Source organism: Gossypium hirsutum, chromosome D03 (assembly GCF_007990345.1).
Source record: "Gossypium hirsutum isolate 1008001.06 chromosome D03, Gossypium_hirsutum_v2.1, whole genome shotgun sequence".
NCBI lineage: Eukaryota > Viridiplantae > Streptophyta > Magnoliopsida > Malvales > Malvaceae > Gossypium > Gossypium hirsutum.
This window is the reverse complement of record NC_053439.1, coordinates 39064714-39136652: the sequence shown is the minus strand read 5'-3', so window position 1 is coordinate 39136652 and position 71939 is coordinate 39064714. Positions and strand designations below refer to the sequence as shown.

Sequence of the window (71939 nt, the reverse complement as noted above, 5' to 3'; positions counted from 1 at the left end):
TCATCTACCTTAACAAGTGGTCGAGGGTTCAATCATTGCCCTGGGTATGGAGCAGCTTTAAATCTCGTGGCCAGTGTCTACTCCCTTAATGGACTACAGTACGCAAAGGATTAGTCACTAGGCTTGCTCCAACGAATACCTTTGATATGTTAGAAAAAGTTTGAGAATGATTAGAGGTTGTTTAGACATGTTTTAGTGATGTTTTGACTTTTTTTGGGTTCCCTTGCACTAATGGTGTGACAACTTTGATATATGTATTGGTACCTAAAAGTCAAAATGTTAAAATCTACAGTAAAATAGTAGAGGTATCAATACCTCTGCCCCAAACCGTTAATTTGCATTGCTTTGACCAAAAAATGTCTCGAACAAACTTGGATTGAAATTAATCATAACGAATACTCAGAAATAGTTCAAAATGCTTAAAAAAGAGTTTAATAAGGTTGAATTGAAATGTGTAAAATAAAGTGAGTGATTAAGTGATTTAATGTCTAAAATGTGACACATATTGCTCGGGTTATCGATTTAACCCAAGTGAGGGATGTTAGACTTTTTACCACTTTCGTCGACAGTACATCTTACATTGGTAAAAGAAACGTGAAGATTGTTATAAAAATCAATTATGGGAAAGATGATTATATTACCTTTCTAAATGTTAGTGCATTTGAATGTAAGTTATAGAATATAGTACAAACATTATGATTGTTATTTTTCAATTTTAAAATTAGTACAAAAAATTATTTCCAGGTCCAAAATTTAACCTATGGAAGAACGACCTCACCCATTTATTGAAAATATTTATACACTTTAACACAAATTTTCATGCTACCGTGTCACATTTTATTATTGTGTTTATTAATTACATGTTCTTAATAATTTTTTTAATTAATAATCACAAAAAAACTAAAACATTATATTTTTTCTTTTAGATAATTTTTTATGTTAAAAATAAATTATTTCTAAAAAGAAAACAAAAATTTAATATTATTATAAATTTGTATAAAAATATACTAATTGTTATGAATATTTTATTAAGTCAATGTCTACCATGATCAAGATAAAGTTTTGATGTATTTTAAATCTAATAGTTATTAGAATTAAATCTATACTTCTTTTATACTTCTTATGCCTATAAATAGAGACTTTGATGAAGCAGTGTAAATTATCCCTTTTGATCAATAAAGTACATTTTCTATTGCTTTCTTATTTTCTTTGTTCTTTATTCTCTCCATCTCTCTTATTTTATAACACGTTATCAACACGATCTTGCTCAAAGTGATAGTTCCTTCTATCAACGATCAAATTTATCCTTCATGATTTTCAATTTTTTTGACGGCAAGATGTAAAGCTTTTGCAGGAAGTTTCTTTTATTTAATGTTTCATATCTGATTATTATTTTTCATTCTTTTTTCATTATATGTTACATTGTTTTGATTAACTTATTTTACTTTTTGTTCTTAAGGATGGTGAAAGATTTGATACCGTTATTTATATGAAATCAAGATTATTTTCGCACTATCTCATACCTTTTAGTGGTGACGATGATGTTAAAGATCTTTAGGTATATTTTACTATGTTTTATTTATTGTTTATTATAATTGGAGACTAATCATGACAACATGCATATATAGATTTTGATTTGAAATCTCATGCATATTTGCGATGGTGATTATGAAATAAAGAATCTATTGAGATGTTTATAAGTCCGTCCTACTAGATTTGTTGCATTCCCCGAAGTGAATGTAAACATAAAGAAAATAACATATACACTCATAGACCACTAAAAGTGGGAACATAGTAATATAACAATGAGAGTTCTCAAGATAACTTTTCAAAGAGTAAATATAACTTATACTATCAATGTAATATGAAAGATTATTGGCCACATATGTGGCGTATGCCCAAATATTTTGCTTCTGTTAATATTTTTTGAGGAATGATATGAAAATGTAGTAATGAATTCTATCATTACAGATAGAAATTATTTATCTTATTTGGTACTGAAACAAACAAATATTATTTCAATATTTGATAATACAAAATTAGTTGAAAGCTCCAAAAGAGCTAATATATCACTATCTAAAAAGCACAAAATTTGTGATGGTTAATGCATTACTTTTAAAAGTTATTTGTAATGGATCACATATTGAGATTGTGAATGAGGAAAATATTATATTTCATATGAATAAAAAAAGGGGATTGAGTTATTAATTTATAATCTTTTATGATATTCTTTTGTCATCATCCCTATTAAAGGGTTGAAAGCAAAATATTTAACTGTGAAAGATCTACTCATGAGGAATAGAATATGATAATTCTATCTAAAGCTTATTATGGTTGTATGCACCTAAAGTTGCAAGTATTTTTTAAAAAAACTGTGAGTATAACTCTACAGTATTCAGAATAAGTTCTCAATTAAAATTACATGGTAAAATATTACTGATGAGAACTTGCAAGAGAGAAAACTTATGTATGAAAAGTCATTGGTTATGTACTTGTTGTGCACCTGGAAAATAATATCCACTCTCAAAGTTTGCTATTAATAGATTTTTAGGCATTTGAAGATTTTGGCATATTCCTTGAAGCGAATATTGCATATAATTATTTGGAAATTATATTTATTGACTTGGTGGCATTATAGACTTCACATTGATTTAGACATTTCTAATAATAAACGTCACAATAGTATTTATATGTGGATACAAATTAAAAGGAATGATAAGAAAATTATCAATTTGTTACAATTTAGTACAATTGAAACACATGTTAAAGTAAACCAGAAGTTTACTAAGACAAATGCATTTACTACTTGGTATGACCAGTTAGACCATCCTGGATCGTATATGATGCGAAAATTAATTAAGAATTCATATGGAAATCCATTAAAGAACCAGAAGATTCTTTAATTTAAAGAGTTCTCATTTGTTGCTTGTTCTCAATAAAAATTGGTTCTTAGAAAATCACTAGCTAAAGTTGAGGTTTAATGTCTTGCATTTCTGAAATAATATGGGCCCATTCATCCACCATGTGGATGGTTTTGATGTTATATGATTTTGACAGATGCATTTACAAAATAATCACATGCGTTATCAACTCGCAACCTGTCATTTGCGAGATTGCTTGTTTAAATGATTAATTTCAGATTATGCAATTAAAATAATTCATCTTGCTAATGTTGGTGAGTTTACATCCCAAGTTTTCAACGATTATAGCATGTCAATTGGGAAAAAAGTTGAACATCCTGTAACTCATGTTCACACAAAAAATGATTTAGCTGAATTGTTTATCAAATGCCTCCAACTAATAGCTAAACCATTACTTATGAGAACAAAACTTTCTATTTTAGCATGAGATTCATGCTTGTATTGATTTACATGTTGTACGCATCAAACCAATAAATTATAAATACTTCCAATTACAATTGATTTTTGATCAAGAGCCAAATATTTCCCATCTTACAATTTTTGGATGTGCGGTATATTTTCCAACTGCTCCACCACAACGCACAGATCATAATAAGAGATTGAGAATGTATATTTATGATTAAATGCTAAAATTACATATTTTATATAATTAAATTGGTTAATTTATGAGAGTACACCATTGATTTTTCCATGTTTATATTGAATTTTGTACAGTGATGCAATTTGGGGCTAAATAGAAGAAAAAAATAACAATTGGGCTAGATTGAAGAAAGGAGCAAAGAAGGTGTGCCAAAGCAGAATTTTTCCAAGATGTAATTAGGTGAAATTTTATGTTGACTTAGTGGGAGATTATGTAGGGATTTTTATATCATGGAATATTTTATTTCCTTGATTTTCTATGGCTAGTGGCTCTTAATTTGGCAAAGCTGCTAGTATAAATAGGGGCTACTTTGTTCATTTAATCATCAAGTTTTTAATCAAACTTATATCTCTTGAATTCAATCTTTTTCTTTCCTTTTTGCAAATTTAGTTGCTGACATTGATGCCTTATATTTTTTCCATCTATTAGTTTCCAGCTTTGGCACCCAATCCTTGCGTCACCCTCACCCACTCACTTCTATTTTTTTTCATTTATTCAACCTTCTCCAACTATGCCCAATACCAACATGCCCCAAACCTTAGTCAACTAAATCCATTTTCAGCTTTAGGTCGGAATTAGCCTCGTCAAGACCCGTGAGTTATGAACCCGAGCAATTTAACTCCTAAATTTTAGTACTTATTATTTCTCCGGATTAAGAGTATGATTTTGTCAACTCACAAAGTCAAATCAATACTAAGTAAAAAAACACGTCGTTTGATTTAGTGTGGTTAGACGTACAGTTGGAATTCCGAAAGGATCGATTGTCTAATCGATTTTCTGTGAACACATTGGCGTGCCAAGTGGGGATTGCTGTTTGGTTTTGTCAAGGGAAATAGTAACAGGATTTAAATGTCCTAGCGGTTGAGGACATTGGTTCGAGCTAGGCTCTTCTAGAACGCAAAGCTGCCGGATTTCTAAATCACGAACGTTTCGTTGGTTGTTCCATCGGTAAGGGTTAGTTATAGGACGTTCCATAACTAATTTACAGAAGGAAGAGTTGGTGTCCGAGGCGTCCTTGGTAGCTATAACTAGCTTATTGGAAAAGAGGAGTTCATCTAATTTCGAGGATCAGTTCAAAGATGAGGAAAAACCCGTGCCTGAAACTGAGCTAAGTTTAATTAATCTTTCTTCAGATTTATTTAACTGTTTTTATTATTTGTTTTCAGCTTTGACGTTTTATGCATTTTTTCTGTTTATTTCAGGTTTTCAATTTTTATCCTCCCCCCAAATTTCTTGGGCACGACAACTGCCCAGACATGAATCTGGTCGAGAAAGAGCAACAATTTTACGTGAGCCCAGTCTTTGAGGGATCGACCTTACTCCCTATACTACTTAAATTACAAATTAGGCGTAGGTTTACATTGGTGGACTCGACAACCATCAGTTTTGGTGCCGTTGTTAGGGACTGGCAACACTTACAATTGTTTAAATCATCTTCATGACCAGATCTTCATCCGGAGATCTCGAATACGACCCAGAGATCGAGAAAACAGCACGAGCAGAACGAAAAGAGATAGAAGCTCTTAAACGTGCAAGTAAAGCAGAAGTTGAGCTAGGACAAGGGATCCTAAAATCCAATGCCAAAAAAGTTGAGCCAAGCAATTCGTGCAGAGGCAATTCGACGTGGAAACAAGTCAAAGTGGTGAGACCGAACCACTTCCTGAAACGAAAGAAGCAGAAGACAACCTCAGTGAACCAGAAAGGATGGCATACTAAACCATTCGTGAATTAGCCGCTGCTCCCAATGAGCAAACACTGTTATGCATCAACTATCCAATCAGAGAAACCTCGTTCGAGTTGAAATCAGGCCTGATTCACCTTTTGCCCACTTTTCGAGGCTTGAAGAACAAAAATTCACACACTCACTTGAGAGAATTCCACATGGCTTGCTCAAGCATGAAACTTCAAGGAGTAACCGAAGATGAAATCAAACTTCGTGCCTTTTCTTTTTCTTTAGTTGATTCAGTAAGAGAATGGTTATTTTACTTACCCCCCGGTTCTATTACAACGTGGGATGACTTATCTCATGTATTTCTTGACAGATTTTTCCCAGTATTGCGAGCAGTTGAACTTAGGAGGGATATAGTAGGAATTCGCCAAATGGAGAGTGAATCGCTCTTTGACTATTGGGAGCGGCATTAAAAATTGTGTGCAAGTTGTCCTCAACTCGGTTTGACCGAACAATCACTTCTTCAATATTTCTATGAAGGTTTGCTCCCTATGGAAATGAAGATGATTGACGCTGCTAGTGGAGGGGCACTTGTCAATATGGCTCCTCAAAGGGCAAGAGATTTGATATCCACCATGGCGGTAAATTCTCAACAGTATCGGCCGAATTCAGAACCGACAAGAAGGGTTAATGGGGTAAACGTTTCATCCTTAGAAGATAAATTTGATAAGCTTACTAATATTGTTCAATATATAGTTACAGAAAAGAAGAATCTGACCCAACTGTGTGGAATTTGTACTACGTCTGAACATCCGACGGATTTGTGTCCAATCCTTAATGATAATTCAACAACACATGTTGGTGCTATCGAAGGTTTTCCAGGATCTTCGCAAAGATGCTATGATCCTTTCTCCAGCACCTACAATCCCGGGTAGAAGGATCATCCCAACTTGAATTACGGACCTAATCCCCAATATAATTCATCATACCAACTGAAACCTTTGCAACCACCACAACAACAACCTAAGCCGAGCACATCTCTAGAAGCTGTTGTGGAAAGACTTGTCGTCGATGCTGCAAAATATCAACAGAGGACAGACGCATCAATACAAGAGTTAACTAATCAAGTTAGTAAACTCTCGATGAAAGTTAATTGTTTGGAATCTCAAGCTAAATTACCTTCCCAGACAGAGCCGAATCCTAGCAAAATGTAAGTGCAATAACTCTTCGTAGCGTAAAGGTTCTGGAAACAGTTCCAGACAAAAGTCATAGGAAATACAAGGAACGAGAAAAGCAAATCTCTGATCTAAAAGTCAGACCGGAATCAAAAATTCAAAAACCAGTCGTGATGACACCTCCTTTTCTAGGGAGGCTCGCAAAGGATAAGAAAGAGAATGAGGAAAAAAAATCCTCGAAACATTCAGTAAGGTGGAGGTAAATATCCCTTTGCTCGACGCTATCAAACAAATCCCTCGTTATGCAAAATTCCTCGAGGAATTGTGTACTAGCAAGAGGAGGTTAATAGGTAACGAAAGAGTAAATGTAAGAGAAAATTTCTCCTTAGTACTGCAAAAGAAAGTTCCGCCCAAATACAAGGACCAATGTATGTTTGTTATTTCCTGTGAGATAGGTAATGTAGGCATTAAGAAAGCTATGTGTGATTTAGGAGATTCCATTAATGTTATGCCTTATTCTATTTATAAGTTGATTAACGCGGGTCCTTTGAAAAAGACAGGAGTAATAATCCAGTTGGCGAACAGGTTAGTCATATATCCCGAAGGGTTGTTTGAAGACGTCCTTGTTAAAGTTAACAAATTAGTTTTCCCTGTAGATTTCTACGTTATTAATATGGAGGACGATAACTCAGCTAATTCATCTGACATTTTTCTTGGAAGGTCGTTCCTAAGTACTGCAAGCGCAAAAATTGATGTTTAGAGCGGAACACTGACAATGGAGTTTGATGGTGAAATCGTGAAATTCAACGTTTACGAAGCTATGAGTCATCCTAACTGACTGTCAAATATTTTTAGTATTGATATTATAGATTGTTTAACTCAATCTTATTCTGAATATCATGACTTTGATGAGTTGGAAACTGTCCTTTACAGAAGCATTAACATGGATGTTTTAAACTATCTCGAGGAATTATCAATTATAGAAGATCCATTGCGAGAAATTGTCAAGCACTTGGAGACGCAACCATCGTTGGCGAATCGAGGTAACCAATTTGAACTATTACCTTTCCAAACTAAAATGTTGCCTTCGGTTTTGCAACCACCAACCTTGGAGCTTAAAGCATTACCAGACCATCTTAAGTGCGTCTTTTTGGGAGAGAAAGACACTTTACCGGAGATAGTGTCAAACAAACTAACCAAAGACGAGGAGGAAAGTCTAGTTTGAGTTCTGAGAGGTTATAAAGAAGCTATTGGTTGGACAATAGCTGACATAAAAGGGCTAAGTCCATCAACTTGTATGCATAAAATTTCCATCGAAGATAACATGAACCTAAAGAGAGATGCTCAAAGGCGTCTTAATCCACCCATGATGGAGGTAGTAAAGAATGAAATCCAGAAAATGTTAGATGCTGGAATGATATACCTGATTTCTGATAGTGATTGGATTAGCCCAGTTCATGTCGTGCCCAAGAAAACTGGCGTGACAGTGGTGAAAAACTCATTAGGAGAGCTAGTTCTTACCCGAGTCCAGAATGGATAGAGGGTTTGTATCGATTACAGGAAGTTAAACTCAGCTACCCGAAAAGACCATTTTCCACTTTCCTTCATTGATCAAATGCTCGAGCGATTAGCTGGTAAGACCCATTATTTTTGTCTCGATGGGTACTCGAGATTTTTCCAAATTCCGATGGCACTTGAGGATCAAGACAAAACAACTTTCACATACCCCTTCAGAACGTTTGCATATAGACGAATACAATTTGGACTCTGTAATGCTCTCGCCATTTTCCAGAGATGCATGGTGAGCATATTCTCTGATTATGTCGAAAAAATCATTGAAGTCTTCATAGATGACTTCACGGTGTACGGTAACTCTTTTAACGAATGTCTTGATAATCTTGCTAAGGTATTACAAAGATGCCTAGAATTTAATCTTATTTTAAATTATGAAAAATTACACTTCATGGTTGACAAATGATTAATTTTGGGTCATATAGTTTCCTCGAAAGGAATTGAGGTCGATAAAGTAAAAACAGATATTATTGACTTATTACCTTACCCCACATCTGTGAGGGAAGTTCGTTCGTTTCTTGGTCATGCAGGATTTTACAGACAATTCATAAATGACTTCTCGAAGATCGCGCAACCGCATTGTAGTCTATTGCAAAAGGATAAAGAATTTGAATAACAGGTCATCGAGCTAACGACGTTAAACAAAGCACTGTTGGGAGGCAACCCAAATTTTTTCTTTATGCAAATAAAATTTTTGGAAAGGTAAAACAGAAAGTGAAAATGTATGTCGAGGATCGGTTTTGTTAAAGGAAAGACTTGGTACTTAAGAATGTCCATTGTGACTCACTTTTCTTTCCTGTGAACTTACCTGGTGCATTTATCATGACTATTTTACTAAATCCCATAATCTTGGTTTTTAATAATTTATTTCTTGAATATTTAAGCATAGTATTAGCTAAGCTATAAATTCAAGAAATAAAAATTGCACATTTTATTTTTTATTTTATTTTATTTTTCTTCTTCCTTCTACTTTATTTTATTTTATAGGTAGACCTTCCAAGACAAAATTTAGGCCCCCATGTCAGCCCACAAAATTCCTTCAATTTCAACCAATGACCCACCATTTAACACCGTGGACACACCTACGAGGCCACCCTCCACGACGTTGAAATACATTGGGAGTTTCTTTTTCTCTCTTTTTCTTACTTATCTTTACTTTTTATTCTTTAAATTACATTGGGACACTGTAAAATAAGTAGGGGGAGGGGAACATAAATTGATTCTAATTTACTTATCCGTTGTCACTTTTTGCATGTTTCTCGTGGAAGGTAAATAATTTCCTTGATAAATTGGGATGGTCCACTTATGGTTTGACATACTTAGCTATTTAGATCTTTATGTATAAACTTTTCAATAGTCTTGACTTAAAGCAAAAAAAAAGGAATAATAATAATACTCCTCTAATATGAACGTTAAAAGTGAAAATTGGGGTTGTACACTGCACCGAGTAACCGAAATATGGTGCTTGGGTTGTCATCACATCTCGCGTAAAAAGGTTCGTGTGGCTATCCAATTTCTTTGCACTCACTCCACTAACAAGCTATCACGAGTAGGGTGAAATAACCCGCTTAGAGACATCTGAATTGAGTAACTGGAACATGGTGCTTGGATTGTCATCATGACTCGCGTCAAAAAATTCGAAAATATCCTAAATACAAAAATAATAAAATGAGGGGTAGGTCCTTCTTATTTCTTAGGCTAGGTTAATATGTAAGGACTAAATTATTGAATTGTACAAACCATGGGGGTCAAATCCTATTATGGAGAAAATTTTCCCTTTTGCAGATACATACAAAATGCTCGAGGACTAGCTTGAACTAAGTAGGGGGATTTTATTAAATGCTAAAATTATATATTTTATGTAATTAAATTGGTTAATTTATGAGAGTGCACCACTGAGTTTTCCATGTTTATATTGAATTTTGTGCAGGGATGCAATTTGGGGCTTTTTCCAAGATGTAATTAGTTGAAATTTTATGTTGACTTAGTGGGAGATTATGTAGGGATTTTTATATCATGGAATATTTTATTTTCTTGATTTTCTATGGCTAGTGGCTCTTAATTTGGCAAAGCCACTAGTATAAATAGGGGCTACTTTGTTCATTTAATCATCAAGTTTTTAATCAAACTTATATCTCTTGAATTCAATCTTTTTCTTTCCTTTTTGCAAATTTAGTTGCTGACATTGATGCCTTATATTTTTTCCATCTATTAGTTTCCAGCTTTGGTTAAATTGCAAATTAGGCATAGGTTTATATTGGTGGACTCGACAACCATCAATTTATATGAGTCTCCTTATAATATTTTTGAGCAATTAATTCGAGATTTAATTGTGACATGAGTTGTCAGTTTTCCCAACATTAGGGGGAGAGGATAAAAAGTTGGATTAATAAAGTATTTGAAATGAATTATCAATGTCTAAGATCCTCGTACAAAGAAATGTGAACCAAAAGTTCAACAGATGATTCATTTTACAAATCAACTGCCAGATTCATTAAATCTCACATACCAACTGAAAATGCTCCAATACAAATTGATGTTCTAATAGGGCAAACTGTTAGTGTAAAAGAAAGTAATCCATGCCTGAAGCGTGGAAGACCGGTCAGTCCCAAAGATAAAAATCCTTGTAAAAGTAAAGGAGAAAACATTCAAGATGGTCATATAGTGGATGCAGGGGTTCCAGAAGAAACCCAAGGCATAACTAATAAGTAAAACTTCAGAAGAGATTCAGGAACCTGAAATTGAATTTTAAAATAATAAAAATAAGAGACATCGATAAGTTATGTCAATTCGAGAAAATGTGGAACCAAATAATAAAAGTGGTCGACAATGATTTTGCATGCAATATTATTATTGAAATAATGAAATAAAAGGAGGATCTTGAATAAATCTATTGATAAATATCGATACGAAATAAATTGATCAAAATAGAAAGACGCAACTCAAGTACAATTAAATTCATGGAGTTTTTGAACGAGTAGTCCAAATATCTAAAGGTATAAAACCAATGAGCGTGCAAATGAAGTAGTTGTGCAAAAACGGAACAAAAATATGGAGTTTTTCGCTAAGTACTGGTATTGGTTATGAAAAGATATAATATTCTTTTGTGGTGGATGCAATAACCTTTAGATATATTATTAAATTGACAATTTATAAAAGATTTTACTTGCTTCTAATGGTTGTTGTTACAACCTTTATAAATCACTATATAGTAAAGTTTATATTAAAATCCTTGAAGAATTTAGAATGCTAGAAGCATATTGAAATTCTCGGGAAATTATTCATTTATATGAATTGAAATAATTTGAACATATGTGGTAAATTTGAGTAGTTGAAGGAGGATTATAAAATGATCCAAAATACCTATTTGGGGTTTTATATAAGAATCATGATTAAAGTTTGTTAATATTGTTGAATCTCCTAAAAATATCAAAATATATTTTCCCAAATTTTCCTCACTCATGACTTTTAAAAGAATGGTAATATAAATGCTTAGCAAATACATTCAAATAGTCATTTGAAAAACTAGTATTCAAGATTGAATACGTAGAATATGAGAAAGTGTGTGATGTTTTCATAGGGGGAGGAAATAGCGTTGTACGCTTTTTCCCTTAACCGAGGTTTTTTCCCATTGAGTTTTCTAGGTAAGATTCTTAATGAGGCAACAGATTATGCGTATTATAGATTGTGTACTCTTTTTCCCTCGTTAGGTTTTTATCCCACAGGGTTTTTCCTAATAAGGTTTTAATGAGGCACATTATCTACTAATGGATATCCAAGGGAGAGTGTTATGAATATCTTATCAAGTGGATGTCCATCACGATCAAGATAAAGTTTTGATGTGCTTTAAATTCTAATAGTTATTAGAATTAGATCTCTACTTCTTTTATACTTCTTATGCCTATAAATAGAGACTCTGATGAAGCATTGTAAATCATCCCTTTTGATTAATAAAGTATATTCTCTATTGCTTTCATATTTTCTTTGTTCTTTATTCTCTCTATTTCTCTTTATTTTATAATACTAGTAAGGATAATTATTATCTTTCGAAATAATTGTAAAAAGTACAATATTACAATTAAAATATAATTTTTATTATAAATATTTTATTATTATAAAGTGGATTCATTAAGATAAGAAGTTTGATACTTTAGGACTTTAATGCCCATTAAGAGTAGAATTTTATTTCATTCATACTTTTTATGTCTATAAATATAGATTTTGAAATAATTACCATATTTTATTTTCCTATTTCTCTTGTTCTTTACTCTATTTGTCTTTATTTTATAACACGTTATCGATACAATACTTTTAGAAAACTTGATTCATTGCCCTTCACCATTTGCGCACCCTATAATGACATGAAATTATAAAACCAATTGCCACAGGAGAAAAGAAAAGAAAAGGAAAGCCACCAGGAGAAGGATTCGAACCTACAACCTTTAATAGTCTTCTTCACCTTAAACCACTTCACTACCTCAAGATTTCTAAATCATATACACAAAGAAACTTAAATTCCTATTTGATATGTTTTCTTCACTATTTTTTTTATTTTTGATAAAACTATTTTAGGAAAGAAAATTATTATCTTAAGGTTTCTTTTAAACTAGAGTTTTTGTATTGAGTTCTATTATGCATGATATTGGGATGATTAAGAATTTGACAATTACAATTTTGTTACTAAATATACTTGAAAATTGGTTAAATTGTGATGGAGAGTGTTATTAACTTGGTGTTGTTGATTAAAAGGAAATCTATCAGGATCTAATTGAGTCTTATTAACATACTATTGTTGAATGCTTGTATTATACTTTTTAAATTGAATTATAAATTATAAATAATTGATTAGAGATTGAAAGACTATAACATATGTGTATGGTCTGAATCTAGGTGATTATTATTACCTTTTAGTTTGGTAGCATCGAGTAACTTTCAAGCATCGTATAGCGAAAATTTTGATTGGTTTATAAATGGTTTTTACTATAAGTTTATGAATGTTATTATGAAAGCAAAGTTGTTTTAGTATTTATGATAGTGCTCATAATAATAGCCAAAGTGATGACGATGATGCTAACAACCTTTAGGTATATTTTATTATGATTTATTTTATCATATCAGTTTATTATAATTGGAACATTATTGATTAATCATGATAAAAAAACGTGAACGATTGGATTTTGAATTGAATTTCATGCATATTCGCGATGGTGGTAATGAAAAAATTTGTTAATACTTGCATCATGTTGAATTTTGATGTTTGAGATATGAGTTTTATCCATGCAATTTTATTATTTTGATAAGTAATTGTCATTACTTTGATTATTAGAATTTGTTGTGATTTATGTGTTTAATTTGCCAAATATGGTTGCTAATCTTTAGCCATAGAAATCTTGTGGTAGATTGGAATTTGAATTATTTAATTTATCGATTAATATATATATTGGAGTTCTATTATATTATCTAGATAAACTACAATGTTTCTAAATTTGTAAATATACATGTTAGAATGATAATGGTGGCAAGTATTCTATGAAAAATTGAATTGATTGTGATCATTTGCCCTGGTCTTCATTCGTCATCAATCCTGTGGAGGGTTGAAAGCAAAATATTTGACTGTGAAAGATTCACTTGAATTTTGGAATATTTTAAAAGAAATATATGACCATTAGAATATGAAAATTCTATTTAAAGCTTGTTATGACTAGTTGCAAGATTTTAAAATTGCAAGTGAGTATAACTTTGTAGTATTTAGAATAAGTTTTCAATAATTGATGAAAGCATTTTAGAAAACTTTTTCAACTTTTCATGCTTCAAATATACTCATGCAGTAGCAATATGGTGAAAAAGTTTTAAGATATATTCTGAATTAATATCATGTTTACTTATGGTTGAATAAAATAACAAGCTATTAATTGAAAAACCATAAAGTTCATCTTATTGTATCTACTCTATTAACTGAAACGAATATATCAATAAATAATAAATTTGAATGACTTTATCTTGGACGTGGATGTGGTAAGCTACCTTATAATAGTAAAAGGGATGGTCATAATAATTCTTCCCGCAGCTAGAAGTGAAAAAATGAAAATAATGTGAAGATTGATAATAAGATTAATGTTAAAATTTAGATTAATAGTTCCCTACTATGTTTCAGTTTTTAATTGTTGTGCATTTATGGCATGTTCATGCACTTTACTTAAATTTGCACATACAATTATGCAAAGAAAATATTCATTTGTGTGCATCCTATAAATTGATAAATTTTAATCGCAACAAATTCATATGGCTTCGGCTATGATTTTATTGTACTGAGGATAATGTTCTATATTTGACTACTTCAAAGATTACTTTCAAAAAAAATTTGTTTGATATTTATAATCGCCCTTGGACTTATTAATTTGATGTTTTCTTCGATAGAATGCTAGTATATCTATTTACATGGTATTACATTCTATTTGTTAGAATATAGTTTAGAATTATCTAATTGCTACGGAGTATATAAGGTATGTTATTGAAATCAATGTTAGATTATTCTCTACCTATTATATTGACTGAACTTTCTAGTGAAAATTATCTACACTATGCATGAATTACAAGTATAATAAACCTAAATGTATTAATTAGTTGACATGATCGGGTAGACCATCCCGATCAATAATGATGCAACAAATGAGAATTTTTATTGATATTTACTAAAGAACCTGAAGATTCTTCATTTTAAAGATTTCTCAAGTGTCATTTGTTATCAAAGAAGATGATTTTTTAGAACCTCACTAGCAAAGATTGAAATTGAATCTATTGCATTTATGAAAAAAAATATAGTCTCATTTATCCAACAAATGGAATGTTTTGATATGATTTTAGTAGATGCATCTACAAGATAATCACATGAGTTATCAAATCACAACATGTTGCTTGCGATTACTTATTTAATGATTTGTTTAAGGACAAAACTTTTAGATTATGCAATCAAGACAATTTTTACTAATGTTGATGAGTTTATTTCTGAGACTTTCAATGATTATTGTATGCTAGATTGTCTACGCGATTAACTATCACAAAGGCTTGTTGTTTATACGTATAATGGTTTAACAGAATTAAGGGTGGGTTTGGATGGGCGATTGGGTGTGGTGCGGTGCGTTTAGCTTAATTTTTGTCTCACGCTACAGTATCGCTACAATATCTAATCTCACCGCCACCACTATTTTTACACTAACCACAAGTAAATGTCACGGGGCTAGACCTTTCGTCTCGCAATCCGTGCGGCCTTAGACGATCCGTTTACTCCAAACTCGCCTAAGTCAGCCTTTACGCCCAAAAGTGAGGATTCTTTAGAACTCCTCCAAGGCACCAATTTGTATAGCGGAAGCGATTGTGCCAAAAGAAGCTATAAGAGAACAACAGAAAACCAAAGAAAGAATGCACACAAAGTGTTTGAGTAAATGCTCAAGGAATTCTATTACTCTTAAGAATTCACCTTACAATGGATGAATACAAATGAGGGGGAGGCTCTCTATTTATATTTGATCTCCCCCAAAACCGACGGTCAAAATACATTTACATCGACGAACGAGATTCACTATATCCCTTGATTTTAGGGATTTACAGGATTTGTCATATCAAATCTAATCTAATCTTTACAAGATATGATTCTCTCTATCTTTTAAGATTAGTTACCAAAATTAGCCTAAGTTGCCATGTCTTCATCATCGGGCCAACCAGGCTTCAATCTGACAGGCTTCTCTAATAATTCCTTGAATTGGGCCACTTCTCGTGGGCTAAATGTTCCCCATCTTATCAATGGACCTCCATGGGGTGCATCTTGTGCCATGGTCACAGGTTTTGCACTTTGGCCCATGACATTCTCCCCCACCCATTCTCGCAACGCCCTCGTGGCGACTTCTGGATAACACTGACTTGATTCACCTTTTCTCGTTGCCTCGACTTTTTCCCGACTTGCCTTGCGATCAGGTTGTCTCTTCCTTTGAAACTTATGCCTCGGCTTTCGTCGCCTCTTATCTTGAACCGTTGCACTCGTTGGTACATTCTGTTGGCAAGAAGTCTCCGCTTTAACTTGCCCCAATTTTGACTTGCTTCCACTAAAATCCCCGGGATTCTCACATCTTGGCTTCGTACCACCCATAGTCCCTTTGCCTCCTTGCTTATGAACTTTGAAAGGGCCCCTACAACCTTGCCAAGCCAACAAGTCAGAATTCAAAACACTATCAGAGTGTTTACAATGTACCTTACTCGCAGCATTTACTCGTATCGACTGTCTTTGCATTGCTCCTTTCCCCTCGAAGCTCGATGCACAACCCACCTTTCCCAAAGGTGTCGGCTCCACAGTCGATCCCGCAGGCTTCATATCGGTCCCTTGGGCCACTAACACTTCCGAAGGGGCTTTCGTAGCATTCCGTTCTGACGAATTAATATTTCTCCCATGTGAAACATCTTCGACAAGTTGGATTGACGATAACACCTTAGTCCCAACCTTCACATCCCGATACATCGGCACAACCGTTTTTGTTGATGGACCGGTGACAATATGGATTTGATCGGCCCATGGTTGCAGAGTTGCCTGAATCTTGTCAAGGAAGTTTAAGCCAAGCACATAATCGTAATCATCCAATTGGATTACCTCGAAATCTTCCTTGCTCTTCCATTTGCTGATTTGTAGTTCCACATCACGAACTACTCCCACAGTTGGCGCTTTCTTAGAAGTTGCTATCTTGATCTTCTTATTCGATTTCCTAATAGACGGACCAAGCTTCTTCACAGCCTTTTCCGACATGAACAAGTCCGATGCTCCCGTATCAATAAAAGCACTCCACTTCTGACCCGCAATGTTGATGTCCACAAACATCAACCCTTTTCCACCATTCCTCTTCCCATGAATGAGCACCATCGAATTGACCCTCGATGTCTTCTCTTCGATAGGCTTTGTCTCTTCCTTTGGCTCCTCTTTCTTCTGGGTTGCCAAAATTATCACTTTATTCGGACATTTTCGCCCCATGTGTGGTCCTTGACAAAGGAAGCATTTTATTCTCTTCCTCTTGTCCCTTGGGTTGTTGAATCCCCGCTTCGCATCTCGTGGTTTCCCATTGCCACTTGTACTATCAATACTGTTGCCCCCATCACTATGTCCCCCTTCATCTTCTTCATGGTTTCTCTCACCATTGCCCTTTCCATTGGGCTTAGATGACTCGAACTTGTCTTCTGTTGGACCAAGCTCGACAAAGGACTCTGCTTCGGCCATGGCTACAGTAAGTTCGGTGATTCCTTGCCTATGTAACTCATGTTTTACCCACGACTTTAACCTATCCTCGAACCAATAGAACGCTTCTTTCTCACTCAAGTCGGAGATTTGAAGCATCAACTCGCTAAATGCCTGAACATACTCCCGAACAGTGCCTTGTTGCGTGAGACGACGCAACTTTGCTCGAGCCTCCTTCTCGGCAAACTGAGGGTAAAACTGCTTCTTCAACTCTCTTTGGAACTCCTTCCAAGTCCCAATCGTGTTCCCACCACGTTTCTTATCCGTGGACCTACGACGCCACCACAAGAAAGCTACATCAGTAAAATAGATTGAAGCAGTGTTTACCTTAATGGCATCATCCTCGATGCCCATCACTCGGAAGTATTGCTCCATTTCCCACAAGAAGTTGTCAACATCCCTTGCAGATCGTGCACCCTTAAACTTCTCCGGTTTGGGAACATCCATTGCTTGTTGGTTCGACTTTGAAGACAACATCCCATTACTCAAAGCGACTTTGTAGATCGCGAGCTCCCCTTTGAGCTCCTCTATTTCTTTCTTCATGGCTAACGCCATATCCTCGAGATACTCATCCCTTTCTGCCAGCTTTCCCGCAGTAGACTCAAGTAATTCATTCATCTTTTCCCTATTGGCATCGAGAGAATCCAACACAAAATCTTTGAGTTGCTCCTCCATTGAGTCAAACCCATCCGTGTATCCCTCGACCAATTCAAGCGTCTCTTTCACGTTTCCTACAAATTCCTCGAGATTGACCACTCGATTCTCCAAAGCTGTCAGTATTTCCCTCGAGCGACTGACTTTTCTAGTCCTCCCACAGGTCTCCATTGCCTCACTCTGACCAACGACTTCTTTTGACATCCCAACGGTGCCTTCGAACCAACTCGAATATCACTTGGTTCAAAACCTGCTCGGATACCACTTGTCACGGGGCTAGACCTTTCGTCTCGCAATCCGTACGGCCTTAGACGATTTGTTTGCTCCAAACTCGCCTAAGTCAGCCTTTACGCCCAAAAGTGAGGATTCTTTAGAACTCCTCCAAGGCACCAATTTGTATAGCGGAAGCGATTGTGCCAAAAGAAGCTACAAGAGAACAACAGAAAACCAAAGAAAGAATGCACACAAAGTGTTTGAGCAAATGCTCAAGGAATTCTATTACTCTTAAGAATTCACCTTACAATAGATGAATACAAATGAGGGGGAGGCTCTCTATTTATAGTTGAGCTCCCCCAAAACCGACGGTCAAGATACATTTACATCGATGGACGAGATTCACTATATCCCTTGATTTTAGGGATTTACAAGATTTGCCATATCAAATCTAATCTAATCTTTACAAGATATGATTCTCTCTATCTTTTAAGATTAGTTACCAAAATTAGCCTAAGTTGCCATGTCTTCATCATCGGGCCAACCAGGCTTCAATCTGAAGGCTTCTCTAATAATTCCTTGAATCGGGCCAGTTCTCGTGGGCTAAATGTTCCCCATCTTACCAATGGACCTCCATGGGGCACATCTTGTGCCATGGTCACGGGTTTTGCACTTTTGCCCGTGACATAAACGCACTGTCCATCCGAACTCACCCTAATATGATTAAAGGTCTCCAGTTAGTAGCTAAACCATATTGGAGAACAAAACATTTTGTATATATATAAGGATATAATATTGTACATGAAAAAAGACTTACGTTTCATGACAATAAATTATGATAAATAACTTTTATTACAATTGGTTTTAGTCAAAAGTCACACATAATCCATTTTAGGCTTTTTGAATGTGCAATATATGTTCAAGTTGCTCCACCGCAATGCATAAATTGGGCATTCAAATAATGTAGGGAATATGTATTAATTATGAATCTTCTTGTATTATTAAATATTTTGATCAAACTAGAAATTCAATTATGACATCATTTGGTGATTATTATTTTGATTTAATAGTTTTCTCAATATTAGGGGGAAAGAAATAATAGTTGCATGAAATAAATTACTTGGAATGAATTATCATTATTTATATCTTTGTAGAAAGTAATTTGAACTAGAAGTTCAAAATGATAGTTCACTTTATTGGAAGTTAGTTTTCTAGTGTATTTAATGACTTGACGAGAATAATCAAGTATTATATATTAGCTTATGTTTTGAAATCCTAATAGGACAACTTGTTAGAATAACTTAAAATAATGTATGCCTGAAACATGGTAGGTTGATTGATTTCAAAGATGAAAAATTATTGTAAAAGAAAATAATAAATCAATATGGTAATATAGCGGAGAAGGGTGCTCCTGAAGAGATCCAAGACATAACTAATTATTAAAACCCCAGAAGAAATTTAACTACTTGAAGATGGAAATAGTGAAAATAAAGAGGTCTCGATAAGTTATGTCAATACGAGAAAATATGAAACTATGGCAAATAGAATGCACTATCATATTAATTAATATTTAATTAAAATTAATTGGGGAAGGGATCACGATTAATTTTTTAATGATCCAACCGTTGAATTTATATAATTATACTTATCATACATGTATATTTTTTAACCAATCCAATATCTCTATCATATTGATTTAAAATACTATATATATTAATATTTATTTAACGGTTGAAAGTTTTTTACTTAAAACAAATAGTTAAATTTTTTTTAATTTATATCAAATTTGACATGTATAACCTATATGAATGGAATATGAAATACGACAGTTGGGTCATTAAAATATTAGTCGTATAAAAAGATATGAAAGTGTAAAGCTATTATTATTATCACATAATAATACTATAAATTATTATTCTAATGCCAATTTAGTAATGCAATTAACAATAAAAAAGATATTCTCGTCTGTACAAAATATTTTTCAAATTCATATATATATTATAAATAAATTAATGTTATAATAGTATAATATTGAAATATTTAAAATGTAATTAAATATTTAAAATTTATATGATTCAAATTTACTTTTATTTTTTGAATAATAGACTCACATTAATATAGTTTAAAAAATTGTAATGTCACAATAAATCAGTATAAAAAATTGCAAATGAATTATTTACTTCTCACAAAAATCAATATAAAAAAGTTTCCTTCAATATTTGTGTACATTGTAATATAATATAGATGATATGGATATAAGCTTAATAGCTTAACTAAAAAATAATAGTAGTTTTTATGAATAAGGTAATAATAAAATTTAAAGATAATTAATAAAATATTTAAAAATTTATGTACTATCTATATTAATTTTTAAAATTGTGATCGAGTTGGTGTCACGTAATTCCGTAATTAAAATAAGCAATATTATTTGAGAGTATATTAATTTTATGTATTTGTTCTCACGTGCTATAATGGGAGTACATTTAAAATTCTTAATATGACGTATTTACCTATTTCAATTTTCTTTTACTCACAAGTTAAACTATTTTTTATTTTAATTTCATAAATATTGTATATGTATTGTTACTATTATTAGCTTCAAATCTTATATCTCATCGAAGCTAAGGCTCTGTTAGGATGACTGAAATTAGCTTGAAACAGAGGTTTTCGACAGACTGAGTTGGAATGTGATAACGTGTTATTAGTTGATGTTTTGCAGAATGGACTTGCAACAATAAGTAGTATTGCAAAATTAGGTTGATACATGAATGATGCTCCAAAGATAGGCAAATTAAGTTTCGTCACATCCCGCGGATGGTAATAAAGTTGTAGATCAGCTAGTTAAGATGGACGAAGACATAATTAATTTCTTGGTCATGCTTGAAGATCCACCTCTCTTTGTGCGAGATCTGTTAGAGGAAGATGTCTATAACTCGAGCATAGATGAAAGTTGAAGCTGTTAAGCTCGTTCAATTAGACATGTTTTAATCTATTCTTGTAAAAAAAAATCTTATATCTCATTATTTATTGAATATTCTATATACATGATTTTAAGAGAGTGTTAAAATAAATATTAAAATATTCTTTATTTCAGTAAAATTAAAAAATTCTCGAACATATTACTTACTCTAAAGGAATCACTGAACCTTAAATATAAGTTAAAAAAAAAAAGAATTAGAAATCTTTTTTCGAGTGAACCAAATCTATAAAATAAGCGAGAAACACTCAACTCTAAGAAGAAGAGCAGAACACACAAAAAAGAAGAGGAAAAAAAACACTTTGATTAGGGTTTTTGAACCTTGAAATAACCCCCTTTTTCTTGACGAAAAAAGCTCTAAATTCCTAGATTTCCAAATTCTAGGGTTCGTTTATTTTTCTTCGCTCTCCATTTCCCCGCTCACTTTCAACTGGTAAGCTACCGTTGCTATGATTAATTTCGGCTTATCTTTTCATTCATTATTCGTTTTTAACTTAGTTACTTCGATTCTTTCTTTCTTTTCTTCTTTTTTAGTAGTATGGTCTTTTTACCTGCTTAATTGTTAATATTTTTTGTTTTTTTTTGTTGTTTGGTTGCTGAGAATGTTGATGGAAAAGAATGGGAAATTCTTCTTTTTCTAAAAAAAGTTTGAACTGAGCTTTTTGGAGTGTCTTATGGATTTGAATTGAATTCAACATTAATTTTTAATTTGAATACGTGAAATTTGAAGCTTCCTTTTTTCGGCATTTGCAGTTTGTTTGACAGTGTTGAATTTATTTGAATTATGTATAAGTTAGATTAATAATATCTCTTTCTTTTAAAAAAAAAAAGCAATCTTGAGTTTTTGGTGGATATTTGGCTTAGTTTGTATTTTTCTTAACAGTTTGAAATTCTTGAATTAGAAAAAAAAAAATGGGATATGTTTATGAAATTCTGTTCGTTCTTCTTAGTTGTAGTGAAATACATATGATTCTGACTGTTCAGCCCTTCACTTAAAGTGAAAAACCATCAAGGAAGTTCTGAAGTACAATTCGTGCTTTGAAGTGTTGTGCTGCTTCCATTATCTGATCCTTATTGTTTATTTAGAACTGGCTTTTACTGAGATATCAACTTATATTTTTGTCTATTTTCTGATTTGAGTTCTGTTTTCTGCAGGGGATTTTGGTGACTTTAGTTGAAGGGCTATATCTGTGGTAACACAAATTGTAAGATGTATGCTCAAGGGAATCGTAATCCTCAGCCAGGGCAGGGTCCTCCGGAACCCATATCATCTCCATATCAACAGCTCCCTCCCGGTCCGCCTGCTCCTTCACCTCAATTCCGGCAAGGCCCATCAGGCTTTCCACTATATCAGCATGGTCCTGCTGCACCTCATCAAACTCCCCCTGGTGGGTTGCCAAATACAGGTCAATCTTATCTACGCCTACCTGCGCATGTTCATGCAGGTGCCCCATTGCCACGAATGTATCCGACGGCTCAACAGAACTCACAACACCATTTACATTTAGGGACCCAGAATGCACTTAATATGCCTCAGCCGGTGCTTCCTCCTCCAATTAGTGCATCATACCCAGAGGTTTCACAGACCCAGCCACGTTTTAGAGCATTACCTCCTCCCCCTCCTCAATCCCAGGGGCAAACATTTTATAGAGCAGCAGTGAATCCACTACCTGAGCAGCGAGGACTTCTACATATCTCACCACATCAACCGCCCCCTCCTACAACAAGTTTCTTCACTTCAGGTCCACTTGGAAGCTTTGTACAACCAACAGGTGGAGATCACCGTGTTCCATCTACCTCTTCTCTCCCCCTCCCACCACCACCACCTCCACCTTCTTTTCCACCACCTAATCTACCATCTCCTCCAACTTCCACCTCTACTGTTCTTTCATCTTCTAAGCCTGTGCAAAATGTTTCCAACTTACCCTGTAATTTGGACTCGGATGACTCTAAGTTAAGCACTTCAGGTTCTGTCGGTGTAGCTGTGGCTCCAAATCAGGCCAAACACAATTTAGTTACAGATAATGGCTCTCCGAATATGAGAGGGGAAAATGGCTGCAACATGAGTTCTCTGGTTGGAGGTAAGTTACTGTTACAAGAGGGTTTGATCATGGACCTTTCTTCCACTCCTCCTAAGCCAACAGATGAAAATGTTATTGAAAGGATTGAAGCTTTATGCCAGGGCATTGCTAAGAATGGGCCTGATTATGAGGACATGGTTCGTAAAAATGAATCTGAAAAGCCAGACTATGCATTTCTGTATGGTGGTGAGCCAGGAAGTGAAGCTGCAATAGCACATGATTTTTTCCGGTGGATGAAAAAGAAAAGTATGTTTGCATGTAAATTAGATGAACAGCAAGGAGTTTCATCTTTGAGGCCATCAGGAAAAGAGTCCTCAGAGCAAGCCTGCCATTTGGTTGCAGCTGCATCTCATTTGCCTGATGATTCTGACATGGAGATGGAAGGTTGGCTTTTTCTTTTCTTTTACTATGATTATGCTTTCTAATATCCTCAATCTTTTTAACTTGTGCTTCCTAATGTCTAGAATCTTTTACGTTTGTCTAAATTGATTGTCCATTTTATGTGTTATGAGCTTTGGAAAAAACTGTAATGATCATTTTGGGATAGACTTCTTGGAGTTAATGACCATTTAAACTGAATATAGCAAAAGTTGTATATTCTGTTGTGGATATCCAATGATTTTATGTTAACCATATTCTGAAGCATATTATCTGATTATCTGTCGGTTACATGCTGATTTTTTGTACCTAATTTGTTTTTCTGGTTGGTGATTTCAAGACGATATCACCCAAATTGATGATGATCAGGGAATGAATCAAATGCTCGAAGGCCTTAAGAGTCAGTGTGATATTAGTGATAACATGCTTAATGTAGAAGAGAAGTTACGTCCACCGCAAATGTCGACTGGATGGAATGCGTCCATTTTACCAGAAAACACATCAGCTGCGGGCAGTTCTAGTTTGGGTGAACAAGGTAAATGTTATATCTAGTGATCATATTAAGCCCTTTTTTCAAAACTCCTGTTTCTTGCTTTATTATATTAGTTAACCAGATATAAATAATTACTGCCTGATGGCTCCAGAGTCCAGAATAGTTATTACCTAGATATGTAGTATTCCTGAATATTCATTTACGACTCTTTATCTCTTGTAGTTTGCAATTATCTGTTGTATGTTTAGCAAGTTTAGAATTATTTTACCTCTTAAATTCAGGTCAAGAAGGTATTACCAATGTTGACCAATTGGCTTTTGAGGCATCTGTTTCTGAAGTTAACTTAGTCAAATTAACTGTACCTACTAAACAGCCTATAGTCACTAGTTTGGAGAAATCGAATACTTCCGATCAACTTGCAAAAGGTGGCTGTCCATTCAGACTTCTACAAGACTATACTTCTGATGACAATTCAGAAAAAGATATTGAGACTGGCATTGGAAATATGAATGCGCCATTTGGTGCTAGTTTGGAGAATGCTAGTAGTCCCCTCCAGACTGAAAAGGGGTTTGGACCACTATCAAACATGCCATACAAAGTTGCAAGCTCAGAAGTGGTTGAAGGTACTAGCACAACTTCCATCATGAATGAGAATGAACATGCTGATCATAAGGATGTACAGAAAGTGTCTAGAAATCATGTTGCTTCTGTGGAGGTTCTCCAAAAAGAAAACGTAATGGTTGGTGGTAGTGTTGAAAGTATTATGTTTAGGGAAGAGGAAGAGAACTTGATTCTTGGTTCTCAACATAAGGTAGATAAGTTTGGGCGACTGGCTAGGAATGGTGGTAGTGACAGTGATTCTGATGATTCAGACTATGTTGGGAGGCACAGAAGGGGAAGAACTCGAAGCAGAAGTCAGAGTCGTTCACCTACAGATAGAAGGAAAAGGAGAAGTCCACGGAGGACTAGGAGAAGGAAGAAACGAAGCCTATCACGCAGGTTTTCATTTTGTTTATTTATGGCTTGGATTCTTTTCCAATTAATATTTAAAAATATGACATAGTAAGAAAATTATCTTCCGTACATTGCAATTCCTGTTTGTTTATGATCTGTGAAAGTTGTAATTTGTTGCTTGTTGTTTTAGTTGGTCTCCCAGAAACCGGAGAAGCAGAAGCAGGTCTCCCAGAAATCGTAGAAGCAGGAGCAGGTCTCCTAGAAATCATAGAAGCAGGAGCAGGTCTCCCAGAAACCGAAGAAGCAGGAGTAGGTCTCCCAGAAATCGAAGAAGCAGGAGCAGGTCTCCCTATTTGCGTCGTGCTGATGAGTTCAGTGCTGAGAATAAGAGACGAACGAAGGGACAAATGCAATTCTGTTTTGACTTCCGTCGAGGCAGGTGCTATCGTGGAGTGTCTTGTCGTTTTCTGCACCATGATTCTGGCAAGAGTGATGAATCAAGGTGGCAAAAGAGCAAACAGCAGCTGGAGTTTCCTCATAATTCTAGGACCAATATTCGTGATGAGATCAAGCAGATCTCTGAGAAAGTTGCCGATCATGAGCGTGGTGAAGTTAGAGGTCCAGAAGTAAAACTGTATGGCAATTTTGTTGCTTCAAGAGATGGGAGTACTAATCTGAATATTGAAGATTCTGTTGGTGGAGGTATTCTTAAACAAGATGATCAATCAACTGAGTATCACATGGTTAAATATGAGGAATCTAGAGACATTCCAGCCTCTGTTTCTGAAACAAACTTGGTAGAAGACATGAAGGAAGGGCCTAATCTCGTCACTAATGAAAATTGTCAAGAAGCAGCAGTAGAGTCTCACCACCTATCAACTGTTAATGCAGTGTCAGTAGGGGATACTGATAAACTGAATTCAAGTGGTCATGCTTCTCAGAAAATACTTATTTCTTTCAAAAAACCTGTTGACCAGAAATCTCTCTCCAGATCTTTAGATCCAGTGAGCCAAAATGTTGATTGCCTGCCTCAACAATCAGGTAACTCGTCCATATCTGATTCTTCTCATAAAACATCTGCATCCTCACCAAATAGGCTTTGGGAAAGAAATGCTTATCAAAATACAATGGAGCTCCATAATCATTCTTCTCATATTGGCAATCCAGATACGAAACAGCGGCAGGCTGCATCTTCCATGTCTCATTCTTCTGGGGAAAGCTTTCCTTCTTACATGTTACCTGACCAACAGTCCTACTTTGCTCTACAGCCACAATCCTCTTTGGCTTCCTTGCCTCCACCACCACCACCACTGAAACCACTTGATTCAACTATAACTCCTGGTGTTTCTTCACATTTTCGGCAGAGTCACTTGCCTTTGAGGAATGATTTTGGTTCAGAAATTATCCCAAGGCCTTATCCAACTGAATTGCCTGCACATTCTCAGTCTGATTGGTTTCAACAGCGAGCTTATATTACAATTCAGGAAGCAAATCGACCTGTCATACATACACCTTTACCTGTCAGTAACCTGCCCATTCAACAACTTGGAGCTCCTAGTAAGTCGGGAGATGATGGTTTGACGCACCCTCCAATGCAGAATGTGTTTGCTTCAAATTCTTTTGCTCAGGGAAACACTTACCCTCATGCTATGCCCATTTCACAGCAGTTTCTGGGTAACAAAATGCAACCATTCCCTGGTGAGAGTTTGCCACCAGGTGGACTTTCTAACTCATCTTCATATATTCATCCTTATCCACAGCAGCAACAACCTCCGCACAGTTTGCACCACCCTATGGCAGACCGTATATATAATCCTGCAGGGAAGATGAATTCTTCATTAAAAGATCCACCAGATATTAAAGATGCAACATCCCACCATATTGATATTGGAGGATCTACTACAACGTTTCCAAATGAGCATGCACCTACTCTTGATCAGCCTATAAATTTCAAATACCATTCTCATGTTATACAAGAAAAAGGTACAACCTACAATAACACACATTTCAGTTTGGCTCATGCTCCAGTTGATGGGAGACGCATTGGATTGCAAGAAGCAACTTCCTCACCCAATTCTGCCCGGGACATTGGGCAGAATTCTTCTAGATCAGGTGGCGATCAGTATGATCCGCTTTTTGATAGCATTGAGCCTTCTACAAGGTTATCCAGAAAATTTGATCATATGCAAAAGTTGGAAGTGACAGGTGATTCTGGCATCTTATTGGGGCTTAGTGATTCCAATAAACCACTGGATATGGAGGAAAAAGCCAAGGATGCTGGAGCTGTTACTTCTGCAGCATCGGCAGATAACGAGGAATTTGGTGAGACTGCTGATGCTGAAGTTGGTACTGTTGAGAATGGAAACCCAAGTCGTCCAGCTGAAGTTAATATGGCTACTGGTGAGATTGAGATGGATCAGATAAAGTCTCCAGGGAAGAGCAAGAAGAGCAAAGATTCCAGATCAATGAAGCTTTTCAAGGTTGCCATTGCAGATTTTGTGAAGGAGGTTTTGAAGCCGTCATGGCAACAGGGTAATATGAGCAAGGAGGCTTTCAAGACTATTGTAAAGAAGACTGTTGATAAAGTATCAGGAGCTATGAAGAACCACCAGATACCCAAATCGCGTGCAAAGATTGATCACTATATTGAGTCATCTCAGCGGAAATTGACAAAACTTGTGATGGTAAATTCTCATTTCAGGCTTTTCTTTTTCTTCTTGATGAAATTTTTACAGCAAAGGTTATTTGTTTGGGTTTATTTTGATCTTTTGATTCTTTTAGTTTGGTTGGATTGTTTTGCTTTAAGAAATTTTCTTGGAATCCTTGTGCACGTATATGTTGCTATAGAGAAGACGGTGATGTTTTATCAGTACTGTGCATATTAGTTAGAACCAGCCTTTCCATCAGGCTTCATTCGTGATACTTTCAGTGAATTTGTGTAGAGACTTGCACCCAATCTGCAATTTTATCCATTTTGATTGGCATAATTCCCAAGTTGCACTTGGTACTTGGTAGTATCTAAGTAAGATACATCGTTAGGACACACAAAAAGTGTAGGCTAGGCCATACAGTAAGACATGGAGCTACTTTTAGCATCTAAAACCACCAAAAAATCCTGTTCTCTCCTGACCAAAAAAATATAATACAAAGGGAAAAGTTAAAAAGCCTAACGAACCGGTCCCTTTTTTTTTTCCAGCCATGTCTCATGATTATTTCTTAGGGGATGAAGATGTGGTTTAGCCATTTTAAATTCTTTATTGATCTTTTGGATAAGCTAAGTTTGCATTTTACATGGCATGACAGTGATGTTTTAAATTTTCAATATCATGTCTTGCAGGGTTATGTTGATAAGTATGTCAAAGTATAAGATGCCATCAAACTTGTTCCCATGCATCCACCGTTAAAAGGTTTTGATTAAACACGTAAGCTTCTTTCCTTATTTTTTCCCACTTGAGGTTGAGGGCCATTGAAGCTTTTAGAAGTATTTCTATTTGTTGTCGTGTTTTGAAAAAGGATCTAAAACCTAGAGCCGGTTGGTTTGTGTAGTTTTGAATGGTTAGGGGGATAAAGGAAAAGCTAAGCTTATGAGAAGGTGAACAAGGCAAGAGATTATCTATACATCTTAACAAAGTTCTATGGAACATGAATGAACATATATGTAGTACTTTGTTTGTATATTGTCATTCCTTGTAGATATCCAGTCTTTGTCATTGACTAATGCTGTATGTGATCATTATGATGAGAAAATCATGCTTTATATGGAAACTTTATATATGAAAATGAATTTTTTGATGATCTAGAATACAAAGATTCATTAGCCAATTGTTGTTCAATTTATCCACAAAGGATAAGTCTTTGCTTTTCTGTTGCTTTGGATTCTTCAATAATGACCGACATGTTGGAAACTTTATATGATTTGGAAGTCAATTTTTGCGGAAACAGATGGACCCTGAATGGATGCATCATTTATACATGTATTTAGCATACACATCATGCATACCATGCATGCAAGATCATGTCTATAGTCACATCCAAAACAAGTTAATTTTCTTAACTCACATGCTGATGGTTTCAATTTGTGAATGTGAAGTTAATTAGCTTCCAAACTTGAAAATTTTGTTTTTAAAAGATTTTACCATTAAAAAAAAAGTGATTTTTTCCCACTTTTATTGTAGCTAATGAGAAATATTATCTTAATAGTGAGAGAAGAAAATTTCTCATTGTATCTATTATCATATTACAATATATTATGTCAAAATATAGAAAAACATAGGCGTGCAAGGACCTTGACTTAAAACTTTTTTGAAAATAATTAACTAAAGCTTGGTTCGGACTTGAAGATGGTTTGTTTTATTGTTAAAAAGTTATATAAAAATATTTCTAAATATATTAACGGTAATTCGACTCTTTGAAGCTATTGAAGATAGCAGTGATTTTGAACAACAGACGGGGAAAAGACCGATAGCTCGATGAATCCAGCTTTTTTTTATAGAAACAAAAAATATATTATTGAAGACGTGATCAGACAAGCCTCTGTAGCATAGTGGTAGTGCGTTCGCTTCGTAAGCGAAAGGTCGCGAGTTCGATCCTCGCCAGGGGCTATTTATTTTGTTTTATGTTCAAGTCAAGTATTGGGCCACATTCGGCCATGGATCAACCCATAATTACATCCTTTCACTGAAATGTAGCTCTGAATTTAGAGTTTCAGTTTTCTTTTTTCTCAAAAATAGTTTCACGACTTCTGATAATTAATGTTTACTAATTTAAACGGATACATATTTAATATAAAAATATAATGAATATATTTTATTTATTTTATTTTTACTTTAAGAAATTAAATACATATCTTAATAAAATTTATCTATATTGTTTTTATTTTAAAAGGATTGTATTTTGTTTTCTTTTCTTTTTTTTATAAATAGGTTATCTATGTTTGTATGAAATTTTGCCTACATACCAAATTCTTTAAAATGTTTTACTATGTTTTACTAATTTGAACAATATTATAAGACATTGGGGGTGATAAAAATTAACTTAAACTTTAAGCTTGATTTAGTTTAACATAGGAGTTATAATATAAGATTAAAGATGTCAAAATATGACTTTATAACATTAGCAATTGTTAAATCCCTGTTTAACCTACAATCAATCAAAACATTATTTCAACAGAAATTGGATAAAATATTTTTAAAATTGTAACATTCATATTTTCAAAATATTTTTATACTTTTCATTTCATTCTTACCATTTATATAATAAATCAAATTTAAATATATAATTTCTGCTTCATTTATATTGAAACCCAAGGCATACACTTCAAATCTAGATCCTTGTTTCCAACATCACACTAGTGTATTTGTCCAATAGAAAATGCAAAATGATTCACATTTGAGCTAAAGATGAAGCAATGCAATGATGAATGAAAAATGATTCATTTATTAATGTCAGAAGAAATCCAATAGAAACCACATGTTCAATTCTTCATCAACATATCTGATTCATTTCTTATTGTTCACGGTTCAAAAACCATCAAAAGCTTGAACGAGTCAATTATATCATTCATCATCCAACTACTGTTGCATCTGGATTAATACAAGCATGCTGATTAACTGAAAAAGAAAAACCAAACAAATAAACAAAATGTGGACAACAACCCTTATTAATGTCGGAAACCCCGAAACTGCAACCCCTTTTGACTTCAAGTGTCTCAAGAAATTGCTATGCTACAATACCTGCATTTGTTCAATAACAAGCTACTAAGAGAGTGAATCAGATGGGACAGGTGCACCATTAAATTCAGCCATAAGTGCTCAGTGCTCAGAGGCCTGTTCACATGCCAGAAACATTTTTAAAATCGGTAATATCAGCTTCGTAACATCATAAGTATAAGATACAATCTCACTGAGATTACTGGTGCAAGGAATTATATATGGATTACAGATTAATATAACATGTAAGCCTTTTCCAACTATTGGAAGGTCAGCTATACAGACCATATAGCAATACTACACTATTTTATCCTTTGAGACTGAATTATCGGTAAAGCTAAGAAAAAGTGAGGTCCTTTCTTGTAGGTTCAAATATGAATCGAACTTGAAACAAAACAAACATACAAAACAATTCAAGAAATCAGGTGATAAAAAAATAGTGCATTTAAATATCTTGAACCCTCGTACTTATAATTTATAACCAGCATTGAAGAATGGAAGGAATTTCTAGAATGTAACCATGCCCTTATAGTATATGGATGGTATAAAATCCAAGATATGTACAAGCATCCTCCACCCAAAGATAGTAGAAATGCTCCACTGCAGTTTACTTTGCATTGCAAATAGAGAGAGAGCAACTTTATAGATCCAATCTCTATGGAATACAAATAACAAGAACATGCAGGAGGATCTAACCTTTTCTGCTAGCACCAGAAGTTCAGAAATGAAACTTGGCCTTAGAAAATAACAAGGCTATCACAACATTCAGTATTGTCAACACCAAAAACTAATACTCGATGTACTCTGCCAGCAAATGCAGGCATGCTGGTCTTATTATCTTACCCTAAAAAAGGAGGTCAGGATAGCTGCCTCCAAACAATTCTAGAACAAGGTTTTTAGTGGAATGCTATGGGAATTTAAAGCTCGTAGCACTTAGTGCATCGGTGAAGGTGTTTCCACAAAGTTTGATAGGGTACTAAATTGGTTTGTATTCTTTTCTTTTTAAATAAATGAAAATAACTCAAAAATGTACCAAGGATAAGCCAACCACATACAAAGCTAATTCTTATACACAACAAAAGGCTGTTTTACAATTTAGATGAGTTAGAAGCTAAAGATAAAAGCACTTTTAGAAAGGCAATGTGCTTATAAAGTAGGATCGTTGTTTCTTGCACTTCCTTTGAGGTTTAGCGCGATAAAAGAATCAAAATGTTTAAAGAGTTAAATCGTTATTTTTCTTTCACAAAAAAGAGACAGAAGAGTGGATATTTTGTCATGCATTACCACATTATTTCTAACTACCTTTTAATCCAATCCGGTTGCTATGAATTTGATGTTGCTATGCCATAATCCCAATTTTCTATACGTAGAAATCCATTGTCAAAAACAAGTAGGGCATCACAATACATTTTTACAAGTTCTCATAGAAAGTATAGTGCATTGTCATCAAACTAAACATCTGTGTACCAATATTTAAATCTTATGATAACCCTAATACGACCCAAAACAGAACTTTCATAAGCCCGACACAATAGGGGAACCCTCAAGACCGCATAATTCAGAATGCTAAAGGCATCCTCAATCTTGAGCACCAAATCCATCTGTCACAAACTCGGTATCCGCTTGAACCACCCAATCTCATCAAAAAAATTAAAAATCAGTATCTCCAATCTCGCCAATAAACATTGCTCAAAACTTTTAACTCTCAAACCTAAAATAAGTAGTCAAAAAGGCATTATATCAACCCAAAATCGAAAAACAATTAATAATCTTAAGTGTCATCTAGTTCCAATGACTCCACTTCTGCATAATTCATACATTAACTCAAATCAAGCCTCAATCAGATTCCCCCGGAATCCCAGTTTCTGAAAATCCCAAATCATACACACTACATTTACATAGAAATAGTGAAAAACTGATCATTACCCACATCTCAAAACAGAAAATTAACCAAAACCCAAATCTTCAAAGCATCAAATTCATCAAGATAGGGAGAAAAGAACAATACCCAAAGCTCAAAACATCAAAAATAGCTAAATGAAATCTCATTTAAAGAAACAGCAATAAAAAATTTCCGAAATCTGACCTATTTCTGGTAGCCTCCCCCAACTGCATTCTCATCCTCTTCAACTTTAGCAGTCAAGTAGACCTTTGGAAAATCGTTGACATCAAAGGTTTTCTCTTTCATCATCTTCACCACGTCATCTTTCTTCAAGATGGTACGGCGGATCGGAGGGCGGTTCCTGCGTTGATCGCGGCTGTAGTATTTGATGTCGAAGACGGTTTCAGGGTCGGAGGTAGGGACGATGGGCTTTTGCAAAGTGGTGGCAGGGCAGCGAACACGATACTCCGTGGCTTTGGGCACCGCGTTTTTGTACTCTGGGTCGGCGCAGGGTCCAGTTATCTCCCATGGCTTCTTGATGTAGCGTCTCAGGCTTTGGAAGAGGGAGCTGCTTGCTTTGGAGGCCATTGTTAATTGAAAACCCACCACAGAAATTGAGAGAGGGACTCGATCTGGTGAAAGTGTCCAGGGTCGAGACTGCTCCAGGCCTTATTCGGTTTTACCAAAAGAAAATCGATTTTTTACAAAAATTAGTAAATTTTCTTTTTATCACGATCACCTAATTATTATTAAATTCAATTTACTAGTCCAACTTGTTAACATTTTTGTTGTTAAGTGAAAATATTTTAAACACCTTTCTAATATATACAAAAAAATATCTATTTCAACTTGATAAATTGAGATAAGTATGTTTAAAAAAAATATTGACGACACTATTTTAACTGAAATAATTTAAGATAAAAACAAATATTATAGAAGGACCAGAATTAAATTATGTCTAGATCTTAAATCTTAAATTTAAACATAGTCCTAACACAATCATTTATTTTTTAAATTTAAAAATAAAGGAACTAAAATTTTAAAAATAAAATTGCATGACTAAACCTTGCATATATTAGTATATGGATTTGAAATATTTGATAAAAAATAAGTAACTTAATACGAAGGTTAAGGGATGCATATATATATATAAAAGGAAATCTCTTTAAGGCCTTCCCAGGTGTCTTTTTTTCTTTTGCACTTATAATAAAATGGTCGTATTTTAGTTTTGAGAGTCAACTCAGAAATTCAATACTCATGAGTGCCAAAGTTACATGCGAAACTTGTCGAGCACCAATCGAAGCTGAGATAAAAGGTCGGCACCCATACGGGCTGACTATTTTACATATTTACACATATTTTAATAATTTGTATTTTTATGACCTTTGGCATGACATGTAACACAATAAATTTACATTTAAATTATTTCCTTTTATTTTATACATAAATAGGGCTAAATGATCGATAAATGACTTATAAGATGTAGTAAAATAAATATTTAAAAAAAGAAGACATGTGACAATTTTTTAATACTGCTTGTAGAAAAAAGGTACACCGCTAATGTACGAAATAATAATCCTTTTAAAAATTCTATCTATATATTTAAATTATGAGAAAATATTTGATACATTAGAGTTGACAAGCACATGCTAATATACTGTTTTGTGTTTCAAGATAATGCTTGGAGTACGAAGGATATTATCAGGATCTCTTACAGTTGGGCAAGACAGTATGTTATCGCTTCAAAATCACCCTTACAAAAATCTCGTCCTTTCGTTGCTACTTCTCCTTTGGTTTGTGATTCAGTGTGCTTAAACACTGACGGGTTGGTCAGAGTCGAGGGTGACTTCGCTTCAGCTGGGGGCTTGTATAGGACTCGAATAGGGCTTGGATGTTTGGGTTTTACAGATATTTTGGTTGTTTTTCTGTTTTGGATGCTGAACTGTGGGCCATTTTGGATGGATTACATCTCACGTTGGATAGGGGATTTAACCATATTTTAATTCAAACAGATAGTCTCGAAGCTATACTCGCCATTCAAGAAGAACCTGTAGGAGGTCACAAATCAACTTTAATTAGAAGAATTCAACAACTCTTGTTATAAGCGCATCATTGGCGCATTCAACATGTTCCTAGGAAAGAAAACAAAAACGTGGATGCTTTAGCCAAAATAGTTCGCGATAAAATACTCAGTGTGCGCATTTTGAATAATTTTGTTTTAAGCATTTCCAATAATTTTGACATGATTTGTTTTTTAGTCCTTTTTCTAATATAAATATGAGTACAAAAGTTTATATAAATTTCTTAAAAAATTACTAAATTATTAATTTACTGTTTCAAATTACGTAATTTTTAATGATGATTTAAAGCAACTTTGTAATATTAAATTTATATAAATAATTTGGATTTTTTTCCTTTTTTCAGATTTCGAGTTAGTATTTTGATTTACTTTGATTGGATTGTGATATTATATTGGGTAAGTGTTCTGTTTAAGAACTTGAGCAGGTAGGTGTAATAGTAATAAATTCTAGGAAGTTGGGCTATTAAGGGATCAATTCATTGGGTCTGTCCTTTTCAACAAAATGGGTTGCTGTCAACATCAACTACAAAACCAGAGCATTATCCAAAAAATTAATCTTATGTGCATGATAATATCAGAATCCAATCATCTCAAATCTGAAAAAAGAATTCTTTCAATTACTGGAGAATCTTTTTTAAATATTAAACTCATCTAGGAAAGAAAACGGTTTTTTCCTTTGTTTTGCATGTTGAAAGTAAGATTAAATGGGGAGGGTAAAATTGCAATGAGGACCCTTCGTATTTCTGCATTTGTTAAAAAAGTGTTCCACACGGAACAATTTTATATTTCCCTACTTTTAGAGAAATATTTCAAAAGTAGAAAGCAGTGAACACTTTTAAAATTTTACCAAATATAGATTACAATTTAATGAGCTCTGCCCTAAAGTTTTTAAAGAAATAACATAATGGTCCCAAGACAAGTTTTCATATGTTGTTACCAGATATTATATGAACTGGACATCCTTTATGATCAGCATATCATCCTATTTTAATTAATTAAAAGTTATCAGTTGATAATCAACTTTTTATTTTAATTTTAAATATTAAAGTGAATGTTGAAAAATGACTAAATGCAACCAATTATTGCTATTAATGAGAAAATTAATTAAAACATACATTAGTTTTTAAAATTTTTGACCTACTGGACGGCTGAAAAGGGAGAGCTTGGTTTTGGCCAAAAGGAATTTTCAAGGATCAAAGTGAGGAAAAGTATACTTTTGAGGACTAGATGATAGATTAAAACCTCTAATTTTTCAATTGTCCATCACATTTCCTATTTTATACTCTTACTGTCTTTAGCTTTGGCTTCTCTTTCCTCTGCTTACTTTCAAAGCTCAGATCTCCCTCTTAAGCTCAAATCACCAACCAATTAGGTAATTCTTACCTTACTTTTTCTTTTCCCATATATTTTTATTCCAATTTATCTATGTTTGATCGTCAGTCATAATGTTTGATTGATCCGCTAATCACCCACAAGATCCTGCTTTTTTCAGTCGATTTTGGTCGTTAAATCTGCTTCATACTCTTCATTTCTACAAAGAGTTTTCTGGGAATCTTTTTTTTCTTTAATTAAAGGGTTTATTTTGTTCTTTTTAATCACTGTCTTAATTGTTTTAGATTTAGAGAACTAAGTCTTCAAGTAATAAACTAGCTTTAAGTTCAATATGTTTTGCTTCTTACATCTCTAAAGTCTTCATGTTCTGCTTTATGTCTGTCAAATTTAGTCTAGGTGGTTCAATTATGCAAACAAATTTTTTGATTGTTACTCTTATGTTTAAGGCTCTTTCTAAATTTGAAGTAGATAAAGTACTTCTCTATGTTTTTATTTTTTGGTTGCAGTGAAAGATTAGAGCAGTGAAATATTAAATTTGAAGTTTTTATTTATTGATTTATTGAAACTATGTGCAGATGGCTATGCAGGAAGGAAGTCCTGTCTTTACTCCAAGTACTCAAGTTATTGGAAATGCTTTTGTGGAGCAGTATTACCATATTCTTCACCAATCTCCGAATCTAGTGCATAGGTTTTATCAAGATTCTAGTCATTTAAGTCGGCCAGACATGCATGGCAACATGACAACAGTGACAACCTTGCAAGTAAGTTCGTTAGGAGTTAAGATAGTTTCCGATATGAATGAGCATGTTATTGTTTTGAAGAATTCAAAATATATGGCCTTTTTCCTTTTCTACCTTTGTTTTCCCTGTGTGCTTTAATGCTGCTCCCACTGGAGATGAAGCAGTTATGTTAAGCTGATAACAAGTTAGTAAGAAAATTTGTGAAGAAAATTTGTTTTTCTTTTTCAATTGAGAAGTTCACTTTAAAAGATATGGAAACAAATGAAACCTCCAGTGAAGCTTCACTTGTCTATTAGATGCATATCTCTATCACTAGTAATGGACATTTCTTAATTGTTTGTTTCTGCAGACTCTTATGTTTTATATAGGATTATCTTATTTGATCAACTTCAATGGGCATTTTATTTTCAACTGTAACTTAGCTTGAACATGGTTTTGAGTGACTAGTGCACTGATATTTTTTTGAGCAGGCAATTAATGAGAAGGTACTATCACTGAATTATGAGGACTATACAGCAGAAATAAAAACTGCAGATGCTGAGGACTCTTTTGAGAAAGGGATTATTTTACTGGTAACTGGATCCTTAACTGGGAAGGACAATGTGAAAAAGAAATTCGCACAAACCTTCTTCTTAGCTCCCCAAGACAAAGGCTACTTTGTCTTAAATGATGTTTTCAGATATGTTGAAGAGAAAGAGTTGCAGAACTCTGTTCCGGCTAATGGCATCAGTGAACAGGCTTCCATATCTGCCTTGACACCAGAACCAGGTTCGACCCAATTCTTCTCTTTTTATGCATGTTGTTGTATTTGTTTTATGCTCGAACTCATTAACTTTTGCTTCAGAGCTCACTGATGACCAACTTGCTAAGGAACCGTTGACTTACTCAGAAGAGGAAGATATTAATAATGGTACTGAAGTTTGTGATCCCTTGGATAAGGAGGAAGGATCAGTAGTTGAAGAAGAGGTTGTTGAACCCCAAAACATTGCAGGTCAGAACGAAAGGATAGTTACTGTTGATTCAGCTCCTATGGTTCCAGATGATGCTCCAAAACAATCATATGCTTCGATTGTGAGTCAACTTCAATGATCTTTTTTAAAGTTTTCAAGAGAACATTTAATAAAGCTGTTCTATATTTTATTAACTAAACAACTGAATTTAAATAAAGAAAAGAGTCATAACCTAATTGGGAAAATAATTCTCTTATTCTAATAAACTACTAAAACATAAGGAAAATAATTCCCTTATTCTAATAAACTACTAAAACATAAAATAAAATATTCTTAGAACATCTCAAATGATTTATTCTAAGATTTATTTACCTAAATAAGATAAATCTACCTAAATAACTTTAAAATATATCCCAAAATATACGGGTTTCACATATTTCAATACCCTCCCTCAAGTTGGTGCATATATATCAATCATGTCCAACTTGCTTACAAGAAAATCAAAGCTTGTCTTAGAGAGCCCTTGGTGAGTATGTCAGCAATCTGTTGTTTTGAAGGAACAAACGGCATGCACACTTGGCCTTCTTCAATCTTCTCCTTGATAAAGTGTCTATCAATCTCAACATATTTAGTTCTGTCATGCTAGACTGAGTTGTGAGCAATACTAATGGCAGCTTTGCTATCACAGTACAACTTCATTGGTGAAGTTATTGGTTTACTTAGCTCTTCCATAATTCTTTTTAACCACATCATTTCACAAATTCCTTGAGCCATTGATCTAAACTCAGCCTCTACACTACTTGCTACAACATTTTGTTTTTTACTTCACCAAGTCACAAGGTTTCCCCAAACAAATGTACAGTATCCTGATGTAGATCTTCTATCTGTTATTGAGCTTGCCCAGTCTGCATCTGTATAAGCTTCAATTCCTCTTTGTTCGGATTTCTTGAAGAATAAGCCTTTCTAGGTGAACTCTTCAAGTATCTTAGAATCTGAAACACTGCTTTTTCATGTTCCTCCATTGGGGATGCATAAATTGACTCACTAAGCTCACTGCAAAAGCTATATCTAGCCTTGTATGTGATAAGTAAATTAACTTACCGACTAATCTTTGGTATTGCCTTTTATCAACTAATCGACCTTCTTTATTTCCAAATTTTACATTTGGATTAATTGGTGTGTCAGTTGGGCGGTAACCATTCATCCCAGCCTATTTTAAAAGATCAATCACATATTTTTTCTGAGAGACCACAAGACCCTTCTTTGATCGAGCAACTTCCATTCCAAGAAAGTATTTCAAAGGACCCAAGTCTTTAATCTCAAACTCCAATGCTAGATGCTCCTTGAGATGCCTTATTTCACATCATCTCCTGTAAGAATGATATGATCGACATAAACTATAATAACTGCTATTCTACCTCTTTGTGAGTGTCGATAGAACATTGTGTGATCAGCTTGCCCTTGTGAGTAACCTTGTTTTTTAACAACTTGAGTGAACCGTTCAAAACAAGCTCGAGGAGACTACTTTAGACCATACAAAGATTTCTTAAGCTTACATACTCGAGTTCCAAATTTTTCTTCAAAACCTGAAGGAGGATCCATGTAAAATTCTTCTTCAAGTTTCCCATTTAGGAAAGCATTTTTCACATCTAGCTGCTGTAAGGACCAATCAAGATTAATAGCAATTGATAAAAGAACTCTAACAGAATTTAATTTGGCTACTGGAGCAAATGTTTCAAGATAATCTATCCCGTATGTTTGAGTGTACCCTTTAGCCACCAGTCGGGATTTGTATCTATTTAAAGATCCATCTGGTTTGAATTTGGTTGTAAACACCCATTTACAGCCCACAGTTTTCTTCCTTACAGGTAATTCCACTATTTCCTATGTACCTGTTTTTTCAAGAATGCGTATCTCCTCTAAAATAGCCTCCTTCCACTCAGGAACTTGTAAAGTATCTTTCACATTTTTGAGTATTTTCACAGTATTAAGACACGAAACAAAGGTTGAGAATGTCAAAGAGAAGGTTTTATAGGGCACAAAGTTAGACATGGGATATTTGACAACATTTCTAACACATTTTCTTTTAGCAATTGGAATATCTAAATCAGAAAATTCATTGGTTGGATTATGAGCTTTACCTGGACTTTTGACAAGATCTTGCGGGTCAAATTCTTGGTGATGAATTTGGTGGATTCCACTTTCTTGATTTCGATTTCTTATTGAGTAAACAATCAACTCCTTTGTTTGTTCTTTATTCTCATGATCAAGCTCTACACCTTCATACTCTTTTTCATTAACAACATTAACATCATTAATTTTTGTGGTAATCATAAATTCACCTTCCCCATCATTAGAATCCCTATGTTGTATATTTCTAGTGTTTTCTTGATTAATTATAGAATCTTCCTTACTATAATTCTCTCCTTGAAAATTAGAATCAAAGTAAGATTGTGTTTCAACAAATGTGACATCCATGGTAACAATAATCTTCCTATTAATTGGATCGTAACATTTGTAACCCTTTTTATTAGAAGCATAGCCAATAAAGACGCATTTTTTTGCTCTAGGATCTAGTTTACCTTGGTTGTGAAGATGAACAAAAACACTACACCCAAAAAATCGGAGGGATAAATCTTTGATCAATTTAAAGTTAGGAAAGTTATCTTTAAAGAGACTTAAAGGAGTTCTATAGTTTAGAGTTTTACTAGGCATCCTATTAATAAGATATGTAGCTGTTAACAAGGTTTCACCTCAAAGATAATGTGGTACCTGACTAGTGAACATCAAGGCTCTAGTTACTTTCAAAAGATGTCAATTTGTTCTTTCTGCAACCCCATTTTGTTGTGGTGTATTTGTACAAGAGCTTTAGTGGATTATACTATGTTTGGTTAAGAAAACACCGATTGGTCACTAAAAAATTCCCCACCATTGTCACTCCGAAGTACTATTCTCACACCAAATTGTGTTTTCACCATAGCATAAAAAGACTAAAACACATTTTTAACTTCAAACTTATCTTTTAATAAAAACACCAACAAATGTGAGTATGATCATCAATAAATGTGACAAACCAACGTTTTCCTGAAAAATTTGAAACTCTTGAAGGTCTCCAAACATCACTATGAATTAACGAAAAAGGTTTGGAAGCTTTATATTTTTGAGGTGGGAAGAATGACCGATGATGTTTAGTCAATTCAAAAAATTCATAGTGATATGAAGGACTTTTATTTTTAAGTAGATCAGGTAACAAATATCTTAAATACTAAAAATTAGAATGTCCAAGCCTATAATGCCAAATTATAATCTTATCAAAACTAGAAGCAGAATTTAAACATAAAGTAGTTGTTGGTTGACTTAGATGGTCGTTGTCAAGAAAGTAAATTCCACCAGATTTTTTAGCATTGCCAATCATCCTACCCGAGACTATGTCTTGAAATTTAAACATAAAGGAGTCAAATATAACATGACAATTCGAGGACTGAGATAATTTACTGACCAATATGAGATTACAAGCTAGAGTTGGCACATGTAAAACATCATGTAAAACCAAGGAAGGCGAAATTTTAACAGGGCCTTTCCCGACTATTGCCGAGAACAACCCATTTGCTACTTTGATTCTTTTATTTCCTGCACAAGGTGTGTAAGTTGAAAAAAGAAAATGACTACTAGTCATGTGATCACTAGCTCCAGAATCAATTATTCACGTGTTTGTTTTACAAGGCTTGGCATTGAAAAAAACAAAAAAATCAGTACCTAATTGGGCAAAGAAGGAAGAAGGATTATTAGATGAGTTAGGAAGATAAGAATTCATCCGAAATTATGGTGATTGAAAAAGCTTGTGTAGATGCTCTAGTTTTTCCTTAGTGAATAGAGACCCTTCTAGAGAACTTTGGCCCTCATAATTTTCATTAGTTGTTTCAACGGTAAAACTTTCTTCCTCTGTTTGATTGTTGGATCTCTTATCTCCAATGAAGGTTGTTTTAACCATGATTCTACTAGAGATAAACTAGCTCAGATGCCATGAAAGTTTTCAATAGAGCATTTAATAAAACTGTTCTATATTTTATTATCTAAACAAATGAATTTAAATAGAGAAAAAGTCATAACCTAATTGGGAAAATAATTCCTTTATTCTAATAAACTACTAAAAGATAAAATAAAATATTCTTAGAATATCTCAAATGATTTATTCTAAAATTTATCTACCTAAATAAGATTTATTTATCTAAATAACTTTAAAATATATCCCAAAATATATGAGTTTCACATATTTCAACACTTTTTTCCTTTTCCCTATTCATGTGTTGATGGTTTTGATTGAACTTACGAAATTATATCAGGTCAAAGTAATAAAAAGTAAAGCATCTACTCCAGTTTATGTTCCTACCAATAATGTGGGGGCAAAACCTGTAAACCAACGGCCAGTTCTATCTGCAAAAATTGCTCCAATTCCAGCAGCAGAAGTACCCAACAGTGATAATGCGCCTGGAAGTAGCAATGACAATGAGGAAGGTAATTGCTAACTTCATTTATGGCATACTTGTATGACAATAGAAGTGCAGCTCTTATCTTTGTCAATTAGTTAGGTTCATAATAAAGATATTGATTAAGGGTGTTAAGAAGGTGTATTTGATTTGGCACATGGTTAATGTTTATATCTTATGATTTTTCCCTTTGATACGTTTTCGTTCTTGTTTTAAAATATAAACATCATTTACTTTGCTCTCCTAAAGCTGAAGGACACTCCATATATGTACGGAATTTACCTTACAACGCAACACCTCAACAACTTGAGGAGGCATTCAGAAAATTTGGGACCATTAAGTGTAACGGCATCCAAGTTAGAAGTAATAAGGTTTTAACTCTTATATATCAATTTGGGCTTCTCCTTCATAGTTGGCATCTCTAGTTCAAGTTCTCGGTTCTTACATTTTGTGATTTCTTGCCTCCTGCAGCAAGGGTTCACTTTTGGTTTTGTTGAATTTGAGAATCCAAGTTCAGTGCAGAGTGCACTTGAGGTATGGTCATACCTTTTTATCTCTCGTGTTATAAATCTGGTGGAGTATGATTACTGTCATAGGGTTGCTTTTCCATTCAATTGCTTACACAACATTTTATGATTATAGTCTTTTAAATACATGCTATATATCTGACTGCTCAGTTATTCCTCAAAATTTTATTGCAAGTTTACTCTAATGGTGAACTGAAACAGCAATATACTCGTTAATAGGCTTTAAGTTGTCTTCGAGTTTACAGTCATGTCAAACCTCCCCAACCCCCTTACCAATAACAAAGTACTGCTTAAATACAAAAATAAGAGAGGAAACATAAACCCCTAAACTAGACAATGTCTTATGAGCTTTTGTGTAGTTCAATCTCAAGTTATCTTTGTAGAGGCACAATTGATACTCCTTCGCTATTGGCGTGATCATTTTGAAATATTGTTAGAATAATTTTGTGGTACTGCCGAATGCATTTCAGGCTTCACCGATCACAATTGGGGATCGTCAAGTCGCTGTGGAAGAAAAAAGGACAAATACCCGAGGTAATTCTAAATTTTTACGGGAAATATGCATTTTAGATGCTGAAAATTTCACAAAACTGCCACTCTATTACCGACATTGTTTTGCATGAATTGAACTTTTAGTTCATCCAGTGATAGTACTGAGCTTAGGAAATATATGGTCTCAAATAGTTCACTTTGGTGCAATATGATTCATAGTTATAGAGCATGCCATACACAGTAAGAAGAGGCTTACTCTGTCGTAGTAATTTTAACCTTGGGTCATATTTGTTCGTGGTGGGCGTTGTTCTGCACCTTGTTCATAGCATTTTCTTATAAAACTTAGTATCATTAGGGATTTCATGTTTGAAACTTGATCTTGTTTAAATGCATTTTCTTCTAATATATATACACACTCATTTCTTTAAAAGTTACAAATTACGATAGATATATACACTCATTAGTTGCAAAGCACTCGGATGATAACTTGAAAAAGTCTCTTCTTTTTTTGTAGTAGTTCGTAGCAGTGGGAGACCAAGGTATAATTCTTCCGGTAAAGGTGGTCTCCGGGGTGACAGTTTCAGGGCAAGAGGGAACTTTGGCAGTGGCCGAGGAGGCTATGGCAGGCATGAAATCAGACACCCGGGTGACTTTTCAGGACAACCGAAGGGTTCTGGTGGATGGAATGGAGATAATAATCCGAAAGGAATAAACAGAATGGAAGGGGTAGCCATCAAGGGTGGGCAAAAGCAGCATGATTCTACTTGGGAATAGCTGGGAAAGTGACCAAATGACTTTTCCCTTTGGTTTTTTGACAGTTCTAATGGACTACAATTGATGATTCTAGTTTACTTTTAATTCAACTGCTTATGGAGAGATAATTGGGTTTTTTTTCGTTTCTGCCCATAAACTTGAGGCATCTCATAGAAGCTTACGTGACATAAGGAAAAGGAAGGATGGGTTCTCCATTACATGAATTCAGTATTGTTGATCAAATTTTTGGTTACATCATGATATTTTCTGAATGATAAATTTTGATTCGTCTCATGGATTTCCCATCACTTTGTTTTAGGGGCGTCCATGGTTCAGGTTTACGTTATTATAGTAGTCTTAAAATATCAAATTTTATTTATATTTGTAAATGATTAATTTAAATTTGATCAAGTTTATATATATATATTTGTAAAATATTTAGTTTTCTTTGTTTTATTAAACTTTTGAGCACAAACAAAATTAACATATTTTTAATATTTATATAATAGTTGATTGTATTACAATTAAAAATATTTTTGACACTCCTAAAATTCATATTAATCTAATATTAAGTGCATAATTGATTATAATAGAATTGTGTAACACTCCCAACTTGTTATAGAGATATTCATTTCAAGCTTTAGTCTAGGTTTAATGTCTTTATGCATCCTTCACAAACAATCAGCCTCAATATGTTTAATTAATTTATAAATTACTAGAATTGTAGCGAAGAACAACTTAATTGTCACATTAAAATTCTTCTTTTTTTTGAAAGTTAATCTTTCGACCTAATTCCTCACAAAATTTATTAAGAACATTCAAGATGAATACATTTTAACAAAGAGAGTAATAGCATCTGCAAAGAAAATAGAAGGGTTAGGTCTATTACAAAAGTCTTGATAGGGAACAAAAATTTCTCATTACAAGTTTTTGGACCATATGATTAAGATTTCCTTTGGATGACCAATTAGCTCCATTTTAATGTGTTTGAACCACTTTTTGAGTTCAATCTCACTGATGAGGTGTTTGGATAATACCTCCAGTTGTCCAGTGAGCTAATTCTCACTGTGCTACACCTCCAATTGCTCACTGATGGCTTTTGTTGCAGTGCACTCAACGCAACCCTTTTTTTTCAATTTTCCCCATAGCCCTTTCTATTTATTTAACGTTTCTTTTCCCTTTTAATGTCTAAAGTTGAAAAGCCCAAGCAATTTTATCTCTAGATTAGGTTGGATAAATACTTATATTATAAAATAAATTAATAAAAATTATAATTTATAAGATAATTGCAGAGCATTACGGTACAAATCAGAACATTTAACTGCAATAGAAACAATTATGCAATTTAATTGATAACATTCAATAACATAAATTAGTTATAGTAAAATTATACTCACAAGCCTTAAACTGAGCTTACAATGCCCTAAAAATAGTTTGAAAACATTCAGGGGTCATTTCAAAACAAAATAGCAAATTTTAGAAATAGGGGTCACACGGTCATGTGGCCAGGTCGTGTGATACAGCCCAGACTGTGTGGACATTCGAAGTCTGAACATATGGTCGTGTCCCAGCCCGTGTGTCCACCCATATAGGTATTCGAAATAGGGCCACACAATCGTGTCGCATGTCGTGTGCCACATCATGTGTGCATTCGATGTTGGGTCACACGACCGTGTGCTAAACTGTGTCACATACTGACTAGAGACATACGGCCGTGTCGCAAGTCGTGTGTCAAACCGTGTGTGCATTCAATGTTAGGTCACACGGCCATGTCGTAGGCCGTGTGCTAGACCGTGTTACATACTAACTGGAGACACAAGACCGTGTCGCAGGCCGTATCTCAAACCGTATGAAACCTGCACTAAAAATTTAAATAGAACACATGGTCGTGTGGTGTGACTATGTGTGGCACACGGCCGTGTGACAGCCCGTGTCTCAGGCCATATGCTCCCTAAATAATCCCTAAATCAAATCATTTCAAACCCAATTGCTTGGGCCCCATTCCAAACCAATTCAAGACATTTTCACACTATTAAAACACATTAAAACATACCAATAATCACTAATCTTATGTCTAACCAATATGCCATCAATAGGCACCACAATTCACACATCAATTTTAATCCAAATCAACATTTCAAGATCACTTACTAAACCTCATTCAAACATACCAAATCCTTTTCATCTATTCAATAAACATCACTTTCATACTGATACACATAAAAGACCATTTCCATCTCAATATGATACTTAATGTTAACCACATATATCCATCACAAAAACACTACATGAACCAAATATCCAAAATAACATTTATAAGCTACTAATTCAACTGAAGTTATTTATCAACTAAAGCTTATAGGTATATGTATATAAACAAGGATGTCTAGTTACATGCCACTTCAAACTGACCCAAAATGAACAAAATGACTACCAACAATAGAGCAGATACTGTGTGATCTCTTGAGCTTATCCAATCGACATCACGATTCCAACAAACCTACAAAAAATTTAAATCAAACAAGTAAGCTCAAATTAAGCCTAGTAAGTTCATGAACTTAGCTCATTATACTCAACAATTTAAACATAAAAATGCAAGAACATATCTTGAGATCAACAATCATAATTTGCATATCATAACTATCGAGACCATTCAACTTTTAACATCCACATATCATAAAGTAAAACTTTATATATAAAATCATATAGCTCGAGAACATTCTTAACCTATAGAATACTTGAAATAATACTTCCCGTATAATTTTACCTTATACAATTCACCGACATGTAGCCTGCTAAGCTTAAGGCCTGAAACAAATACACCGGCACGAAACCTACTAGGCTCAGGGCCTGATTCAATACACTGACATGAAACCTTCTAGGCTCAAAGCCTGATATAATTCATCGGCACGAAGCCTGGTGGACTTAAAGCCCGATACATCATCTCCAATACAACTCAATTTCAATATTAATTTTCATCAACCGGCATTCAATAATTACAAACATCATAGTTATTAAAATAAATTATATATCAAGAAATTAATATAACATATTACATATAATACGAACTTACCGAGATGCGATAAATTTCAGATACGCGACAATGCCTATTTGACTACCTTCTCTTTTCCCCAATTAACGATCGATGGACTTGCTTCTTGATCTAATTATAGTAATTAATTCAATTAGTTAATTTAAAAATTTTAAAAGAATAATTAAATTCATGTAATTAGCTCTTTTATATTATTATACACATTTGACCTAAACTTTTGTCTTTTTTTCAATTTAACCCTAAATCCTAAACTTTCAAATTTAAACAATTTAAACTAAAAGGACTTGTGCCGATTTCTTAGCAGTCCCTAAACAATAGAATATTCACTACTAGCCCTTGAAATTTCTATATTATATCAATTAAGTCCCTAACTACAAAATCGTTCAAAACCATTTTACCTAATAGTCTAAAATCATCCTAAAAATAAAAAATTCATCTACCAACACCTAAACATTCAGATTTCAACCATGGCAAATTCTATAACTTTCAAAAATTTCACAAACTAATCACTGGGTTAGCTAAATTAAGCTAATATGAACTCAAAAATGTAAAAATCAATATAAACAGACTAAAATTTCACTTACATACTCACTTGTAACCCTTGGCCGAACCTTAAGCATGAAAAACCATGGTATTTTCGGTGACTGAAGAAATTGAAGAAGATGATGATGATGATTTCGTCCAACCTATCCTTTATGTTTTAATTATTCAATTACCCTTTTACCCTTTAATTAACTAAAATTTTACTTAGTAACCTACCCATAATTGTCCACCATAAGAAAATGTGGCTAATTGTCATTTAAGTTCATTAGTTTTTATTTCCATAGCTATTTAACTCATTTCACTAATACAACTAACTTTTGCAACATTTCTAATGTAGTCTTTTTTACTTAATTAATTATCTAAACATAAAAATTTCTTAACCAAATTTTTAAATGACTCTTACACAACCGTTTTTATTAAATTAAATAGTAAAAATTGACTCTCCAACTAGAATTGTGGTCCCGAAACCACTATTTCCAATTTCACTGAAACCAGGTTATTACAAATACAAATATTATAATTTATAGAACAATAAATAAAATATCAGAAGATACATTTTAATATTTTATTAAACGAATTTATAAATTAACATATTTTTAATAATTTCGTAAAAGTAAAATAATTTAAAAAACTTCTATTAGATATCATTTCTACTCTAATGTTCTTAATAGTCATTTTTTGTTCTCACATCACCGCTACAATTGCATTTAAATCCAAACACACATCCCATTATTGTTTCTAATCTCACCGCTACAGTAACTAATCTCACCACCATCATTGTTTTTAACCTTACTAGAAGTAAATACACCGCACATCCAAACTAAAGCCTAAGTACTCCATACAAAGAATGGATACGTACGGAGATATCAAATCCCCGGAGGGTTCAAAACTTTCAAGTGTTGATATTCTTGAAAAAAAAAACAACTTAAAATGAGTCAAATCCATTTAGAAGGAAAGTAGAAAAGAGTGAGGATTTTCCTAATAAATCCCCATTCAAAACAATTCAAGAACATTACCATACAAGAACAGTTCATCTTCATCCTTAAAATGAGGGTCAAGAGAGTTTTTCTTAAATGAGAGTCTCCATTTCAATCATATCTTATTTCATGCCATTGTTGCCTTCTTTTACTTTATTATATTATGAATTTAATAAAATGTGATTATTATTAATATTATTATACAGAATACAATATAATTTCATTAACTACACTTTTGAAGGGTTTAATTTTATGCTTAGTGTTGGATAGATTATTTGTTTGTGTTAAATTATAAAATACAAATTTGAAGGTTAAAATATATTCCAATCCTACTTTTATTTTCAGATTTTTAGACTCTTTACTTTTTGGATTTAAAAATTTAGGTCCAATTGATACCACTATTAAAATTCATTTATTGAATTAACTTGTGAGACATTTTGAAATTAAAAAAAAATCATTTGATAGTTATGTAACGATAGAAATTACATTGAAAATGCTTATATAGATTTTTTATTAAAACATTTATTTGAATCCATCATGATAAAATATTTTCTTAAATAGTGTCCCAAAAAAATTGGGGTTAGCATTTTGATTGAAATAGTTAACAATATTTTTTTGGAAAGGAAATTCATTAATTCATTTCATGAATGGGACCATACAATTTGGGGGGAGGGGGGAATAACGAACACCTATGTAGGTAGTGAACGACAAGTTCCATCAACACAACAAAGGTTTCACCTTCAGCATCAAATAAACATTATGGCACGTTGACAATTAACTCTGTCACAACTCAAATATGACCTATTTAGAGTGATTTCAAGCATTTAATACGATAAAAGAATTAGCCCCGGATGGTCCAAAGCGGCGTGCAAAAATAGGCAAAAAAACAAAGCATCCACAAAATTGGAGAGGACGTCGACAAAGTCATCCCTAAAATCACTTGTAAAAGCAAGACTACATGCATAAGTAAAAGTAAAAAAGGTGTTATAAGAGTAGACAAAAACTTATTCAACAATGAAAAATAAACAAACAAAACATATAAAACTTAAGACAACCTGGGTCCAAACTGACTCGTGAAATCATTTATTATTCTAAAATACTTTCAAAACAAAAATAGATTAAGAAGCCAACAAAAAGCCACCCACTTTCCAAGAGAAATTGCTAGTGGCCAGTGGAGTTTCAGCGATGATATGCACTGTCATCTATCCATCACAACTTGTAAAAACAATAAAGATACCCACAAAATATTTCTGCAAACTGAAAAGAGAGAAAGCAAACACAAATTAAAGAGTAAATGAAGAGAAAAAAAAAAGAAAGAGAGGGTTGGTGGGACGGAGAAAAAAGCGAGCACTAACCAACTCGGAGGTTGGCACTGTCGTTGGGCAAAACCAAAGAGATGAAGCAAACAACCATGGGTAAATAGTTAACAATATTAAATATTCAAAATAACTAATGATATTATAAAAATGGAATGATCAAATTATATCAAAAATAAAGTACATGGATTACATCTCGAGTTTGATCATTGCTTATAATATATATAAAAGCAAGGTAAACCTAAAAGAAATAAAAATGTAACAACTCGTTTTTCAGTGGTGTTGAAAACAGTAATTTCGGAATCACAAATTTGACGAGTGAGCCCGTAAATATTGTTATTAATAATATTTACGAGTCAAATATAGTATTATATTAAATTTTGATATGATAATTTTTGTTAATTAAATGAATAGTTAAGTACAAGTGGTTTGTCCCTATAGTCTAGTGGTTTTGGAAAATGAGGTATCAAGACCTCGTTTCTGTAAACTGAGTCCATAAATATTTTTAAAGTTTTTTAAAATATTTACGGAGTTATTATATAGGTATATCGAAGTTTGGTCCAAAAATTTTAGTGATTTGATAGTTAATTAAAGAAAAAGGACTAAATCGTAAAAGTCATAAAACTTAATCTCTGTTGATTAATATTGGTTAAATGAGCATAGGAACATATTTAAAGGGTTTTAAATGGTAATTTAACCATAATTAGGTCATGGTGGACGGTTGTTAAGTTTTATTGTGAAATTTGGATTGTTTTTAAAGGTTAAAACGATAAATTAATAATTAAAAACAAAAACAAAAGAAGCCAAATGTAGTCATCTTCCAAAATCACCTTCATCGAATTTTGAAGGGAATAAAAGCCATTATTAAGCTCTCAAGTTCTGCTATAGCTTGGTATGTAATTCAAGTCCGTTTTTAGTAATTTTTATGTTTTTGAGTTCGTTGTAGTTTATACTAGTTAATCTAGGGACTAATTCATAAAACTGTTAAATTTTTAGAATTTTTCCATGGATGAATTTGTGATGTTCTTGAAGTTTGATGATAGACTATTAAGTTTGATAGTTAAATAGGACTATTTTGCAAAGTAATTTTTGTTAATTTTAAAGTTTAAGGACTGAGTTGTTAAAATTGTAAAATAACATGAAATTATTTTAATTAAGCTATTTAGGGACCATATAGAATTTCACATAAGGGTTTTTTTGTTAATTTGTGATAAATGTGAGAATTTTGGTTTCAGGTACTAAATTGAATAAAAGGTGAAAGTTTAGGGTAAATGTGTAAAATATCATTAAAGGGTTTATTGCATGAATTTAAGTGTTTTAATATGTTTAAATTTGTTAATTTGAATTAAATATTATATTTAGATCAAGAAACGAATTAGTCGATTGATAAACGTCGGAAAGGAAAAGTCGTTGGGCAAATGTCGTCGCGTGTCATTAGCTATCGTATTTTGGTAAGTTCGTATTACATTTATTATGTTGTTAATGTTTTAGCTTATTTCATGTTTGATAATGTGAAACTTGAATGATGTTATGTTTTATTAGATGATTAATGAAATTGAAGGATAAAGTTGAGTATGAAATGTCTCGGAGAAACAAAATAAACTTGTGTGAACTTAATGAATAGCTAGGATACAAATGACATATCATTAGTGCATAGCAAGCACTTTGTGTAGGTGTATATTTAGCAGGCATTAGTTGCCGGTGATTTCAATAGCAGGTACTATGTATCGGTGATGGATATCGTACCGATGGCTTGAGATCCTACATGTGTTGCAGATTCTTTGAAGCTTGTGTGAGCAACATCGTGTATTGATTAAAGTCCTTATATTAGCTCGTATGAGCATTACCCTCCCATGTATCCGAAGTTGATGTACTATTATTCTCCAGGAAAATCAATTAACTATCAAAATGAAAATGGAATAGAATGATATGATGATTTGTATTTAAGTACATGATTATTTAACATGTTGTGTTTTGATGATAAAAATCATCTAGGTTTAATTAGTGTGGGTAGTTGAAATGATGAAATACGAAAAATGATTGCTAGTTTGAAGATATGTATGATTTGTAACTAAATTAACATGTATGTGATGTTTTGTTTTATGAACTTACTAAGATTTATGTAAGCTTACTTTAGTTGGTTTTCTTCTTTGTAGATCGTCGGACTTTCATTGTTGATTAGAGCGTCGTTGGAGATCACACTATCCAACAACTCATTCGGTAGCTATCTGTTTATTTTCACCCAGTTATAAGTTATATGTAAATAGGGTTTTGGTTATATATGTTATAAGTACTATGGTTATATGTTGTGTCTTTTGAAGAATATAGTGAATGTATTGATGAAATTCTCAATTGGTATTATGTTTGGTTGAGGTATGTGATGGTGAATGGATGATTTTGTACCTAATGTAATTTAAATGGTTGTTTGGGTATGATTATGTTAATAGGCATCTTGAAATGTTTTGTACTTTGATGAAATGGTCAATTTGGTTATGGTAAGGTATTAGGATGAGATATATAGGCATTTGATGATTTGGTTTATATGGTTGAACTTTGGCACTTGGTATCTAGAATTTGGGTGATGATTGATTGAGTTTAACTTGAGGTATATGCTTGGGTTGAATGGATGTTGTATAGGTTTGAGTCGTGGTGCCAATGAGGGCATATTGGTTGGGCGCATAGGTTGATTGTGAATTGATGTATTTTGGCATGTTTTGGCACAATTTGAATAGGTTTGAATGTTGGTTAATGCATAGCTTGAAGTCTAAGTTTTGGTATGTGAAATGGCTTGTGTTTGAAGGTGTTTTTGGGCACACTGCCTGCGACACAGTCTGCCACATGGTCGTGTGTCCCACACAGTCGTATGACACGGCCATGTGGCCTTTTTTATTTTTGGTGCAGGATTGTCCATACAGTCTCAAAAAGTTACACGGTCTAGCGACACGACCATGTGATCCTGAGTTACACGGGAAAAAATTATTACATGGTTTGGCCACACGAGCATGTTTAGGTGTCACACGGGCTAAGCTCTGTCACACAGCCTGGCCACACGGCCGTGTGACCCCTATTTACACATTTTACTCAAAATTTTGTAAAAGTTTCAATTTTACCCATAATTGATCCCGGTTTGTTTTAAATGTTCCATAAGCTCGAATTAGGTTTCAAATTGATTGGTTAGCATGGAAATGATTGTAATGAATTATTTAGTTGTTATTAACAGAAATTATGAAAGATGTTCAAAGTTTATCGTCGTAACGCCTTTAGCTCGGGTAATGTTTTAACAAAAAATTTAATGATATTAACTATCTAGACTAATTAATAACATTAGAAAACTATAGAGACATAATTACATTAAAAATTAAAGTGTGGCAGTTAAATCTCAAATTTAGGCAAAATAAAGGGATCAAAACTAAAATTTAACCATTTTTTTTCAAAATTGCAAAAATAAAAGGATAAGCACTAACGTAAACCTAAATGAAATGGGAAGTGTGTCAAACTTTTAAGGTATGTAATTATATATAACCACATAATGTTTTAACTGAAAAATTAATAATATTAACTATTTGGACTAATTAATAATATTATAAAAATATAATGATCAAATTATGTTAAAAATTAAAGTATATAGATTAAATCTCAAATTTAAACATATTAAAAAGATCAAAGGTGAAATTTTACCATTTTTGTAAAACAAGAAAAAGTGAAAGGGAGCATGGTCAGAGAGCGACGTGTTATACATAGTTATATATTTAGAGGGACCAAAGGTGGTAAAGATTTTTTGTGTATAAATTTTCATTAAACTCGAATCGAACTTTTGCTTATTTTAAGTAGTTTTTTTATTTAAAGATTTTATATAAGAAAAAAAATTATTATAATAATATTATTATTTGATATGGTGACAATGAAGTTTTTTAATTTCATAAGTAGAGTTAAGATATTGCAATGTGTCTCATTTATTTAGGTTTAATTTTTAAAATATACTAGACATTTTTTAATCTCACTTGGAGTTGCAAAACTCTAATGTCAATATATCAAAATTTTTTTCTAACAAAATTAATGTTAGATTAATTTGTGAAACTATCATAACTATTATATACTATAGATACTAATTAAATATAGATATTATAAACATTCTAAAGTTTAAAAAATTGTGAATATCTTGTTGGAAAGAGATCGCAACATAGAGGAAAATTGTAAATACATTTTTTTTACTGTACATAAAAACTAATCATTGTATGGTTATCTCTATAACAATATTTATGACTAATTCAGAAAGAAAGAAAAAAGATGTGCTTTAAGAATTTAAGATTATTATAAAAAATATATTATGAAATTGAAATTCCATGTAAAATAATAAAATTTACAAAACACAAATATAATACTCATTTCAGGTCAAAAGTTGACATATTTACTAATTTTATGACATGATTGGAAGGGACATCTACAAATTAAAAGAATTAATTTTCATGTGCAGTCAAACCAATATGAATGGCGTCTCAATTATTTATAATATATATACATATATATATATATAAGCAGGAGTTTGCAAAATTTTTTAAACCAACGAGAATATTATTTATTTCTAAATATATTATTAAATTGGTACTAGAACAATAATTTATTAGTATTATTATGTGATAATAATAAAAGTAATATTAATTAATATGATAGTATATTAATTATGAATAATTATTTTTTTTCAAATAAATATTATAATTTATTTTTTTATATAGTTTTAAATTGGTATTTATACTATTTGTAAAGTCTTTTATTGGGTTAGTGTCACTCATCAACCGGGACCCAACTTATTTAGGGAAATTACTTTAATGTTCATTAGCATTTAAAATAAATTATATTATTTAAGGATACTTTAGTCCTTTTATTTTGAAAAATCAGTAAAAAATATTTATGATGGGATTTGAATCCAAAGTTAATTGAGTTATCAAAATCTTAATTTTACCACAAAATCTATGTTTATTTTAATATTTTTATATATTTTAATTTTATTATGCACGCTTTATTACCTCAATCAATTATATATCTATACTATTTATAAAATCATTTACTCAGTTCTAAACACATAGTTTCAACATGCATATGTATGTGAGATTTCTAGTATTATTTTAAAATTAAGAGAAATCATCGTTATCAATAATAGCTAAAAATTAATTAAAAATTCATTATTTAAAAAATAATTAAAAATTAGTTAAGAAAAACCCTAAAAAAGTTTATTTTTTTCTCCAAGTTGTTTGCTTCTTATCTTTTGTTTTGCTCAGCGGCAGTGCCAGCCTTTGAGCTGGTTATCGCCCGCCTTTTTCCTCTCTCATCAATCCTTTTTTCTTTATTCTTCTCATTTACTACACATGTCTTCTCTCTTTTCAATTTGCAGATCTATTTTGTGGGTATTTTTGTTGTCTTCACAAGTTGTGATGGACAAATAACGGTGTCTATCATTCGCTAAAACTCCACTAGCTACCAGTAGTTTTTCTTGAAAAGTCAATGACTTTTCGTCAACTTCTTAATTTTTTTTGTTTTGAGAGTATTTTAGAATAATAAATGATTTCACGTGTCGATTTAGGCTCATGTTGTCTTAAATTTTATATTTTTTTGCTTGTTTTTCCATTGTTTAATAAGTTTTTAGTTTTAGAAGTTTTTGTCTGCTCTTGTAGCACGTCTTTTAGCCTTACTTATACATGTAATAGTAGTTTTAGAAGTGATTTTAAGGATGATTTTATTGTCGACCTCTCTAGGTTGGTGAATGTTTGATTCTTTTGTCAATTTTTGCTTGTTACTTTGGACCATCCGGGGCTGATTTCTTTATTGTATTAAGTGCTTGCAATCACTTCAGATATGTGTGTTTGAGTTGTGACAAAGCCAATTGTCAACATGTCATAATGTTATATTCATGCTGAGGCTAAAGCCTTTATTATGTTGATGGAGTTTGTCTTTCACCATTTACGACAAGTGTTTGCTATTTTTTTCTCTAAATTATATGGTTCCATTTATTGAATGAACTAATTTAGCTTTAAAAAAACTAATTAAAAATTAAACACGAAAAATCACATGCGCATGTGATATTAGAAACAAGTAAAAAAAATTAGGATAAAACACTGTTAGTCACAAAACTATAGGTAAGTTTTCGTTTTGGTTACTTAACTAAAAAAAGTTACAATTTGGTCACTAAACTATTCAAAAGTTTTGATTTAAAGCATTGTGTTGTTGAAATTGATGCTATACAACTTTCTCTATTCACATTGTCTGCATCAATCGAAAGATCTCTTTTACTTTCTCTTTTATAGTTTAGTTTTTTTTTTTTATGAAACAACTTTAGACGTCACGAATTTACGAACTAAAATTTAAACAACTTTTTTATCTGATCTTTGACATTGACTGTCGAAACGACTTGGATCTAAGGTATGTTCTTCTATCCATCGATGGGTACTGATCCACTGTACCAATCGTCAAACTTGAAGCTCACTAATGGAACCTTAAAAAAAAAACTTAAGAGTCTAATGATGAAAACAAACTTTTGAATAGTTCAATGGCTTAAACGAGAACTTTCAAATAGTTTTGTAACAAAATTATAACTTTTTTAATTAAGTGACCAAAATAAAAAATTTTCCTGTAGTTTAGTGACTAATGGTAAATTTACCCAAAAAAATATTTTTTCCTCTTAAAAATTCTTTCCCACGTGTTAATTAGAGCTAAAGAAAGGGTCCGCCTTTTCTCAACAATAAAACCCTAAATCCAAACCCTCCCTTCAAAGACAAGCCTCTGATTTCAAAAGCAAAAAGGAATCCTTATTCAGAGCAGCAATGGCGGACACTGTCATCTCTCTCGATAAGCTCAAAGCCTTCTGGAACTCTCAAGTCCACGATGAAGAAAACTGGGCTCACAATATGGTATTTCTTTTTTCTTTATTCCTTTTATTCTTCTTTTACTCTCATAGTTTTCTTTTTTATTCTGGGTCTTCCGCTTCGTTTATGGTATTTCATTGTTCTTTATTCCTTTTATTATTCTCTTCCCTTCACAGTTTTTCTTTTATTTTTGGGTCTTTCGCTTGATTTAGTTGCGTTTCAATGTGATTCTTTATCGTAATCTTGTTTTTGTGATAATGGATTTGTGGGAATTTGTTTAGAAATTCAGATGTTATCTCAACTGATCTAGAAAAAGCAAAAAAAAAAGGAAAAAAGAAGCAGGATATGAATATTTTGGTTTTGAAGATATGAACTTATTTGCAGCCATAATGGTATCTCAAAACCAGAAGTTATTTCTTAGTCTGGAAGTTCTCATTGTTTGGGGGCTTGGAAAATACATGGCAATGGCATGATGTCGATCTGAATGATTTGTTCTCACTTTATCTATTTGCGTTTAGTTGATTATATGAATATAACTGTCACTGTCTTAACTTAGTTTAGTTCTTAACTGAAATCATCGATTTAGTGAAAAGCATTCCCTGAAGGAGCAAATTGTGGGGAGAATATATAAGACAACTGGAGAAGCTAAAATAACCTTAGAAATTTTGTGGAGGATAAGAAATTCCTTCATTAGCTGGATATGTTTTTATTACCTATGTACTCTGTTTTCCGTATGTAATCCAAGTATTAGTTTTCGTGGCCAGGCCGGGCCAATTTATATATCGGTTGATTATGATCTCAGGCTCCATTAGTTTTGGTGGACATTTTTCGTGGAAAGTATTCAAATACCGTTAAAGTACATGAAAAGAAAATTTTTTAACATATCTGTGTTGTCCACATGCCTACTCTACGCTCACACTCAAGTTTGAGTAACATTTCTATAAGCATTAGGAGTTGGAAAGCTTTTGGAAGATGGCTAAAAGCTTTAAAAATGTCATTTTTCCCCAAACTGGTTTGAAACACTGATTTCATTCACCCAAGAAAAATTGAATTTCTTTTTATCTCTTCTTCCTTTTTCCATCTCCTCTGAAATATGCTTACAAGGTTTAAAGAATATTAAATTGGAGAAGAGTGCTATGTATGGCTGAGGGATTCTGTGTCAGACATTGAAATAATGTGTGGTGCAGAATGGAAGGTCAATTTGTATGTTCTTTTGGGAACGAGCAGCTTATTGGTTTAGCATTTAAATGTACTATTTTCCTATGTGAAGGTTTTTAGTATCAGCCTTTCTAGTCCCTTCTGATTTTCATTGTCACGGCATCTGTCCTCCAGAATTTTCAGCTATATTGGCTTGTAGTGGTAACGAGCTGGTTACTGGCTGTAGCATTTAAATATTTTCCTTTTCCCTATCCAAAGGGTTTTCAGAACCAGCCTTTCGTGGTGCATCCATGTTCCAGAATTGAGTTATATTGGCTTGTATTGGGGGTGTCCAGATATCTGTGGATGGGCAAGTGTTATAAGCTCATATCGCACTAAAACCACCATGAACACATGTCACTTACTGTTGTGGTATACTTTATCTGGAGAAGGGAAATCTTGCATAAAATGCTTGGAAGTGTTTAGACTTTTCTGTAAGCTTGGTTATTCATTCCTAGGTTTTCAAGACAAGGATTTTTTGTTTACAGATTTATGGGCAACGTCAATGAGAATAGATCCCTCTACTTATGAAATGTGCATTTTAGTCTATATACTCGCAGTTTTCATAGAATTTGAACAAGTTTTAAAAAGTTTTACAAACTCATCATATTATTTAACTTAATACTTGAAATGGAAATTCTCTTGACAGTACAATCATGTTTCTCTTATGTTATTTTCTTTTCTTTTACGCATTCGCATACTGAAAAGCGATGTATGATTTTACCCTTTTTGCAGAAACTGCTGCGAGCCGCCGGTTTATTTGCTGGATCGATTCTTCTAATGCGCAATTACGGTGATCTCATGGCTATATAAGGAATTGAGGATTGATTAAGAGGTTCGGAGTAAGCTCAGTTTGGAAATGGATGCATCTGTTACTTTAGGAACTATATACATGGTTAATGATGATATTGAAACAACTTTAGTAACTTTTTGAAGTATGATGCTCATATATGCTTCTAAATGTTTTGGAATTTGAATGAAATGAACCCACTTCTGGATTTATTTTGAATGAAATGGATGGCTTTCCTAACGTACGGAACGAACCAATGTCAAGTAATTCAGTTTTAATGTTGATGGCTTTTTATTATTTTTAATGAGTATTGAAATATTATTTTAAAATGGTAAATTTTATACCACATGAATATACACATTTAATTATTTTTTATATTTTTAATAAAATGCTTCATTTTTTATCATTATTAAAATATACAAATAAAGCTTTTTGTTGAAAGTAGGAAATAATCTATTAAGAAATTAGAATCAATAAATAACTAATGAATAAAGGAAAAAAATTGAAAATATATGAATAATGTTATCTATTTAACTTTTAATATTTAATAACAAGTCTTTCAAAAAAAATTTATGTGATAAAAATTTGGAGTTTTTTTTTTAAATTAATTACTAGATTATATTAAAATGAAATTATATTTTCCATTGCACAAAATTATAGATAAATTGTGAGCAAAGTTAGATACTTGGTAAAAACTATAAACTTTATTTAATTTAATGGCAAAATATTATCATTTAAGCAAATTTAAGAAGTAGTTAAAAAATTTAGTTTCCTAAAAACAGTGAAAATAAAATGTATTAGACCAATTAAAACATTCAACTTCCTAGAAACTAAAAATAAATACTAATTATATTACAAAACCATTTTCATCACCTTAAATCGCTATCTATATCAATAAAGTACAAGATTATTGAGAGGGAAATCTTGAAAAATGATTGCTAAGACCTTGATATCTATGAGTGTCAAGTTCATAACGACTTTTTATCATCACCAAATGATTAAACAATATATTCGTACGTACTATTCAACACTTACAATCAAACTTGATACCCAATGATATCGAAAGTCCTAAGAAATAATATATTCTAATAAATAACATTTCAGAATTGGGTAAACTATAAAAATAGTCACTTATATTTGAAATATCACGTTTTAGTCACTTAAGTTATCGTTTTGTTACACAGTGGTCACTCTACCGTTAAACTCTGTTACCTTCCTAACAGCAGTTCAAATGGGTTTTAAATGCTAACTTGGATGTCCAGTTGTTGAAATGAAAATAGATTTTTAATTAAAATTTTTTAATTTGGACTACCACGTAGGACCCCGTTAGGGAGGTAATGGAGCTTAACAGTAGAGTGACCACTTCGCAACGAAACGGTAACATAAGTGACTAAAACGTAACATTTCAAACATAAGTGACAAAAATATAATCTAAAGTACACAAAAAATTTTGTTTTTATTATTTTTATTTTTATTTTATTTTCATTCACATTTAAAAACATTACTAGTTTAAAGAATAGTTTTCTTTCCACAGTGCCATTAATTCTATACTAAATTATTCATAACACTGAAGTGGTCTATTATTGGGGAGCCCTAAAATGACTTTAAATATCTCCTAGTTTAGTCCTTGTTAAAATTTTTTAATGCTTTATTTTCTTTTTCAATATATTTTAAAGTCAATTCATTTGGGAAAAAAGAGTAAATAATGACACATAAAGTAAAAAACATTCAATATATATTTCTTAAAATTTTGTTTTTGAATATGGAAAAACTAATTTGTAATTGAAAAAAATTAATTAGCTTTTCAAAATTTTATCCCAAACTAAATATAAAAAAAAAGGAGAAAAAAAACAAACAAAACTTGACAAAAGTCAAAGATTGAACTTTTCCTTTTTCATACTTTGCCATGGTTGGCTTATTTTTGAGTTTTGAAATTTTATTTTTTGATTTCGAAAATCTTGGATCATAAAAAAAATTTGATTTTATTTAGAATAACATAAAATAAAATATATATAATTTTTAACATTTTATATTATCAAATAATACATTAATATTTAAAATATCAAAAAACTTGTGTGAATCTAATTTCAACAATTAATTTTTTATCAATGTAATCAAAATCGATTTTGTATCATATTTTTTGGACCAAAACCAACAAACATCAATGGTTACATTACTTGCAGGATCAAATTGTAGTAAACTTCTACTCCCAAGTCTCATCATTCTAAAAAACCAAAATAAAATGGATTTTTGCTTGTAACATAACTTTCAGAAGAATCAAGAAAATACCAAAACAATTAAAGATTTTAGACTCAGGAACACAATAGTACAAAAAGGAAAACTTATAACTGGTTTTCCTGAATCATAAAGCCATAAACATAGATCTAAACTACATAGTAAGTCTACTGAATCCCATCATTTACAACCCAAAACTAAAACAACCTACTGAGGATTTCTCATCTTCTTGATCTCTTCAAGCAGAAATCTGGATTCTTCAGCAAAGTTGATTGGAGCGACAGCCTTTACTGTTATCCTTTGCCGCTTCTCATTGTTATACTCATTTTGAGTAACACTGACCTTGAAAAGATGAGGAACCCAAGTTGCTTCCTTCAACTTTTGTTGGTATCCATCAATATCCCCTTGCTGAAAAATGGAAATTTCATTAGGGAATTTGAGTCAATATTCTATATCGTATATGCATGTGCGTGCATGTATATGTGTATGTGAACATAGCTATGCTTTTTTACCTCTGACTTGAGTTTATCAAGTTCATCAGCTGAGCATCCAACTATTTTCTCTGCTTCTTCATTAAAGGCTGAAACCCAGGCTTCACCTCTTGTATCAGAGATCTTTGAGACCATTATGTATCTAATTAATGCCAAAAAGAACATTAGAAACACCATGTAAACTACTTGTCAATTGTATAAAAGCTTAATATAAATTTCAATATCTAACCTTAAATTACACTCTTCATCATTTTTCTGGCATCCCTCACACCAATAGCCAGATCCAACAGCTTCAGTTACTTTCTTGTTGCATGTTTTGCAAGCACGGTACCACATTGCTTGCTCAGGCCTGATCAAGCTGACAAATGCTTTAATGCTGAAAAATGCAGGCTGCACAAGACATTATACCATCAAAACCATACTTTGTAGTCATCTATGAAGTCAAATGCTGCAACATAAATGACGCTACTATATGTTCAATTGTCTTGTATCATAACAGATTAAAACACAACAATCATAGCATACTTTAATCTACAAAGCAATACCTTTTCATCACCCAAAGATGGGTTACTAGTGATATGCGTAAGGGAAACCCTATCAGTATACATAGATCTTGCCCCAGTCTTGGATGAAGGACTCAAACCTAAGCCGATGGAGGCCATGGAACTCCCTTTCCCTTCCGAATCATACCTGCACAGAAATAAACTTAAATCAGAAAATTCTACTTGAAAAGTAATAAACCATTTTTTTCTCAGCAACAGTAACTTACCAAGATCTCAACTTCTTTGCTTCAGGTATATCTGGATTAATCATCACACTACTTTTGCCCAATGTTGACAAAGATACACCTAAGATATCAACACCAAGATTTCAGGATAACTAACTCAATGCAAGAATTCTAGTTTATTTTGACAGAAAAGGCTCCAACTTCATAGTACCTTGAAAATCACCAACTTTGAGTGATTTAATTGCTACTATAGGATATTTATCAGCATTGTCAAACAATTCCTGGCCAACATTATTTGCAAGCTCATTCCACAAAGAAACGACTACTGTCTTCTTCCTGGCATCCGGAAATGAACAGCATCAGCAAATCATAATTTAAAAAAAAAAAAAGGAAAAGGTAAAACATATAGCAGTCAATGAGTGGATATTCACGTTTCATCTGCAACAATCAGATCCCTCTTTGGAATATTCTCATTGTCAATCCTCCTTTTAATATTTGATACAGGGTTGACACTTTGAATAACTCCAATAATATCTGAGATTCAAAGCATTAAAAGCAGCAATGAGTAAGAATCCAAAACGTCAAACAAAGTCTCTATATTGCTAGGAATGAGCTCTTACCAACAAGCTCCCGTCCATTAACATAAGGGCCTAATTGTTCAATAGGGACAAAGTTGAATTTAGTTTCAGGAATAAACGTTTCTTCATTAGAAGCCTCTTCCACCACGGAATTCTCATTCAAAGTCATTTCATAATCATTTTGAACAGTCTTAAACTGCTTATTTGCAACTTTTAGTGTTCCTCTTGATATGTAATAGACCTTCCCCAGTTGAAACTTCTCATAGAACTTCCTAGCAGCTTCATTAAACATTGTGGCTTGTATTTGTGTACCCTACAAAAAATACAAATATCCAATCACTTAGAACTCATTCTCCCACAAGCAGATATGCATCATGCCACAAGTATAAAGCAAAAAAAAAGCACAGGCTATATAGCTGCTTACATCTTCATCTGTTAACTCCACATTGAAAACACAACCTTCTCCTCTAGCATTCTTATAGGTACGCATGTTTCCCTTGCTTGTGAGACGAACTTTAATCATCCAATTGCCCTGGTAAGGATTCAATGAAACAAGAGGATGCACTCTTCTTGTCATTGCCATCCGTGATGACGGAGCCATGCTGGAAGTATAAGAACAAAGTAAAAATTAACAAAGAAACAACTCTAAAAGACAAATAGATTATTGAACTTCAAACATTTACAAAAAAAAAGGTAAGAAATTTACTTTGCTCGTTGCTCATGTACTATTTGAGCCGCAGACTTTGAAACAATTTCCTGCTTTGGCTTCAAAATAATACCAGACACGTCAGCTTTAGCCTCATATCTAGCTTCATATTCAAGCTTTGGCTTCTTTAAAACAGTGTCATGTTCCTCAGTTTCGACTTCAGCTTTAATTTCTGTCTCAAGTGCAGGAGATACTACCTCGCATTTTGTTACAATCAAATACCTGAAACCCATTTCGAACATCAAGCCTAAGAAACCTTAAAAAAATCAAGGGAAAGAGAAGTGAAGGGTAACCAATAGTTACTTTTCAGATTTGTTGGGGATATCATTGAGGGTATAATCAAGAATCCTGACAAGACCCTTGTTCTGGACACCGCCTGTAATGATTTCAGATGACATGTTTGATGGAAAAATCGCTCTCAGCTTCATCTTCCCATCACTTGCATTAAACCTTCAAAACCAGAGACCCAACACAATATAATCAGTAAAACGATGTTGCCAGTGAGGTTAAGATCACTACACAATATTTCCATTGAAAATAAATAGCACAGATACAATAAACTTATGAAGTAAATAAATCCCAGAACTTGTTTGGGTATTAATCAAGTAAAAGGAATGCATATACACAGAATAGATTGATTGAGGAATAGGAAGAAACATACGTGTAACGGTTGCCAGTGAGCTTAAGATCCAAGACCTGAACGATGATTTCAGGGATATCTGAAGAAGAATCGGGAGATGGGTTAGCCAAAATCGTTGAAATTGCATCTTGGCTCACAGATTTCGCCATTTCTGCTTTTCTTTTTGGTATCTGAGAAAATGCGAGGGCTGAAGGCCGATTGTGAAGTGATTTAAGAAGGAAGAAATTGGGAGGGAGATTTGGTGTTTTGAGTGAGTTTCCCGCTCACAATTCCTTTTGGTTCATATTTTGCTTTTAAATAAATATTTTCACCGTTTTAGCGGGAGTTAGCACTTATCGTTTTGGGCCTCTTTTTTACGAAACTCTGGGGGTGGCGCCAATCGTATTATTAGGCTTCGTAGGAAAGATTTTTTGTCAATTACCGTTTTACCCCTAGGTTAAGTAGATAATTACCACGCGGCCCGCCCAATTGACATTTTCAAAATGGTTATATTACTATTTGGGGCCTGAACTTGTTTTTTTTCCAAATTAGTCTGTACTTGGTAATTATTCTCATATTGGGGCCTAAACTAGGCAATTGTTCTTGTATTAGATCTTGTACCTTTTTTGGTCCAAGTTAATCTTTGAAATTGGCTATTGTTCTCATATTGAGACCTGATTTGAATTTTAGGGTTTTCAAAAAAATATCATAGGTTAACTTGAAAAAAAAATTAAGGCCTCAATATAGGAATAATTGCTAAGTTCAAAGATTAATTTGGAAAAAAAAAGTTTAAGCCCAATATGAGAATAATTACTAAGCTCAAGGATCAACTTAAACAAAAAATAATAATTCAAATGCCGATATGGAAAGAGTTGCTAAATTCATACCCAAAATGTGATTTATACCTTTTCAAAACCTCTATATTGAAATTAGGATAAATTATATCATTAGTCATTTCACTATTAGTATTTTTTTTGTCATCAAAGTATAAAAATTTTCAAATTCGTCATTAATGTTTTTAATCAGTTCTATTTTGATTACTCTCTGTTAAATTGTTAACGGAAATTATGAGTTAGTTTTTTTTTAATTGGTATAATAACACATTTAGTCATCAATATTTACACAATCTATAAATTTGATATTAATTCTAAATAATTCAAAAAAACATTACTCTCCACATTTAAAGATTTTATTAATTTGATCCTCAAATACACATGTTGACCGTAAATTCGAATTATAAATCGAACTTTTAGCCAAAGAATAAAGTGGTAGCTGAATATTATGTTATATGAGAGATTGAGTGTGCTCATGTCGAGGACCTATTTAGGGAAGGAAATTTCAAGTTTTGTAGTCTCACTGAAATATGTTGCTGTGTATGGTTTGATGCAAAAAGAAAAGGATTCATTGATGATGGATGGTGAATTATGAATTGAGATGGTGGCGAAGCGCTTGAACAACACTCGGAATCCTGTCAATGCTCTTCTGTTCCTTAGGGGCGTTCTATGTGATGCTGATTCAAGTCTGTTCTACAAATCCACTCCCATAATCTATAAAATTAGAAATTACATTTTTAGGGTAAAAGTTATATTACAAGTAAAATTACATTTTACTCTTTCTACTTAAAAATAAATAAAATTAGATCAAAGAGCAAACTATTTTTTTGTTAAAAATTTCATCAATTTATACGGTTAAAAACTAGTCTTATACCTCAAAATGATGTATATGTGGCATGCCATGTGTAACTATCTATTTATTTTATTAGCTATGTCAATTTTTAATAGTGAAAATTGATGAAATTTTTAACAGAAATGACTAATTTGCTCTTTTATCTAACATCTAAGGACTAATTAACTCATTTTTCCGAGTAAAATGGACAAAATGCAATCTAACTCTCAAGACAAATGCCTACATTTATTTTTACCCGTTTTTAGTAAGCAGGGTTTATTACCTATACCTATATATTAAAGTAAGGTCCAAAGGATCTTCCTCGTGCTGACACCTAGTACACACCCACAATGCTTTTTTTTAGGGTGTAAAAAGCCCTCAAAATTTTTTTAAAAAAATAATTAAGCCCCGTTTTTTTTCTCACTCAATTGGATACATAAACCTTCAAAATGTATAAAAAAAAAGCCCTCAAACTTTAAAAAAAAAAAGAATTAAGCCTCTACTTTTTTTTTGGCACTTAATTGCCAAAATGTATCAAAAAAGCCCTTTGACCGTTAACTTTAATGATTAATCGTTAAAGCTAACTGTCCCTAATTTTTTTAGTTAAAGTCATCACATGTCACAACCACAGCATGACATGTGGCAAAAAATGATAAAAAATAAAATAAAATAATTAAATTTTAATAAAAATATAAGAAATATTTAATTTTTATTTAAAATTATATAAAATTATAAAAATTATTAAAAATATATAGAAATAGATAAAATTTTATAGAGTCGTAAGAAAATAATAAAAAAATGTAAAGAAATATAAAATTCGTAAAATAGTTATAAAAATTATCATACCAAAAACATTTTATAATTTTTTATAATTTTTATTGATTTTTATATTTTATCATTTTTCGCCACATGTCACACTGTGTTGCAACACATGATAACTTTAACTGAAAAAATTTGGAGATTGTTAACTTTAACGGTTAACGGTTAAAGTTAATGATTAAATGGCCTTTTTGATGCATTTTATAAATTTTTTATGATTTTTATAAAATTAAAAAATTTATATTTATTATTAAAATTATATTTTTTAATTTTAGTAAATTATATTTTTAAAATTTTAGTAAATTCTAAATAGTTTTTATATTTATTATTAAATTTTAATAATTTTATAACTTTTATTTATTTTTATTTTTTATAATTTTTTGTCACATGTGACGCAGTGATTGTGACACGGGGTGACTTTAACTAAAAAAAATTAGGGGCGGCTAACTTTAACCGTCAACTGTTAAAGTTTACGGTCAAAGAGTCTTTTTGATGCATTTTGGCAATTTAGTGAAAAGAAAAGAGTAGGGGCTTAATTGCTTCCTTTTTTTTTAGTTTGAGGGCATTTTTGATGTATTTTGAAAGTTTGAATACCCAATTGAGTACAAAAAAAAAAGCAACGGCTTAATTTTTTTAAGTTATTTTTATAATGTAATTAATTAGTTCAAATAGTTAATATTGTTAACTTTTCAATTAAAATGTTACGTGATTATATATAATTTGAAAGTAGATTTATAAATCCAATAAGTAGAGAGATTAAACTCTTGAAAATAACAAGAGGACTAAATTTCAAATGTACAAAGTGTAGAGACTTAAGAGTCATGGTTGCTTGAACGGAATCGGTCAAGGAATCGATCCGGAGAGAGGCATAAAGCCAGTTGACCCGCAAACAGTACAAGCTAGTTCAACCAAGCTAAAAATTTGATTGAATTACTTTTTATATTTTTTTCTTTTTTTAATGATTTATTCAATTGAATCGTATGAACCAGTGGCTTTACTAGTTCGATCACTGATCCGATTCTGAAAATATTGCTTAGAGCATATTTTAATTTTCAAATCTTTACTCTATAATTTAGTATTGTTGGGGATAAACTGATTAAGCAACGAACAAGAAAAATAACGAAGAAAATTGAAAAGATCGAGCACACATATTTTACGTGGAAAACTCATCCGGATAGGATAAAAATCCACATGCAAATATAATTTCACTAAAACGGAAAAAACGAATAGTATAAAAGATGGATATAAAACTAAGCCCTGAAACTTGAAATAAGAACCCTAAAAATGTAAACACAAAATTCTCTGAAAGTTTAAAAAGCTAATACATAAATGTGTTATGGCTTATTTTTCTAGGGTGGAAAAGGGTATATTTATAGGCTAAATTCGTAGGTCAAATAATATTAAAATAACCTACATTAATCAAAGTTTAAGTGGGAAACTAATATTAAAATAACTTACGCTAATCAGAGTTTAAGTAAGAAAATAAAAACAATGTTTAATAGGAGAAGAAAAGTAAAAAAAAATACGAGGCATAACTCCACAAATCTTCACCTGTACTAGCATTTCCACAACGCCTTCTCTGCCAAATCCCACCACGGGCTTATCTCAAACTATGCAAGATATTAAGTGAGTCGAAGCTGGAAGTCTTCTAGTCTACGACTTGTGCACTGCCAAATCAAAACTGACTTAAGTCTGATTTCCACGAACGTAGTACCATATCTTTTCAAAACATACATCCAAAAGAAAACATCTCTTACATGAAACAATCATACCTTTTTCCCTGCTATGACCAAGTTGTCTTCACTTCAAACGAGTCGACTTCGACTCCTTAACAGATGAGGGACATTCTGTTTTACCAGTCACCGTACGCTGATCATTCCAAAACATAAAGTTTGTCAGCCTTTTTATCTTTCATCAAAACGAGAGTCCCACGGGATACTTTAATCTCACTTGAATCTATGTTAATTTTACAACCCTTCGAGTCCAAAATTCCCAAGGAGATGAGATTTTTCTTTAAGTCAGGCACATGCTTGACATCTGATAGTGTTCTAATTGCTCATTCGTGCATCCTGATATGAATAGTACCAATATCGGTTACCTTATTGGGTGAACCATTCCCCATGCGTACAACTCCACCTTCAACTAAACTGTATGTGGAGAACCAGTTCCTATTGGGAAACATGTGAAAAGAACACCTCGATTCCAGGATCCACTCGGATATAAGCTTGAAGCTTTCACTTGTTGAAACCAACAAGAAATCATTACCCTTGCCATTGGCCAAATTAGCACCAACTAAATCTTCCTTGTTGCTCTCAGTAGCCATTTTATTTCGCAGTTTGTAACAATTTGCCTTAACATGACACAACTTCTTACAATAATGACATATTTTGTCTCGCTTCCTTGATGCTACAAAAACTGAGGCTTGCGTATCTGACTTGCTATCAGAACAAAACTCATTGTCGAGTTTTTCTTTTCTCAATAGATGACCCTTCATATCTTCGAATGAGAGATTATCTCTGCCATAAATCAATGTCTCCCTGAAAGACTTGTATGAAAAGGGTAAATAACACAATAATAACATAGCCTGATCTTTATTGTTAATTTGAACCTCAACATTTTTATACCATTCAAAAGAGTGATAAATTGACTAATGTGGCCTCTAAGGTGCTCACTTTTGTCCATGCAGAACGTGTATAGACGTTGTTTCAATACCAACCGGTTAGCCAAAGACTTTGTCGTATAGAGGGTTTCTAACCTTTTTCCATAAGGTGAATGTCGTTTTCTCCATCAAAACTCCTGCAACATATTATTTGTTAGACATAATTGAACAGTGGATAAAGCCTTTTTATCTAACCTATCTCATTCTAATTTATCCATGTCTGTAGGCTTCTTCTCTATAAGGACTTTCTCAAGACCGCTCTGAATCAGAATTGTCATCACCTGAACTTGCCACAGATTGAAATTTGCGATGCCATCGAACTATTAAACATCAAACCTTGTTGCTGCCATATCTGAATGGGTTGATTGTGGAAATCAAACTAGCTTTGATATTAGTTTTTTAGGATAAACCTGGTTAAGCAACGAATAAGTAAAATAACAAAAAATATTGAAATATTGAACATAAATATTTTATGTCGAAAAGGATAAAAAGTCACAGGTAAAGATAATTTCACTAAAATGGAAAAAATGAAAAGTACAAAAGATGGATGTCGAAACTATTTTTTTATTTGAAAAATGGGGATCGACTTTTAAAAATAGAAATGGAGTCGCCACCGATCTTTTATTGAGGTGTGATCGGATCACCTTGAAAATAATTTTAGGTTTGCGAATTTTGAGAAAACAGGTTCGGGAGTCAGTTACGCACGAGGAAGGGTTAGCACCGTCGTGACGCCCAAAATTGGTACCGCATTGATTGTTTAATGTCTTAATGTCGAAAATTTGAAAATATTTTAAAATACGATCCTTTAAAAAGAAAATTCGAATAAAATGAATTGGATGATAAGACTCACTTATTTCGAGGAGATAAATTGCCACACTCAGTAAGTTAGAGCTCGACAATTCAATCTTCGAAATTAGGTTCGTTCTTTTTTAAATTTTAAAAAAATCATATGTTTTGAGAAGGATATTTGATTATTTAGGCCAATCAAGAAATTAGAATCCAGTAAGTTAGGGTTCAATTTCTCGAGATTCTTAAACACCAAATATTGTCTTTGTTTTAAAATCGAGATAACAAAATGTCATATCCAGTAAGTTAGGAATCAAAATCTTGAAATCTCAAAAGTTTTATTTTGAAATTGTATGGTTTTAACAAAATAAGTACTTGGCCATCTAAATTCATCGAAAAGAATTGAAACCCAGTAAGTTAGGGCACAATCCAATCGAGAACAATGAACACCAAGCCTTTCTTTTGAAAATTATGAAATAGCATGATTGTAGTGCTTTAATAAAATACAATTTTTTTACAAATGAAACATGATTGAATAGCAATATATAATGTAAAAGATACAATTCGTAATCCAAATACATATTGAGGAATAATAAACAAAGGATAAATTCAAACAAAAAAAAGCTACAACAAAATTTTATCATATTATGCAAATATCAATCCTAATTGTCAAATATCAAATGAATTAAATACAACAACATTTATTAATAACAACATTTTTAAGTTGCAATATTTACACACGAACTCAAAATGGACTTGAAACAAAAGAATAACATTATGGAATAATAATATGTAAAATAAATTTGAAACAAGTAATACATTTATTAATTTTCTTCAAATAACACATATAAAATAACCATGCAAAAGTCTTAATGCATATATGATTTTAAAAAAAAGTAATCACCTAGATAGGTTTTGAAAGAAGTAAATTATATATAAATGAAATTGACTTAAAATACATATATAGATATAAAAATACTTGAAATTTATAATCATAATAATATCAAACATAAAAACAATAATATACATTTTTTAAAGAAAAACAATTTAATAACACATATAATGGCATTTGAAAATATTATATTAAAGAATTTAAGTTATAACACAAAATAAATCATTAAAATATGTACAAAGTATATCAAATCCTTATAAAATATCTATATATATTAAAAGATGATGAAACACATAATAATATAGAATTTGAATATAAAAATAATAAATTTTAAAACAATGTACGATGAATCCAAAACATGTTAATAATAATTTGAAATAATAGTATATTACATTTTAAAATTATACTAATAATAAGTCTAAAGGGAATGTCAAACTAAATATTAAAATATGTTATAAATAAATATATTAAAATAAGTACGAAATTCGATTTAAAATTATACTATTAAAAATCAAGTTAAAATTAAGACATAATTTAAAATATAAAGAAGGAATAATAATAATAATAATAATAATAGGATTAAAAATGATTTTGGAATTCAAATAAAAATAAAAATAAAACATTACAAATAGAAATAAGAAGGAAAAAAATAAATATAAACTAAATTGGTAGTCAACTTGAAAAATGAGGGACTAAAATTGTAATTAAACGCAAAATCTGAACATTCAAAACCACTCGCAGAAAACGGTGCCGTTTAAGTTCGGATCTTAGTGAAAACAATGTCAAAGATGTGGTACAAATTTAAAAAATAATAAATAAAAAAAAAGAAATCATATTGAAACTATTTGAAACAAAAAAGGGCCTATTGAATAAATAGACCAATCGATCCAGGATGCGTGGATCCTACCCGGATCGGGTCACCGTTCGGATTTGGTCATCAAACGACACCGTTTTGAAGCACTTGTATTGGCAACAAACGGCGACATTTCAATCTCTGTGTTTAAAAACTAAAATAAACCTAAAGGTTCCTAAACTCTTCACCTAAAAAAAAACTAATCTAAACATCTCCTCTGCGCCG

The 71939-nt window shown here is 32.6% G+C and overlaps 5 protein-coding genes, 1 long non-coding RNA gene and 1 other non-coding gene across 14 annotated transcripts; 4 read left to right on the top strand and 3 right to left on the bottom strand.

The window, feature by feature from the left end:
* The first annotated feature begins 21299 nt into the window (after positions 1-21299).
* On the top strand, positions 21300-28796 carry LOC107949781 (serine/arginine repetitive matrix protein 2). Of its 5 annotated transcripts, XR_005911353.1 has the most exons (8): positions 21304-21528; positions 22251-23560; positions 23895-24089; positions 24329-25046; positions 25192-26042; positions 26169-27685; positions 28339-28423; positions 28548-28796. XR_005911353.1 is itself a non-coding variant. In XM_016884536.2 (7 exons), exons 2-7 carry the CDS (start codon positions 22306-22308, stop codon positions 28366-28368), a joined length of 4566 nt encoding a protein of 1521 aa, XP_016740025.2. In that variant the 5' UTR covers positions 21300-21528; positions 22251-22305; the 3' UTR covers positions 28369-28796. The 5 variants fall into 5 exon arrangements, 3 of the variants coding, with proteins under 3 accessions (XP_016740025.2, XP_040946031.1, XP_016740024.2); XM_016884536.2 differs by having other exon boundaries at positions 21300-21528; positions 28339-28796; XR_001697890.2 differs by having other exon boundaries at positions 25192-27685.
* Positions 28797-29530: 734 nt separating this feature from the next.
* On the top strand, positions 29531-29602 carry TRNAT-CGU (transfer RNA threonine (anticodon CGU)). Its single transcript has one exon. It is a non-coding gene; the product is annotated as a tRNA-Thr (tRNA).
* Positions 29603-30478: 876 nt separating this feature from the next.
* LOC107949782 (uncharacterized) lies at positions 30479-33326 on the bottom strand. Of its 2 annotated transcripts, XR_001697891.2 has the most exons (3): positions 32796-33284; positions 30734-30826; positions 30479-30610 (listed from the first exon to the last, which is right to left on the bottom strand). XR_001697891.2 is itself a non-coding variant. In XM_016884537.2 (2 exons), the coding sequence occupies exon 1, from the start codon at positions 33177-33179 to the stop codon at positions 32796-32798; it is 384 nt and encodes a 127-aa protein (XP_016740026.1). In that variant the 5' UTR covers positions 33180-33326; the 3' UTR covers positions 30479-30733. The 2 variants fall into 2 exon arrangements, 1 of the variants encoding a protein (XP_016740026.1); XM_016884537.2 differs by lacking the exon at positions 30734-30826 and having other exon boundaries at positions 30479-30733; positions 32796-33326.
* Positions 33327-35793: 2467 nt separating this feature from the next.
* On the top strand, positions 35794-44231 carry LOC107949783 (nuclear transport factor 2). 3 transcript variants are annotated; one of them, XM_016884539.2, is made up of 9 exons: positions 35794-36043; positions 36579-36764; positions 37214-37511; positions 37588-37814; positions 42037-42208; positions 42430-42551; positions 42652-42714; positions 43178-43241; positions 43714-44231. In XM_016884539.2, exons 2-9 carry the CDS (start codon positions 36579-36581, stop codon positions 43971-43973), a joined length of 1392 nt encoding a protein of 463 aa, XP_016740028.1. In that variant the 5' UTR covers positions 35794-36043; the 3' UTR covers positions 43974-44231. The 3 variants fall into 3 exon arrangements, with proteins under 3 accessions (XP_016740028.1, XP_016740030.1, XP_016740029.1); XM_016884541.2 differs by having other exon boundaries at positions 35898-36043; positions 43717-44231; XM_016884540.2 differs by lacking the exon at positions 35794-36043 and adding an exon at positions 36056-36172.
* A 1895-nt stretch (positions 44232-46126) lies between these two features.
* LOC107950838 (uncharacterized) lies at positions 46127-47688 on the bottom strand. Its single transcript, XR_001698228.2, has 3 exons — positions 47589-47688; positions 47026-47115; positions 46127-46452 (listed from the first exon to the last, which is right to left on the bottom strand). It is a non-coding gene; the product is annotated as an uncharacterized lncRNA (long non-coding RNA).
* Positions 47689-56539: 8851 nt separating this feature from the next.
* Positions 56540-58924, top strand: LOC107949784 (mitochondrial import receptor subunit TOM5 homolog). The gene is made up of 2 exons (XM_016884542.2): positions 56540-56742; positions 58630-58924. The coding sequence occupies exons 1-2, from the start codon at positions 56656-56658 to the stop codon at positions 58705-58707; spliced, it is 165 nt and encodes a 54-aa protein (XP_016740031.1). The 5' UTR covers positions 56540-56655; the 3' UTR covers positions 58708-58924.
* A 2046-nt stretch (positions 58925-60970) lies between these two features.
* On the bottom strand, positions 60971-64355 carry LOC107949785 (replication protein A 70 kDa DNA-binding subunit B). The gene is made up of 12 exons (XM_016884543.2): positions 64083-64355; positions 63725-63871; positions 63422-63643; positions 63140-63317; positions 62758-63028; positions 62569-62671; positions 62349-62473; positions 62180-62258; positions 61956-62100; positions 61640-61800; positions 61432-61552; positions 60971-61327 (listed from the first exon to the last, which is right to left on the bottom strand). Exons 1-12 carry the CDS (start codon positions 64208-64210, stop codon positions 61127-61129), a joined length of 1881 nt encoding a protein of 626 aa, XP_016740032.1. The 5' UTR covers positions 64211-64355; the 3' UTR covers positions 60971-61126.
* Between the last annotated feature and the right edge of the window lie 7584 nt (positions 64356-71939).

Bases quoted from the DNA above. Each gene is read 5' to 3' on its own strand.
- LOC107949781 (XM_016884535.2), top strand. From the start codon at position 22,306: ATGTATGCTCAAGGGAATCGTAATCCTCAGCCAGGGCAGGGTCCTCCG. The intron at 24,090-24,328 runs GTAAATGTTATA...TCTTAAATTCAG, and splicing joins TTCTAGTTTGGGTGAACAAG to GTCAAGAAGGTATTACCAAT. The intron at 25,047-25,191 runs GTTTTCATTTTG...TTGTTGTTTTAG, and splicing joins AAACGAAGCCTATCACGCAG to TTGGTCTCCCAGAAACCGGA.
- LOC107949782 (XM_016884537.2), bottom strand. From the start codon at position 33,179: ATGGCCTCCAAAGCAAGCAGCTCCCTCTTCCAAAGCCTGAGACGCTAC.
- LOC107949783 (XM_016884539.2), top strand. From the start codon at position 36,579: ATGGCTATGCAGGAAGGAAGTCCTGTCTTTACTCCAAGTACTCAAGTT. The intron at 36,765-37,213 runs GTAAGTTCGTTA...TTTTTTGAGCAG, and splicing joins CAACAGTGACAACCTTGCAA to GCAATTAATGAGAAGGTACT. The intron at 42,715-43,177 runs GTATGGTCATAC...AATGCATTTCAG, and splicing joins CAGTGCAGAGTGCACTTGAG to GCTTCACCGATCACAATTGG.
- LOC107949784 (XM_016884542.2), top strand. From the start codon at position 56,656: ATGGCGGACACTGTCATCTCTCTCGATAAGCTCAAAGCCTTCTGGAAC. The intron at 56,743-58,629 runs GTATTTCTTTTT...CCCTTTTTGCAG, and splicing joins AAAACTGGGCTCACAATATG to AAACTGCTGCGAGCCGCCGG.
- LOC107949785 (XM_016884543.2), bottom strand. From the start codon at position 64,210: ATGGCGAAATCTGTGAGCCAAGATGCAATTTCAACGATTTTGGCTAAC. The intron at 62,672-62,757 runs GTAAGAGCTCAT...TTTGAATCTCAG, and splicing joins TAATGGACGGGAGCTTGTTG to ATATTATTGGAGTTATTCAA. The intron at 62,259-62,348 runs GTACTATGAAGT...TTGATATCTTAG, and splicing joins CAAAGTTGGTGATTTTCAAG to GTGTATCTTTGTCAACATTG.